This window comes from Oryctolagus cuniculus, chromosome 7, assembly GCF_964237555.1.
Source record: "Oryctolagus cuniculus chromosome 7, mOryCun1.1, whole genome shotgun sequence".
Classification (NCBI taxonomy): Eukaryota; Metazoa; Chordata; class Mammalia; order Lagomorpha; family Leporidae; genus Oryctolagus; species Oryctolagus cuniculus.
In genome coordinates, this window is record NC_091438.1 from 22458366 (window position 1) to 22528869 (window position 70504).

Consider the following 70504-nt stretch of genomic DNA (forward strand, 5'->3'; position numbering starts at 1 on the left):
CATCATCTGCTGCCTCCCCAGGCGCACTGGATCCAGTCCGGAAACTAGATCAGAAGCAGCACAGCCAGGACCGGAGCCAGGTACTCTGACAGAGTACAGGCAACGCAACCCCTGTGCCCGCTGCCTGCCCCTGCTGTCCACATCTGATGACGTCACAGCCCTTCAGTCAGCCCGGTGAGGGCGACACGTGGCCCGTCCTGCCCACGGCCACGGGAGTTTCCGCTGACTCTGGATCAGGAATGCGTGTAGCACTTGACTCACTCACCGCCTGGCTACTGCCGGCCGTGCCCTGCGTGCTAGAAAGGACTTTTATTTAACACACATCTACGGAGGAACACAGGGCGGCACTGAGCCTGGCCATCGGAGCCACATCTTTTCATATACAGAATCTCCACAAAAACCCTGCTGGCCTGGCTGGTGCACCCCGGGGGTGTCCGCAGCACTCCCGCAGCACCTGGAGTGGAGAGTTAAGCACAGTTCCAGGGCGGGGTGGAGGGGCTCACAGCTAGCGACTGCAGCGTGCTCACAGAGAGGACGCTGAGCAAGACCGAGAGGCCGTCGGTCCCAAGGCCTTCCCTCCCACCCCTTGTCCTGCAGGCCTTCCCCGGGGAGCAGCCCACCCCTACAGCAAGCCTCCTTGCCACCACGGGGAGGGGGGCTCAGAGCGCAGTACTTGCAGGCAGAGGGCAAGAGCAGGAGCAAGGCCACGGGAAGCTCCCTCCCCGAGAGCCGGGGCGGAGGGCCCAGGGCCCGGCTGGCCCCAGCAAGTGTTTTCCATACCTCCTACCCTAAGGAGGGAGCCTGTGTGCGGCAAAGCCAGAGAAGACGTAAGAACAAAAGAAGCCCTGCGTTAGACTTCTGATAATGATAGAATTTATAAGCAGAAACATAGTACTTATTTTTGTCGTTATCTAGTTTTTCTTTGTTGCGGACTTTATATTTTCTACATAGGATAAGTACTCTGCAATAATAATCTCCTCGTCCTCCAGAGTGGAGTCAAGGTAGTCTTCCTCGTGTTCTGGGATGTCTTCCAGGATTTCGTTGACGGCCTCGGTCTCCATGTCTTCATCAGTCGAGGCACTAGAAGTTCCTGTGACGGCGCAGCACAGTGGGAAGTGAGTTAGACAAGAAGACTCGCCCCCAGGGCGACTGACGTCAGAGGTCCCCCTCAGACTGCCTGCTGCTGGCCACCCCGCCCCAGCGGCCTGCACGGCCGGGCCAGGCTCCGGGCAGCCTCGGCTCGAGGCCCCGGCCTCCCCGGCCTCCCCACCCTCGGACCTACCTGCAGAGTCGGAAGGGGACGTGGACGGTGTTGAGGAGGAGTCCTCCCCCGAGAGCTGCAGATCCGGAGGGAGGCTGCCTCCGTTGTGGGCAAGGGTCTGAGCCGCCAGCTGCACGTTGCCCCTGAACACTCTCAGCGCGGTGCTGGCCACCACGGCATCAAAGCCCATGTACACGAGCTAGGGGGGAGCACAGGGCAGGGGTGGTGACGGGTGACAGCCACCACGAGCCCCAGCTCGTTGGCACTCCCGACACCCACGTGAGCACGGTGAGGACGGCCCTTCCTGACAGGTTGCTCTTCAGCTCCAGGGTGAGTGTGGGGCCACCTGGGAAGGGGCTTGCTAGACCAGAGTCAGACCGGTCAGAGCTGCTGTGTCTGGACAGGCACCCCAGCGGCATCGAGGGCAGACACAGCGGGAAGCACCTCCGCCCAAGTGGCCACGGTGCACCCGCTCTGCATGCAGGCACGTGGGCGGGAGTGGCCGTCACTGTGACACAGCTAGACAGGTTTCACAGGACACAGGGACATCCACTCAGGTCTCGGGCTGAGAGCTGGGGCTCACATACACAGTGGCATGCAGGAAGAAGGGCAGGCAAGCAGAGGAAGGAATTTCCTGATGTTGTCTTCTATTCTTCCTGCTTTAAGGAAACACTTCCTGCTCTGCCGCCCCCCCCCCCCCCCCCCACCGCTGCCGCACACCTGGACAGCCTTGCAGGGTCCCAGCAGGCTCACCTTGTGTCCTGCCACCACCCTCATCGCCCCAGCCAGCCCCACCCACGGCCGCGGGAGCCGGGACGGCGCGCAGGCCTCGTCACTCACTTGGTCGATGCTTTCCTGGGAAGGGCTTTCTTGATGGCTGCTCTCAGGGTCTGAATCGTTCAACCACCACATCTGAGGGTTACTGAGGAGAATCTGAAAGCACAGGAGGACCCTTCACTCGTCCCTCCCTGCCATGTGCCGGGCAGCAGAGCCCCGGCTCCTGTCTACAAACAGGACAGGCAGCCGAGCGCAGGACACTGCGATGCGGCCGTGCAGAGGGCGTCACGAGGCAGGGAAAGGGGCCCCAGGCTGGGCAGGAGCCTGTGCTCCCCAAGGCTTCTGGTCAAAGGCGACATCAGAGCTGAGGGCAGAGGAGGAGGTGCAGAAACCAGGAAACGCTCACTCCTCCCCAGCAAGCAGGAAGGGTGAGGCGGGGGCAGGGGAGGTATTCCAGAGAGCAAAAAGTCTCATCAGGGATTTTTTTATTATTATTTGACAGGTAGAGTTATAGACAGTGAGAGAGAGAGAGACAGAGAGAAAGGTCTTCCTCCCGTTGGTTCACCCCGCAGATGGCTGCCACGGCCGGCGCTGCACTGATCTGAAGCCAGGAGCCAGGTGCTTCTCCTGGTCTCCCATGGGGTGCAGGGCCCAAGCACTTGGGCCATCCTCCACTGCCCTCCCGGGCCACAGCAGAGAGGTGGACTGGAAGAGGAGCAACCGGGACTAGAACCCGGCGCCCATATGGGATGCTGGTGCTGTAGGCGGAGGATTAACCAAGTGAGCCACGGCGCCGGCCCTTGTCAAGGCATGAAAAGCTGTGCACTGCAAGGCTTCCGAGGCGGCTCAGGGCTGCCCTGCTACTCTTTTAAAGGAACCATGCGCTCGAGACTTAAAATGCCAAGCAGGCAGCAAACTTCTTCAACCCCTCGTGACGTGATCCTCGCTCTTCACCTTAAAAACCCTTCTGTGGAGTTTCTGAGAACACTAACTCCTTCGAGCTTGGCTGCGTGTACTGATACTACTTGTATAATTTTAAATGGTTTTAAGCCTTGCCAGCTTTGACATTGCAAATTTCATATTTCTCCAACACAAAAAAATGAAAACTACATGTTGCAATAACATCTTTTACATTAAAAAAAATACACGCACATGCACATGTACATGCACACATACAAACAAAAATACTGAGCTTTCCGGGGCACAGGACGGGAGTAACCGGTGAAGGCAGGGCAGGCGCCTGCTGCTGTGGCACTGTCAAGGAGACGCATGCCCACGTGACCTCCACCTGCTTGTCTGGCCCTGTGTCCAGCCACACTTGGTGTAGAACCTGAACCACAGCTCCCCAGCTGCCCAGGCCTCAGCCTCTCACACTGCCATGCGCCTATCCACACAGCTGCTGCCACCTGCCCCCATGCACCAAACGGGGGCCCCTACCCCGTGTGTTCTGTGCCTGTCTCCCCTCACTTGTGGGCTCCCAAGGGCAGGTGTCTCCCACTTGGAGCCGCCGAGAGGCAGCAGGGCACCTGCCTCCACTGGGGACTCAGATGCAGGACGCGGACCCAGGGAGTCGCTGCTGCTCTGGACCCCAGCCTGCTCTGTCACTTCTGAGGGATTCCTGAAGAAGCCCTTCCCCACATGTACTATGGGATAAACAAAACTGCAGACTGCAATGTAAAAAGTGCACTGCGACTGCAACTACCGCCCTCCCCCTTCCCTGCGGCAATTCTGTCTCTGTCACACTCCTGCTGCCACGGGAAACCCTGCACAGAGCCCCGGTCTGCGGGCTCTGCCAGCGTGGACAGCTGCCCCCTCTGAGCCAGGAGGCCTGGAGAACATGAGGGTGCTGACCCCCACACCTAAGCCAGGAACCAGGAGGAAGGCCCACAGGACTGGGCTCAGAACCACAGCAGGACGCTGGAGCGCAGGCGAGTGGCGGTCCAGGCAGGACATGCCCGCTGTCAGGGTCAAGGCACTGACCTTCAGGGCCTCCTCCAGGTTCCCGCTGGCCTGATGCAGCGCCTGCTTGGCCGCGTGCGTGGAGTAGCCCATCCCCTTCAGGTTGTTGATGTTCTCCAGGCAGCGGCGCTTCTTCTCCTTCTCCTCTTTCCTGATCTGGGCCAATTCCTTCAAGAAAACAGCAAAGTCCCAGAGTTAGGGAATGAGACGTCACAGAGCGCTTCCTCTACCCACGCTGTGTAGGAGGCTTCAGGTTGCCAGGCACAGCGAAGAGCCAAACCAAAGAAGGGTGACGCTGTCTCTTCCTAGCTGGCCCAGGCAGAGAGAAGGGAACCACAGGGCACAGCCATGGGTGCTGCCCCTGAGGTCCAGGCTGGGGGGAGACTCCCGGCCATGCAGGAGGGGCGCCTCACAAGCCCGTCAGCGGGCATCCGATCCCAACAAGCTCTCATCACTGAGGGTGGAGCCTCTTCCAGGAAGTCGAGCTAGAATGTGGACTCTGCGGGCCGGTGCTGTGGTGGGGCAGCTAAAGCCGCCGCCTGCAGTGCTGGCATCCCATATGGGCACTGGCTCGAGTCCTGGCTGCTCCACTTCTGATCCAGCTCCTTACTGATGGCCTGGGAAAGGCAGCGGAGGGTGACCCAAGTATTTGGGTCCTTGTCACCCATGTCGGGGACCCAGAAGAAGTTCCTGGCTCAGCCTGGCCCAGCCCCAGCTAAGCTATGGCCATCTGGGGAGCGACCCAGCGGATGGAAGATCTCTCTTTCTAGCTCTCCCTGTCTCTGTGACTTTGACTTTCAGATAAATAAATCTTAAAAAAAAAAAAAAAAAAAAAAAAAGAGTGGACGCTGAATCAGCCACCAGCAGGGTAGCCTTCTTGGGGTAATTTTGTCCTCAACCTTTCTTCTCAGAGGTGCCTGGTGTTGCCACAGGAGCCTGAAAAGCCTACCCTTTCCCCTCCTCCACCCAGCACAGTCAGGACAGTTTTATATTTGTAAACTGGGATGCCCATAAAAATATTAAAAAAAAAAAAAAAACATAAGCTCTGCTTAACACATGCCACCCCTCTGCTCTCGCCAAAGTTTGAAAACCACTTATTTATCCAACTGCATTTTACCAAGGAGGAGACGGAGACAAGAAATATTTCAAGAAAATTAAGTGACCCGGCCTGTCTCTATCTGAGGGCAACTTCCAACTGCCTTGGAGTGGCCAGTCTCCCCCAGTTCCAGCCCCTGCTGCATGGTGCGATGGGTCAAATCATCTCACTCACTGCCCTGAAGTCTGCAGGGCTCCCTTCCACCTCCCCAGCTAAGCTCTAGGTCTTTCTGCTGACACCCAGGTCTCCCGCTCAATGCATCAACCACACAATGCATCAAGCCAGCAAGACTGGTCCACATCACCCACATCTGACTTCTAGTCACACACTCACATAAAATGTCTCCACCCACCCATCCTGTGTTTTCAGTCACAGTCCTTGCATTTTTATTTGAAAGGGCTCAGAGACATGCCTAACACGTAAGCACAGAGAAACACAGGGAGCAGACACGAGATCCGGGCAAAACCTAAACACAGTTGAGACACCAAACTGGAGCCTCAAAGCATACTCTTCTTCAACTACAAATGTCTAAGTCAGTTTTTTTTTCTTTTTTAATCATGTCCATGCACATCAGAAAATATAAGTATTTTCCACATGTATATGTGAATTTTTATTTATCTGGAAGGCAGAGGGACAAAGAAAGAGAGACAAAGATCTTCCACCTGCTGGGTTATTCCCTAAGTGCCAGCAACAGTGAGGCTTGGGCCAGGCCAAAGCTAGGAAGTCCACTCAGGTCTCCTCCATGGGTGTCAAGGACTCAAATATCTGAGCCACCACCATTGCCTCCCAAGATGTGCGCTAGTAGGAAGCTGGAATGGGAAGCGGAGCCTGAACTTGAACTCCAGTATGGGATGCGCGGTCTCAGTGGCATCTTAACCACTTTCCTTAAAAGCCCTTTTGACTGTTTGCCGCATAACCAACCCATGCATCTGCTCTCTTCAGCACCAAGAAAGTGACCGCTGGCCTTTCCTGCCCCTTCCCACAGCCCCTCAGGCTCCTTCCTCCTCCAGGGCTTTCCCTGAGGACTCTGGGACAAGGACTGTCATTCTGTAAACAGGAAAACAAGGAGAGATCTCCACGAGAAGATTCTAGAGACGTTTATGGCCAGAGTGCACAGCCAGGAAGGACCTAGGAGATAATCTACAACCGACTTCTTGTTTGGAGGGAAAGAAAACGGTTTTATTGCTGATATTCCATCATTAACTCACTTAACACCTTAGCACCTTTCCTGTAAAAACTAGCACAGTGGAAATGAGGTTCCTTCCAACTACAAAATTCAAAATCCTAACGTTTTCTTTAATGTACCTAATTGTTTTAAATGATCTCTTTTTTTGGTAAGCTGTGCTTTTATTACATAATTTGACCTGTTTCATAGACCCGATTCAGCCTTCCAGGCAAGGATGCACTCCCAACACATCGTCATGGGGAACGCGGCTCCTGTAAACTGGCTTCCAGAAACACACTGTGGTGACAGACAGAGGGGAGACTGAGGGTATCACCTGCTACCACAGCATGAGATGCAGCCAAGGGAACTGCACTGCTGAAAACTCGTGTAACTGAAAAACTTAAGTCTCTCTTTTCTTCTTGACTATTTAATGCCTTCTAGAGATGATCTTTTGTTGTTGTTTGTTTCACACCCAAGAGAGCTAAGGCATTTTGCAAATAAAGTTTCACCACCCCTGCCAAGACCCAGGCCTCCAGCAAGTGCTGTGGGGAGCACGTGAAGATGCACCTCTCTGCGGTTGGTAATGTGAGTGGCGGCGTGATCCACGTTCCCGTCACACGCCCGCAGGCCAAGCCGGGCTTCCTGGGCTGTAAATCCCAACTGCAACAAGTTGTGAACTTTGGATGGATCAATATATAATTCTTTGAAGAGCTGGCGTGCCTACAGACAGGGAGAAATTCAAGAATCACGTAACTAGAGCAACAGTAAAGCGTAACATAAAGCTAAAGACTAAGAGGAATCAGACTACACAGCATGAATTATGGTGTGTCAGATTTCACTGATCATCCACAGTACAAATGGTAATAGACATCACTACTTCTGCTCCACAACCCATCCATGATCTAACATGGGTATGACACGGCTTAGTGAATGGTATCTATTAGCCCTTCCTTTTTGTTAACGCAAGCCCTTGAATCTGAGCTATGCACATGGCATTTCTCACCTTCCCTTGCCGTTAGCTTGCTGCGGCCGGGGGGTTAAGTCTCGGTCAATGGCTTGGAGCCAAGGATGGGAACAACTTCTGGATCGTCTTTCTGAAGAGGCTCGCGCTGGACTCCCCTCTGGCCCCCCCTGCTGGTGGAAGAGGCACTGAAAGGAACAGCCTGGGCCACCATTTACTGTGGCTTACAGAGCCACTCTTGGCTCTGTCACTCTACACTGCTGGATGGGAGAGACCTAAACCACTGTGCAATGAAAGTCATTGTTTCTTTTTTTTTACATTTCCTGATTACAGATTCTTGCCTGTACCTAACAAATACAGACATGTTATGATTTATGTGAGGGAGCAGGAACAGGAAACAGCTCCCTTTAAAACTGACGCCTACTTCTCTCTGGTCACATTTTATGCTGAGGTTATAAAATAGCACCGACTGCGGATTTAAAAAGCTGAAAAACGGTTCCAACTTTACTTCTCTTACCTTGTTGAGATACTCACAAGCCTCTTCACCATTCCCACTGTGATAGTTTCGGATACCTTGAAGCAAGTACAGTCTTAAAAACAACACCTTTTCTTTACCGCAATTTCCCTAAAATTATTGGAGAAAAAAGGATAGAACTGTCTTAGTTCTAATGACAGGTCTTAACACAGCTGCAACTTTGTCTCCAAGGGGCAAAATGGTAGCAGTAAAACGCCCATAGCTTCACTCCTACCGGTAGCAAACATTGCAGACCCCCAAGCACAGGGACGCTCCTTGTACCACCCAGGACAAAAATGGGGTCAGGGTAGTTGACAATGGCCCTTCTGGTCAGCAGAGAAAGACACAAAAATCCAAACCAGGCAGAAGATATTCTACACAGAGTTAAGATTTTGATCACTCATAGGAACAACAGAAAAATCCCTACTTTAGGGCAGATGGTGGTGTAGTGAGTTAAGTCACCACTTGGGATGCCTACCCCCCACATCAGAGAGCCTGGGATTGAGTCCCGGCTCGGATTCTGGTCCAGCTTCCTGGTAATATGCCAGGGAAGCAGCAGATAATGTCCCAAGTACTTGGGCCCCTGCCAGCCAGGCCTGGATGGAGTTCCTGGTTCCTGGTTTTGGCCTGGCCCAGCCCTAGCTGTGGTAGGCATCTGGGGAGCAAACTAGTGAATGGAAGCTCTCTCTGTCACTGTGCCTTTCACATAAATAGATGAATCTTAAAGAGAAAAGAACTGTTATTGTTCTGCACCTCCAGCTTGCATTAGACTCTCCTGGTCAGAGTGATCAACAGTGAGGTTCCACGACTAGAAAACTGTATTCCTCTAAGCTAAACACTCACACACCAAATGAACAGCCAGATCTGGAAAACATTTAGCACTTTATAAAAATATGGCTTAAAAAGAGCACAGTGCATACTCCAAAGTACTACCAAAATAAAATCACCTTTTGCTAGCAATCTAAATCTTTTAACAGGGATAAACACAAACTCTAGAAATGGGCTCAATAGTGCTTAAAACAAATGACAGTAACCCACCTTTATGTGGACCAGTCTCTGATGATTTTCTCCATAACAATTTTTAAAGCATTTCTGGGCCAGATTTAATTTTTTTTCTGCGTCATCAAGGCATTCCAGTTGTTCCAGGCGGAAGTAACACCACACGATATCCAGCTGGAGCACAGCATAGTTGTCCACCGTGTCCAGCAGCTCTCTGCAGCACTCACTGGATGAGAAGAAGGGGAAAAGACCTCGCTGACAGAGTACCACCAGAAACCTTGCTGCCAGTTACCGGGATTCTCTTCCAGTCCTGGGCGTACTTTCAAAGACTGCTTGAAAACAAGGTCCCAGTGTTTACGGAGGAAGCTGTATTTATGATCTGAATCTTTAAAATGGGAAAAAGTAAATTTGGGCTCAGGAATCGTAACTTACCACCACCTGCCCAGTACGGACAGACAGACAGACACACACACACACAGCCACCCTTGCAGGAAGCAGAACCCGGGGCCAGTGTGGCAGCATCCCTCAGCAAACACAGGCAGACCAGGCTTTTGAAGCAGTGGCTTTCAACACTGATGCAAATTAGAATCATCTGGCTATGAAGATTTTTTTTTCCTTTTTGAGAAATACTTGCTAGGACTCCACTCTAGGTATATTTCTACTCTTCTAGGTGACTCTAGTAGACAGCCAAGGTGAGAAGCACTGCTTTCCAGTCCAAAACGATGACCACTTGTAAAGAATGCGTCGGCTGATGAAGGTTCTGACAAGGCATTCATGTTCAGTCACATTCACGTTGGGAGGAAGAAACAACGCGGAGAAGGCCAGGCTTGAGGCTGGCACTGCGGCATAGCAGGTTAAACCACCACTCACATCCCAGTGCCCCTCTCTGCTAATGCGCCTGGGAAGGCAGCAGAAGATGGCCCAAAGGCTTGGGCTCCTGCACTCATGTGGGAGATCAGGATGGAGTTCTGGGCTCCTGGCTTTGGCCCGGCCCAGCCCTGGCTGTTGCAGCTACTTGAGAGTAAACCAGTAGATGGAGGATATCTCAACTTCACTGTCTCTCTCTGTCTTGCTTTCCCTCTCTCCATCACTCTGCCTTTCAAATAAAATAAATTAAGTCTTAGGGAGAAAATGAAACAAAGAAAAAGAAAATGCCAGGCTCTGAATGCCTGGCTGATTTCTGAGGGCGCACAGGCAAGCTAAATATTTAGCAGGCTGAACCCAGGTACACAGCAAGGAAGAAAGACAATACACAGGATCAGTCTGGAACAGGAGAAACGCTCCCGGCCATCAAGATAACATTTTTAAAGTTATGATTGCATTTAAGATTCATAATACAAATCAAAATCTCAAGTCTTCAGTACGAAAACATTTACTACAATATATCACATAAATTTACAAACTATAAAATTTTAGAAGATTTATTTTTATTTATTTGAAATGCAGAGTGACAGAGGGATGGAGAGACAGGAAGAGATCTTCCACCTACTGGTTCACTCCCAAATGGCTGCAACAGCTGAAGCTGGGCGAGGCTGAAGCCAGGAGCCTGAACTGGGTATCCACACCAGGGTGGCAGGGACCCAAGTACTTGGGCCATCTTCTGCTTCCTTCCCAGGTGATCAGCAGGAAGCTGGACTGGAAGTGGATAGAGCAGCAGGGGTGCTCCGATATGAAATGCCAGGATCACAGGCAATGGCTAACCTGCTGCACCACAACACCACCATGCCCACCTCTTGTTTGCTTTCACTGGTATTCTACTAAGACTGCTCCTGGATCAAACCATAAAACCTACATGCCTGCAAGCTTCCTAGCTTGTCTATCAAAATACGCTCAGGAAAAAGAAAAGAAAAGCCAAACAGAAGCTGTTGGTCTTTACCCTTTAAAATAGTGGTCTCTTGGGTTGAGTGTTTTAGGACAGTAGTTAAGACACCATTTGGGGGTTGGCACTGTGGTGCAGAGGGTTAAAGCCCCAGCCTGCAGGGCCTGCATCCCAATGGGCACCAGTTCAAGCGCCGGCTGCTCCACTTCCCATCCAGCTCTCTGCTGTGGCCTGGGAAAGCCGTGGAAGAAGGCCCAAGTCCTTGGGCCCCTGTACCCACATGGGAGACCTGGAAGAAGCTCCTGGCTCTTGGCTTCAGATTGGCCCAGCTCCAGCCATTGCGGCCAATTGGGGAATGAACAATCAGATGGAGGACCCCTCTCTCTCTCTCTCTTTCTCTCTCTTTCTCTGGGTAACTTCTGACTTTCAAATAAATAAATAAACCTTAAAAAAAAAAAGAAATCAACACTGAATAAAATTCTAAAACTGCCAGGCCTACATGTAAAACTTAGGTCACTTGGAAAACAATGTTTTTTTAAAGCAGTATAGTATGTGTTCTAAAGTATATTTTTCATTAATATTGCTCTGATTTACAATTCTAGTAACAATATTCAAGAGTTATATTTTCATATGAAAATAATATTAGTTAAAATAAATGTACAGGGGCCAACTTGTGGTATAGCAGTAAAGCCGACACCTGCAAGCAAAACTGGCATTTCACATGGGCATAAGTTCTTGTCCCAGCTGCTCTACTTCTAATCCAGCTCCCTGCTAATGACCTGGGAAAAGCAGTGGAAGATGGCTCAAGTGCTTGGGCCCCTGCCACCCAAGTGGGAGACCTAGAAGCTCCTGGATTCTGGCTTCAGCCTGGCCCAGCCCTGGCTGCTGTGGCCATCTAGGGAGTGAACCAACAGATGGAAGATCTCTGTCTCTCCCTCTAACTCTGACTAAAATAAATCTTTAAAAATATTTTTCTAAAATGTACAAAACTGGGGCTGGCACTGTGGCATAGCAGGTAAAGCCACAGCTTGCAGTGCCAGCATCCCATATGGGTACCAGTTAGAGTCCCGGCTGCTCTACCTCCGATCCAGCTCTCTGCTATGGCCTGGGAAAGCAGTGAAAGATGGCCCAAGTCCTTGGGCCCCTGCACCCCTGCACCGTGTAGGAGACCTAGAAGAAGCTCCTGGCTCCTGGCTTCGGATCAGTGCAGTTTCAGACATTGTGACCATCTGGGGAGTGAACCAGCAATGGAAGATATCTCCCTCTCTCTGCCTCTCTGTAATTCTGCCTTTCAAACAAATAAATAAATCTTTAAAAATAATTACATTAAAAATGTACAAAACTTACCTAAAAATCTACTGGCCTAGTTCTGGAGTAAAACCTCTTCAGGGCTTAAGTTGGTTAATTACCGGAAATTTATTATGTTTGCCTTATGAAATCTTTATTAAAGATGCCAATTTCAAGAAAGGTAAAGTTAAGCTTAAGTATCTTTTTGCAATAAAGGTTGGCAAAAAAAGTCATTTTTAGTTTTATTATTGGCTGTGCAGAATCTGTGTGCCTTGGTGTAGTTTTTGGTTTTGTCCTATATCTTGCACTAAGAGTTCACTATGTTCTTATATCTGAGGGTTTACAGTTTTTGTCAAACTCAAAAAATTGTTAGACTTATTCGATTTTTTTTTTTAATTTTCTAAAGAATGACTTATTTATTTGAAAGGTGGAGAGAAGGATAGACGGGAAAAGGGAGGAGGGAAAGTAGGAGGCGCAGGGGCTCAAGCACATGGGCCATCTTCTACTGCCTTCCCAGGCACATTAGCAGAGAGCTGGACCGGAAGTGGAGCAGCCGGGACACAAACCTGCACCCACATGGGATGCTGGTGTGGCAGGTGGCAGCTGTATCCACTGTGCCAACAATGCCAGCGGCCTCACTTCATTTCCTTGACCTCAGACTCCTGGATCCATCTCCTCAACTCAGAGGGACCTCCCTGCAGTTGGGAACAAGCGACTTCACCCGTTTCTGTTTTTCAGTTGCTTCCAGTGACAGGGTAAATCCAGTCCATGCTACACCATCTCAGCTGAGAGCAGAGCTCCCATTTTTAAATAGGGAAAAAACTAGTCTTGGTCTCACTCCATACTGTACCCCAAGATGTACAGTAGAAAGCTGTAATAAACCTCGAGCTTACTTGGAGAAGTCAGGAAAGGAAGTGGGAAAGGAAGTGGAACTGAAGTCTTCCCCCACCTACATTACTGACTCGCATTAAATCTCCTTTATGAAGTGGGGAAACCACTCAAAAACTACGCTAGCAAGCTGGACAGAATAAACAGATCCCAGGACAAGAACGCCATTCTCTGCCGTGTGTCTGGTCTAGCGGCTGAGCACCAGTTAAGATGCCCACACCCACATCAGAGCGCCTGCGCTCTCTCCTCAGCTCTGCTCCTGACTCCAGCTTCCAGCTAATGCAGACCCAGGGAGGCAGCCGTCGTGATGGCTCCAGTGACGGGGTTCCTGCCACCCACGTGCCTTGTGGACTGAGTTCCTGGCTGCTGGCTTCAGCCTGGCCCAGTCCCGCCGCCGTGGATGGGAGCTTGCTCTCTCTCTCTTTCAGACAAATAAATGTTTTAAAAGGTATGACAGTTATTACTAACTACATCTAGTACTTACTGAACATGTTAACAAGCCATGAACTAAAGGTCCACTATTTTTATTTACTACTATTTATTTCAAGGATTAGCACAGGGTAAGATCGAGGGAAATGCACACAGATGAATCCAGATGCACCATGCCTCAGTCACCGCCGAGCGGGAGTGTGGGTGTGTGGAAGTTTACTATACTCTCTGTTTTTATATTTACTTGAAATGTACACAATAAGAAGTTAGAAACAATTACAATGGAACAAATATTTACCTGAAAGTTATGGACTCAACTTACCAGCTCACACTGTGTGCAGCAAGAGTCTGAAACTGACACCAGAGAGAAGTGAGACAGAGTAAGAGACCCAGAGGCACTAAGCTCTTGTTTTTTGCTATTCCCAGTCTTGCCCTTCACCTCCCAGATGGGAGGGACAATGGAGGCAGGAATTTGTTCAGTTAAAGTTTAAGTTAGTGACCAACGGCAACTGGCAATTTATGAACATTTGTATTCAGCTCTTGCTGGTACAGCGCCAGCTTGGGAATTCACAAAAACAGAAGTTAACCAGAGGCTGTTAACTTTCGACCATTTCCACGTATCAAGTCTACTTTCCAAATGTCTAACAGGCCTGGATTACAGTCGCCAAGTGCCATTTCCCTTTCAAAAGAACCAGGAGTCTTTGGGAAACTTCCGATTCCCAGTCTGGGGCATGACGTCTACAGGATGAGCCTGAAGTATCTTGGGCTCCAGAGATCAGACTACAAGAGCACCAGGACAGGTCAAAAGGGCACAGGGACCACCTGTCAATTTAAGTGCTAAAGCTTGAAACACATCAAATGTTTTAAAAACTATAGGGGTGTGTGTGTGTGTGTGTGTGTGTGTGCTGTGGTATAGCGAGTAAAACCGCTGCCTGGTACTGGCATCCCATATGGGCGCCAGTTTGAGTCCCAGCTGCTCCACTTTGGATCCAGCTCTCTGCTATGGCCTGGGAAAGCAATGGAGGATGGCCCAAGTCCTTGGGCCCCTGCACCCACATGGGAGATCCCGAAGAAACTCCTGGCTTCTGGCTTCGGATCAGCTCAGCTCCAGCCATTTGGGCCAACTGGGGAATGAATCAGCAGATGGAAGATCTCTCTCTCTCTCTCTCTCTCTCCCTCTCCCTCTCCCTCTGCCTCTCCTTCTCTCTGCGTGTAGCTCTTTCAAATAAACAAACAAATCTTTAAAAAACAAAAACAAAAAAACTATGAATTAATGTTAATACTTAGAAAAAAGAAAACTTCACTCGTCACATTTGGACGATGCCAGAAAAGCAATCCATTTATTCTGAAAACAAGAAAGTAAGGAAGAAGGAATCAAATATTTTATTCTATCATTCCTGTACAAACTGTGCCTCAGCATAAACAAGCATTTGATGAGGAAAAATGGTTTTCAGAAGAATTCTAGCAATAAATGCAGAAGGAATAATTGGGCATTGCCATTTTGTAGCCCCTAATGAAACAATGGATACAGAGAATGACTACCAGTGTCTATCCCAAACACATGAGATGGGGAACATTCTAACAGATAGTTTAGGCCTGCAACACATCAGCAAAAACAAAAACATAATAAAAAGAGGGAGTTAGAGAGAAAGAGATAGTCAAACATAGTCATACATGCTCACTGCAAAAGAACAGCGTGTGTGTTTATACAATTCTTTACAGTGAGAAGGGTCAACTAGAAATACAAAGTGAAGAAACAGTTCACGAGTTGTTCTACAGCGTAACCACCCTTTCCTGAAGAGCACAGTGTCCAGGGAGGGAGTATATGGCGCACAATCTGTGCCAGCTTCCTTAAAACTGGTGTCCACCAAATTCTAAGGTGCCTACCAGAAATATCTGTCAGCGTCCAACAGGCACGGCAAGGCTATTCCATATTCTTTTCTTTTCAGGAAAGCTCTGCCCTTCTCATGGTATCCCATAGCTAACATAAGGGCCTAGGAAAAAATGTAGATAAAAAAATTCACTTTAAAATATAATTAAATTATATTAAAAGCATTGTAATTCTAAAAAAGTGAAACCAACATCACAACTCAATCTAAAAGCCAAAATTAATATACAATTGCAGCTTTACTTCAGTAAAACATGGAAACCAAGCACTCCATTTAATGTGGATGACGGCCCTAAGTAGCACCCGTTCCTTTTTTTTCATCAGTTTATCTTAGTATCTGTTGTCCCAGATCCATTTCTAATAATTTTTAAGCCTAAGCTTATAAAAATTAGCAGCGAATAATGCTTGTATCCTTTTCTAAAAGAGCACTCAGGGGCCAGTGCTGTGGTGCAGTAGGTTAATCCTCCGCCTGTGAAGCTGGCATTCCCTATGGGCACCGGTTCTAGTCCCACTGCTCCTCTTCTGATCCAGCTCTCTGCTATGGCCTGGGAAAACAGTGGAAGATGGCCCAAGTGCTTGGGTCCCTGCACCCACGTGGGAGACCTGGAGGGGGCTCCTGGCTCCTGATCGGCTCAGCTCTGGCTGTTGTGGCCATTTAGGGAGTGAACCAGTGGATAGAAGACCTTTCTCTCTGTTTCTCTCTCCCACTGTCTGTAATTCTACCTCTCAAATAAATAAATAAATAAAATCTTTAAAAAAAAAAAAAAGGCAGCAGCAGCTCCTGGCTCGCAGCTCAGGGACTGACCTTAGGGCCTAAGGTGTAGGAAGCTGCTTAAGAGCCCCTTGCAACATTCAGTGTTAGAACACTGTCCCACCAGGTACAAGGAGACAGTGCAGAGGATGGAACCACCTGCTGACCACTCCCCAGCGATACAGCTCTCCTCCCCAGTTACGATACATCCTTAGGGGACATGGCTCCCTAGTAGAATAAACAAAACCAAACCCACAGCCACAGGAAGCCACTCAGACTGAAGGCAGTGGGTCACGCCACTCAGCTATGGTGACAGTCACTGCTACAGGACAGCAAGTTAATATGGTCTACAGCTGCACGGCAAGTTACAGGGCGAGGCCTGCTACACGCAACTGCTCGCCACGTGGTGAGAGTCCCCATTTGTAAGACTGGAGACACAGCTGGTTTCTGCTTTTATGACATTTCAAGATAAAACCACTAGAAAACCACTTCTGTTCCAACAACAAATCCAGAACCACCCACCCAAGTCCCGTGGCACGTACCTTTCTTTCCGACGGGGGAATTTTGATTGATCTGCCTGTCTGGTTAGTTATGTCTAAGTAAGGTGTCGTTTCTGGATCCACCACCATCTCAGCTGTAAGAAAATCACGCGGAGCTCCATTAATGCAACATTCAACAGCAGTGACGGCGACATCGTTAAGTTAGAGGGGACACACTCCCCGTCTGTGTGACTTGCTGCCACCTTTAAGGAGCTAAGTGAGGACATAAGCCCAGAGTTCCAGGTACCTCTCTCTGCCAGTATCTCCAGTCCTCTCTTAGTCCTCTGAATCCGTTTTTCTTTTAATTCAGCCTCATTTTGCTCCTCCTCCTCCACCTGGAAGTTCTTCCTCACATCCTCCTCAGACTGTTTCAGCTCGAGCACCATTGCTTTGACATTGTGAGTCACTCCTTGTTCTTCAAGGGTGTTTCCTGTAGAAACCAGAACTACACGTCATTCAAAGAACCATGGCATTTACCAGGCAACAGCCCATTTTCTATAGTAAGTGAAATTCTTAGACCTGCAAGAGCATTTGCAAACCAGCATGCCACAAACTTGGGAAGAACTGGGTGTGTAACTATGTTACTATTAAGCAACAGTTAAAATTAGCCAGGAAAAATAGACCAACTAAATTCATTTCTTCAGTTTTCCCTACTCTTACCCTAAGATCAATTCAAAGCAGCAAATATTTGAGAATCTGCAACAGGGAGAACACTATGCCAGGCTCAGTACAATTAATACACAGATTTCCCTGCCCTCTAATTGAGAAGTAATAAACCCAGTTCTCAGCAATGCGAGAGGTAATCCATTGTGCTGGCTGCAAGCAAAGACCACGATGAGCTCTACCCTGTTTTAATCCTGTGGCCCTGAGCAAACTATTCATCTTCTAGAACCTAAATAAAAACAGCCATAAAGGGCAGACATCAATGAAACAAACGAAAGAGAACAGTAACAAAATCAAAAGCTAGCTCTATGAAAACAGTAACCAAATATACAAAACCAAACAAAAACTATGCCAAAGATACAAATAAACGAACAAATGAAAAGGGGTAAACACAGATGCAAACAGACTTTAAAACAGCAAAACGGGTGCAGACATGGTGGTGCAGTGGGCTGAGCTGCCGCCTGCGACGCCAGCACCCCAGGAGTGCGTTTGAGCCCTGGCTACTCCATTTCTGATTTAGCTCCAAGCTAACGTGCCTGGGAAAGCAGCGGAGGCCGGCCCAGATGGAGTTTCGTGCTCCTGGCTTCGGCTTGGCCCAGACCCCAGACTCTCCTCGCTGTTTCGCCCATTTGAGGAGTGAACCAGCTGATGGAGGGCCTCTCCCTCTCTAGCTGTGCCTTTCAAATAAATAAATAAGCCTTCAAATAACCAAAATACATAAATAATATTATGAACAACAAATACAAATGTGAGCACATTTCTGAAAAAACTCCTTGGATTTTGCTTTTAGAAACCTGGTAACAATTCTAGCACTCATATGAGAAAATAAAGACCTACCAATGGTTGGGTCACCTTGGTAAAGAAGAGCCGAGGATTCACCTCACTGTGTTTTAAGACTCCAAGAAAGCCACAATTTAAAAACAAAACAAAACAAAAAAACACTACAGGCAAATGGGACAGAGTGTAAAACAGAGTCGGGGTAAAGGAAGATCGCCAATCACTGGGCAGGCTGTCTGGTCGGTGATGTTGAAGAAAAATAAAGCTGGACGCTTAGCCTTATATCTGAGTACTTCATAAAGCTTGTGGACAAATGGGATTAAAAGGTGAGTTTATCTTGGTGCTAAAGTTTCTGAAATTCAAGCATGGTTTCTTCATGGTATGTACTTTCCCATGAACTCTCTGACAGCCCTGTGTATGGTGCAATGGGAAATGGCCAGAGAGGGGGTGCTGGAAAGGAAGGCAAGGTACTGAGAAGGGCTACGTTACATTCCATCGAGCCACGACGTGTGACAGGACTCTGGAGAGCACAGCAAGCCACTGGAAACTGCTCCAGCTGTGATGCCCCCTGACCCGCTGCACAGCTAACATCTCCCCAGTCCAGCCATCTTCCTCTAAGTGCACTCCCCTCCTGCAGCCACGGCAATCTTCAACACACAGATAACTGCTGTCACTCCCAGCGTAAACGCCTCAGGAGAATGCTCTCTTACTGAGCAAGGCGCATCCAGTCCAGGGGTTCTCAACAGTAGCACTAGCGACATCTTGGGCTGGCGAAGGCACTGCTGTGGGGGCTGCTCTGTGCATTGTCTGTGGTCCAGCAGCAGCCCTGGCCTCCACGCACTAAATGACAGGGGCACAACCTGCTGCCAGACCAAATCACAACAACCAAAAGGGAGTCCCTAGTGCCAGGCATCTCTGGTTGGAAACTGCTGCAACAGCGCTCAGCAGGGCTTCTGCCTGCCCTCCAGCCTCAGACGGTGCCTCGCCCTGGGCACTCAGCCACACTGCACCTCTCCCACTGCCTCAGATCCACATCCTGGTGCCCCGTGAGGCTCAGTCCAGAACACCCCCCACCACGGCCCGCCCTCTGCCTCGCAGCTTCAGCTCTTCGTGCTCAGGAAGAACAAATGGAACCCCTCTCCTCCTCCCAGCACATCTAGACTTCCCTTCAGTCACATTTTATCAGACCAAGAGTGAGTATCTTTCTATCCCACTAGGACATGGCACACAGTAAAATATTTATTGGAAAGTTGTTTTCTGTTTCACATTTTTCTTTTAGCAAAATCCTCAAATAACTGGCTTTGGATTATAATTGTAACAAAGCTGGAAATTTTTGACTAAAGAGTGAGAAAAAGATGGAAAGTCATTATTTCTGTATTAGTTTGACTGGAAAAATTTGCATACCTAATTGAAGCTGTTTCTTATTTATGACAATTTTGATATAATTTTCTTGAAATCCAAAGGTTTCAGCTATTCTGTAAAATAAAACCAGTGAAAACTATAGACAAACAAATCTGCTATTATCTACTTAAAAGATTTTAAACATAACAGTTATTTCACACATTTTACTCAGAAGCACCCAGATTTCCACTTACTAACTCAGGAAGTCACGTGAAAAGAAAGCTGGCTTGGGGCAGGTGGTTAGCCTCGCAGTAGACGCCTGTGTCCCCTATCAGAGTGCCTGGGTTTCATTCCTGCCAACGTGGGTCCTGGGAAGTGGTGGTAATGGCTCAACTAATTGGGTTCTTGCTACCCATGTGGAAAACTTGGATTGAGTTAATTCCTAGTTCCTGGCTCTAGCCCTGACTTGCGGGCACTTGGGGAGTAAACCAGCAAATGGGAGCTCTCTGGCTATCAAATAAATGATATATTTTTAAAATTAAAAGTAAGTGCATAGCTTGGGCCCTGCACCCCATGGGAGACCAGGATAAGTACCTGGCTCCTGCCATCGGATCAGTGCGGTGCGCCGGCCGCAGCGCGCCGGCCGCGGCGGCCACTGGAGGGTGAACCAACGGCAAAGGAAGACCTTTCTCTCTGTCTCTCTCTCTCACTGTCCACTCTGCCTGTCAATAAATAAATAAATAAATAAAAATTTAAAAAAAAAGTAAGTGCATAAAGCAGGCTTAATAGATGGCTATCTGAAACTGTGTGAAAGACAAGGTCCCTTTCTAGAATTCTCTGCTTGGCCTCTTGTTTCCTCACCAAGTGGAGACCACAGTGCTGCGTATCCATCTAACAGGAGCGTCCCCACTGCCCGTCAAGAGAAAAACTATCCCCAACCCTTCTGTGGTTTCCTTGGAGGAGCGCCCAACAGCAGCTGTCCCAGATTAGTTTCTACTTAAGTGTGCTGAGTAACTGATGCTTCCTAACTCATCCTAACAGCCCTCATTAGACCAAAGATAAAAACAAGAAAAATCAGCTGAAGAAACACACTGAGTGGCTAGCCCTGGAGGTGTTTAAAACATTTGTCACGTGAAAATTTACAAGTAGATGAAATAACCGACCAGGCCTTCAAGTTAAGACTTCACTAATGGGTCACAGTCAGGTCTACTTATTTTTTTGACGGCTGGTCCAATAGCCTGAAATAAACTAAAACACTATGCTGAAGGTCAAAGCGAGCTGTAAGTGATGATCCGGCAAATACCAGGTCATCTTCTATTCCCATCACTCCTTCGTTCCTTCACTCAACATGGACCGAGCATGTACTACGTGGTGGGTACAGAGCTCCCACCTGGTCTAAAGTTACACCAGGAAGTAGGAAGAATGAGTTCTCTCTCTGCCACTTCTCCACCACCTTGAGTGCAAGTAAGTTCTTCCACCTCAGAGCCTCCACTTTCCCTTCTGGAAGATGAGGATAATACCTGCCCCATCTTAAAGGACGGCCCTGAAGGAGGAATGAGCCCCTGCCAGCCCCAGGCATACTCACTTAGACCTCAGTTCTCTGCCAGTGATGTGCAGTCGGGTCTCCAGCAAGTTTTTCCTATCCTGTTTAGAGAGAACGCAAACAGAACAAAATATACTTGAATTTAACACTTTTTGGTGCTACTACGTAGTCTATGATATCAGAAAAGCTAGTATCAGAGGATTTTAGCTAAACTTAGGACACGGGTTAAGGACAAAAACCGCCCACCTGGAGAGGCAACCCAGGAAACATAACCCAGAACGTGCCCACGAGGGCAGCAGTGTGGTGCCGCCAGGCTGGGTTGCTCAGTGGCCATCAGCACTATAATCAAATTTCAGAACATCCTGACCACCCCTCAAACCGGGTACCTGCACCCTCCAACCTCCCCCCCTCCTCCCAACTCCGGCTCCCAGGAATCACTGCCCATCTTCTGTCTCCACAGGTTTGCCTGTCCTGAACATTTCCTATGAATGGAATGCCCACAGGTAGCCTTCTTCATTCAGCATGTACTTGAGGTTCATCCAATCGGGCAGTATCAGAGCTGCACTCCTTCAGCAGTTTTCTATCACACAGGTGTACTCTACTTGCCCGTCCTTCCACTGCTGAACATCTGGGCTACTTCTGCCTTTTAGCTACTGAGAACAGTACTGTCAGGAACATTCACGTGCAACTTCTTACATATGAGGGTACTTTAAAAAGTCAGCAGAAAAATAGATTTAAAAGATAAAATTTATTTAAATATAAAAAATTTTGGAAATCCATGCAGTTTTCCCACAGTACACTTTCTGAATGCATAGATTTCTGTATGCATATATCTCAAAATTTTTCTGCACCAAAATAATTTTTTTTTTTAATTTTGAAAGTGTCAGGGCTGGCGCTGTGATGCAATGGGTTAACGCCCTGGCCTGAAGTGCCGGTATCCCATATGGGCACCGGTTCAAGACCTGGCTGCTCCTCTTCTGATCCAGCTCTCTGCTATGACCTGGGATAGCAGTAGAAGATGGCCCAAGTCCTTGGGCCCCTGCACCTCTGTGGGAGACCCAGAAAAAGCTCCTGGCTCCTGGCTTCGGATCGGCGCAGCTGTTGCGGCCATCTGGGGAGTGAACCAGCAGATGGAAGACCTCTCTTTCTCTCTCTCTGCCTCTCCTCTCTCTGTGTAACTCTGATTTTCAAATAAATAAATAAATCTTAAAAAAAAATGTTTTTAAAGTGTATTTGAGGGAACACTTGTGGGGAGCAACTGAGACTAGACTAAGTTACTGGAATTAAGACTTATTCTATGCATCTGCTCTCCCACAATATGGCGCTGGGGAGGAGTAAACTTCTACGCAGCTGCCTCTCACCAATTTGACTGATGAGCTGCAGGAGCTGATCCTGCTCCTGATTGGAGGAGAGCAGCATGCTCGGCGTGTGGGTAGCAGAGTTGGGATTGGTGGAAGAGGACTATAAAGGAGAAGAGAAACAACATGCACCAGGAACATCTGAAGGAACACCTGAGCAGCCCCCGAGAGAGCCGGCCGGCGGCCGGCGGTGTGCCGCTCCTCCACGGAAGCGGGGAAAGAGGCAGGGGGAGCCGCCCCTCCATGGAGGTGGAGGGGTCGGCAGCCAACCCGGGAAGGACCAGCAGCTAACCCGGGAAGAGCTGAGCAGACAAAAGAACAGCGCAGGGTCCTGTGTCGTTCCTCCGCGAATGGGGGAGCGACATAATGGTGCCATGACTCAGATAGGAAGCCTAGGAGGGATAATGGTGCCATGACTCGGATATGAAACCTAGGAGGGAAGAAGCGGGAAAATACCAGAGAGAGACTAGCAGAGAGCCTAGGGAAAAGCCGGACGGAAAAAGTGCCGGAAGAAGTTAGGATTGAAAGCGAAAGTGAAAGCTAGAAAAACAAACTCGGATATGGACTGCGGGAGAAGCTAGGAGAAAGCTAAGGTTGAAAGTGAAAGTGAAAGCTAGAAAAAACTTAGACTTGGATACTGACTGCAGGGAGAAGCTGGGAGAAATCTAAGATTAAAAGTGAAAGTGAAAGCTAGAAGAAACTTAGACTCGGATACGGACTGTGGGGAGAAGCCAGGAGAAATGAGAGAGAAATATTGTTGGAAGAAAGTTAGGAAATATACCGGGTAGAGAAAAATATTAGTTAGGGAAAATGAAGCCGCGGGGGTAGGCCGAAGCGGAGACGTAAGCTAGGTTGGAATTCATCAAGTCAGCCTGGGGAGCAAAAGGCGAAAAAACTATACCGGAAGCGGAGATGTAAGCTAGGTTGGGATCCGTCAGATTAGCCTGGGGAGCAAAAAGACCAAACCGAAAAGCGGAGACGTAAGCTAGGTTGGAATTCGTCAGGTTAGCCCAGGGAACTTAGACTGAAAACTAACCGGTAGCGGAAACGTGAGCTAGGCCGTGATTCGCGGAAGCCGCTGCGCGCAGAGAGCACGCGGGGCATGAGTGGAGAGAGTGCATGGGGCGCGAGCAGATAGGAAGCGCGGGGCTAGCATGGAGGCCGTGGTGTGGGCGCGAAAGGCGCGGAGACCGCAGAGCGCGCGAAGCCGGGAAGCCGCGCAGATGAGAGAAGCGCGGGCTGAAGCCGCGCAGAGCAGGGAAGCCGCTGCGGTGCGGAGCTCCGAGAAGCCGCCACGGTGTGGGTGACGGGAAGCCGCGGGGAAAACAGAAACAGAAGTATAGAAGTAAAATGAGAGAAATAGGAATGCTGGCAGATAGAAGTAAAGTAAGAGATATAGGAATGCCCGGAGATAGAGAAATAGAGAAAAATAAGGCCTCCCCACAACACGGCAATGAGAGGGCTTGGATTCGATCTGCCTGATTAGTAAGATGATAAGCACCTGCGGGCGGCTAGCAGAATATCCGCTGCAGGTCACCGAAGACAGGCACGTTATCAACACCAATAAGTCTCCCCACAACACGGCAATGAGAAGGCTCGGATTCGGTCTGCCTGATTAGTAAGGCCGCAAGCACCTGCAGGCAGTTCTGGCAGAGCATGTGCTGCAGGGCACCGAACACAGGCACGCATCAGTGCCTAAAAACCTCCTCACAACATGGCGAAGAGAGGACCCGGATTCGGTTTGCCTGATTGGCAGGGCTTGTAAGCACCTGTGGGCAACTCCAGCAAGCAGAGCAGAGTGTGTGCCGCAGGGCACCGAAGACAGGCGCGTATCAACGCCAAAGAATAAAAAGAAAGGGGGAACTGTGGGGAGCAACTAAGACTAGACTAAGTTACTGGAATTAAGACTTATTCTATGCATCTGCTCTCCCACAATGTGGCGCTGGGGAGGAGTAAACTTCTACGCAGCTGCCTCTCGCCAATTTGACTGATGAGCTGCAGGAGCTGATCCTGCTCCTGATTGGACAACACTGCTGTGGCATAGCAGGTAAAGCCACTGCCTGCAGTGCAGGCACCCCATATGGGCACTGGTTTGAGTCCTGGCTGCTCCACTTCTGAACCAGCTCTCTGCTATGGCCTGGGAAAGCACCCATGGGGGAGACCTGGAAGAAGCTCCTGGCTCCTGGATTTGGATCAGTGCAGCTCCAGCTGTTGCAGCCAGTTGGGGAGTGAACCAGTGGATGGAAGACCTCTCTCTCTCTGCCTCTGCCTTTCTGTAACTCTGCCTTTCAAAATAAATACATTGTCCGGCACCGCGGCTCAACAGGCTAATCCTCCGCCTTGCAGCACCGGCACACCGGGTTCTAGTCCCGATCGGGGCACCAGATTCTTTCCCGGTTGCCCCTCATCCAGGCCAGCTCTCTGCTGTGGCCTGGGAGTGCAGTGGAGGATGGCCCAAGTGCTTGGGCCCTGTACCTGCATGGGAGACCAGGAGAAGCACCTGGCTCCTGCCTTCAGATCAGCGCGGTGCGCCGGCCACAGCACACCAGCCGTGGCGGCCACTGGAGGGTGAACCAACGGCAAAAAGGAAGACCTTTCTCTCTGTCTCTCTCTCTCACTGTCCACTCTGCCTGTCAGTAAATAAATAAATAAATAAATAAATAACAAAAAAAAAAAAAGAAATACATACATTTTTTAAAAAAGTGTATTTCACAGCGGGGGAGGTGGGGAGAGGTGGAGAGGTGGGGGGGAGAGAGAGAAAGAGAGAGAACGAACGAGAACATTCCATCTGCTAATTCACTCCCCAAATGTGGGGCCTGAACTGGAAGCTGGGAACTCCATCCAGGAACCCAGTTACTTGAGCTACCACCACTGCTGCAAGGGTTTGCATTACCCGGAAGCTGGAGCCAGGAATCAAAAATCAAACCTAGGTGTGGGATGAGGGCATCTTTGCCCACTCCCTATCTGTTAAAAACTGTTTATTTGAAAGGCATAAACACACACACACAGAGACAAACATTTCTTGTCTGCTGATTCAGTCTCCAAATACCAGCAACAGCACCAGGCCAGGCTGAAGCCAGGAGACAAAAACTCAGTGCAGGTCACTCACGTCGTGGCATAAGCCCACGTACTTGGGCCATCACCTGCCGTCGCCCAGGGCACACATCAGCAAGCAGCTAGAAATGGAAAGGAAACAGGTCCCGAAGCCAGGCACTCCAACGTGGGCTGAGAGTCCCCAGCAGCGGCTTAACTGCTGTGCCAAATGCCCAAGTCCCAAATCTACCTTTTAATTCTATTTTCTATAAATGTTTGAAAGTATCCTCATATGTGCTTTCATTTCTTATGAGAAACAACGACAGTGATCAGTCCAGAGAGCGCCAGCAGCTTCGGACGGCCCACCACATTGACGTTTCTGGACACAGCCACTAAGGATGTGGCCCTGAGATGAGGTGGCCCCATCCCGGTCATTCTGCCCTGCTAGAACTCAGCTGACTGCCCTGATCGCCACCAGAATAGGACAAAGATAAATTCCTTTACGATGCGTCCTACTACACAGGGTTCTAGAAAACTAAGGCCTCTTTTGTCCCACATTTCTTCCAAACAAACTTAGAAAGCGTGAAGAGCGTGATGCACAGGCTGCGACATCTGGAGGGCCAGGTGAAGCCTGGCTGAGGAGTGGTCCAGTTTAAGAACCTATAACATTAGCTGTTCAGTTGTTCAACAGGCAAAATAACCTAAAAGAGTTGTAACTCTGGATTATACTTTTATTAAAAAATTATTTTATCACATTACTAATTAAGCATTAGTACAAACGGTGGGTGAAATTACTCACTTTTCTTAGTCTTGAAGGTAAAAATACCTCAATTGTAGCAATTCCTGTTGTTCTATAATTTTCATTTCCTGTTCCGCGCTCAATTGCTTTGCAACGTATTTCTTCTATTATCTTTTCTACTTCATTTTCACAGCAATCTAGCTTGTCAGAGTACTTCTTAGCAAGGTCCTGTGAGGACAAATCAGGAAAGACAGATCACTGTAACATCAACTCAACAACAGCAAGTACAGAAAAGGGCGTGAAAGATTCCCAAGCAACCCGCTCTGGAGGCTGGGGGCCCCCTACTGCACGGAAAGCCACACTGTGGTCTGACGGCTTGAGAGGTGTGGAATTTAGAAAGGATCCAGCGCAAAATAAAAATATCCACAAATAGGTAATATTACAACTGGCTCGACATAGAAATCAAAATAACTGGGATTATGCTAGAGCAGGAAAACAGATTAGCTCTGAATTCTGCTACAGCAAACATTCAAAAAATTGCTTTAAAACAGTGAACTGTTCAACTCTACTGGGCGAGAAAAGGAAAACAAATTAAAGCAAAACCAACCAACCAGACTATGTAAGTAGTTTTCAAATCTGTGAGAACAAGTCAGGTTAGACTTAACTTCTTTTCTGTAATTAAGAGGCAGAGAAACAGAAAGAGCTCCTATACACTGGTTCATTCCCCAAACACCAAGAGCCAAGAATCAAACCCAAGCATACCAATATAGGATGAGGGCATATTATATACAAGGTTAAATGCCAAGCAACTTTTTTTTAATGCTAGCAGTGACTATCATTTTTTTCATGTTAGTGACTATCATTTTTTTATTTATTTGAAAGGCAAAGTGACAGAAATAGATCTTCCACTCACAGGTTTACTCCCCAAATCCCTGCAACAGATGGTGCTGAGCTAAGTCCAAACCAGGAGCCTGGAACTCCGTCCAGGTCTCCCACAAGGGTGGCAGGAGCCCAAGTACTTGAGCCATCACCCGCTGTCTCCCAGGGCAGGCACTAGCGGGAAGTTGGAACCAGAGCTGCAGCAGGACTTGATCTCAGGCACGCCGATATGGAATGCGACATCCCAAGTGGCGGCTTAACCCACAGCACCACAACGCCAGCCCGCTCAAGTAATGTTCTTCATGGAGAAACTTTTAAGCATTGGTACCGGTTAAAGAATTATTTCTAGGAGCGGCTCACTAGGCTAATCCTCCACCTTGCGGCGCCGGCACACTGGGTTCTCGTCCCAGTCGGGGCGCCGGATTCTGTCCCAGTTGCCCCGCTTCCAGGCCGGCTCTCTGCTGTGGCCAGGGAGTGCAGTAGAGGATGGCCCAAGTGCTTGGGCCCTGCACCCCATGGGAGACCAGGAGAAGCACCTGGCTCCTGCCATTGGATCAGCGTGGTGCACTGGCCGCAGCGTGCCGGCTGTGGCGGCCATTGGAGGGTGAACCAATGGCAAAAAGGAAGACCTTTCTCTCTGTCTCTCTCTCACTGTCCACTCTGCCTGTCCAAAAAAAACAACAACAACAACAACAACAACAACAAAAAAAACGAATTATTTCTAGGAAGAGACTCCAAACTGAGAAGGAAGCCCCAGAAGATGTAAGGGGCCTCCAAAAGGATGTAAACCAGCTGTCACTTACATGAAGACACTATGTTTCCTCCCCACAAAGAATATTTGCATTTGGGGCTGGCGCTGTGGTGCAGCAGGTTAACGCCCTGGCCTGAAGCGCTGGCATCCCATATATAGTCCCGGATGCTCCTCTTATGATCCAACTCTCTGCTATGGCCTGGGAAAGTAGTACAAGATGGCCCAAGTCCTTGGGCCCCTGCACCCGCATTGGAGACCCGGAAGAAGCTCCTGGCTCCTGGCTCCTGGCTTCGGATCGGCACAGCACCGGCCATTGTGGCCACCTGGGAAGTGAACCAGCGGATGGAAGACTTCTCTGTCTCTACCTCTCTCTGTAACTCTGTATTTCAAATAAATAAAATAAATCTTTAAAAAAAAGAATATTTGCATTTGAGACCTGATGTCTCATTACACATCTCATAAAACAAAAACACTCCAAAAAACCCTAATTCCACAGTTTCATTACACTTAGAAAGCAATATTATGTAGCACTTAAAAATGATGGTAAAAGTGTATGTTTACGATAAGGAAAATGTAAAAGATATATAAAGTTACAAAACACAAATCAGAGTATTTTATTTTTAAAATAATACAACCTATGCATAATAACTTTAATGCTGATATTTAAAGTGTTTTCAGAAATGTATCCTTCCTACGTTTTGCGTTTGACTACGCTCCCACACTGCCTAAGGACGCGGTGGTCAGCGATGAACTGCTCGTCCGACAGCAACGACAGTGATCCCGCAGGATCATAACGGAGCTGAAAGCTCCTTCAGCCTGCTGACATCACAGTGTTTGTGATGCGGTGGCACAAAGCGTTAACGCACACGTTTGTGATGCTGGTGGAACAAGCCGGTCATTTAAAAGCAGAACACATACAATTACACACAGGTTTGTGACACTGGTGGAACAAGCCGGTCATTTAAAAGCAGAACACATACTATTATGCACGGCATATAAGACTTGATAGTAAACAGCTGTGCCGCTGACTTACGTGTTGACCGTACTGCACTACTTAGCGCCATTTGAGTGTCCTGCTTCTGACAAAGCACACTCTACAACCTATGCTGTGCTCTGCCGGCAGCAGCCTCGTAATCAGTTTACTATGCTGCCTGACCACACCATGTTCTCCAGCGCTGGATTTAATCCCGCGTTGTTCGTTGTAGTAAGCTACACCATCTAGGTTTATTTAGTACACTTTATGATGTTCATGCAGAGATAAAACCACCTAACATTCCGTTTCTTGGAACAAGCCCTCGTTAAGTGACGCGTGACTGTACACACACGTAAAACACCTGTGATCTGAAATCTGAAATCCAACATTTGTTAAGTGTCAACGTGATACTCAAAAATTTTCAGATTTTGAGCATTCTGGATTTCGGATTTTTGGATTAGGGATGCTCAACTGGTAAAGTCTATGCAAATACTCTGAAACCCAAAAACCTGAAATCAGAAACACTTTTGGTCCCAAGCGTTTCAAACAGGGGATCCTCAATGTGTACATCATTTCAACCCAGGAACATACATTATTTTTACTACCAGAAAATACAATATTTTTCAAAATAAATTTTAAAAATAATTTTCTAGAAAATCTAATTACCTAGTGAGTGGCTTTATTTCCTCCCTCCTGACACCACCCGATTCTGATCCTGAATGGATGTGCTACAATTCAACTCTGACACTAACTACCCAGAGACAGCATTAGATTCCACAGGGTTACAGGCTCATCAGTCCCAAGGCACACTCTTACCTCAGGCACCTGTTGCCAAGCAGCCGGTCCCCAAGTCACCCACAATTCTGTTGACCTGACTACAAAGTCAAGGCTTCCTGAAAACCCACTTCAGGTTCAATACTTTGCTACAGCAACTCAGGGAAATGCTAAACTTACTGTTCTAGTTTATTCTAAAGAATACAAATGAGCCCTCAGCTGAAGAGGTACTAAGGTGAGGCCTGGAAGGGTTCCCTGTCCAACCGAGGTGCACCACCCTCCTGGCATGTGGATGTGTTCACCAATTTGGAAGCTCCGCAGCTCCCTCACTTAGGGGTTTTTATGGAGGCCTGATGACTTACACAGGCATGACTGATTACACCACCACCACTGGTGATTAACTAGGCCCGCCCCTTCCCAGAAGTTGGGAGGTGGAGCTCAAAGCCCCAAGCACCCAATTGAGCCCCATCCTGAAGCTATACAGAGGCCAGCAAGCCTCATTAAAACGTAAAATGCCCAGAACCAGTGCTGTGGCACAGTAGGTGAAGCCTTCGCCTGCAGCACCAGCACCCCACACGAGCACTGGTTCAAGTCCTGGGTGCTCCACTTCCAACCCAGCTCCCTGCTAACGGCCTAGAAAAGCAGTGGAAGATGGCCCACGTGCTTGGGCCCCTGCAACCATGTGGGAGACCCAGAAGAAGCTCCTGGCTCCTGGCTTCAGATTGGCCCAGCTCTGGCCTTTGTAGCCATTTGGGGAGTGAACCAGTGGATAGAAGATCTCCATCTCTCCTCCTCTCTTTCTGTAACTCTGCCTCTAAAATGAATAAATCTTTAAAAAAAATACATAAAATGCTCTTATCACCCTTACCACCCAAAAATCTGAGGGCAAAAATCAAATATTTTTCTTATCATGTCACCCCCTAGTTTCTGGGAATCGAAGGCCAGAAGGTGGGTTGCAAAAATAAAAAGTTGAGCAGCCTGTCAAATAAGAGACACAGAAAATGTGTACATCATTTGTACATACACTAAGATCCTGCCACAGCTTTGTCATCTTCAGGGCAATTAAACCCCTTCATGACAGTCCCCAGACCCTCAAAAATGTTACATCATGCTCAGGATACCCAGGCCCAGAAAGTAGAGATGGACATCCTAAGACATTCCAATATGATAGATTTCTGTCAAAAATGAGTGTTTCTGCTTAGAAAAGTAGGCAAACTTCAGCTTTTAAAAAATCACTTTGCCATAAAATAACATCATTTCTGACAAAAATTAAGGTGGGTTAGTCACAGCCTGCGGTGCCGGCATCCCATATGGGCACCTGTTCAAGTCCCGGCTGCTATACTCCGATCCGGCTCCCTGCTAATGGCCTGAGAAAGCAGCAGAGGAGCTCAAGTGCTTGAGCCCCTGCACCCACATGCGAGACCCGGAAGAAGCGCCTGGCCCAGCCAGGTTGTTGCCTCCATTTGGGGAGTGAACCAGCAGATGGAAGACCTCTCTCTTTCTCTCCTCTCTATGTAATTCTGTCTTTCAAATAAATACATAAATCTTAAAAAAAAAAGATAAAAAAGGTCAAAGTCAATTGTGCTTTAAAAAAAAAAAACTAAACTAAGGCATAATTGCTAGAAGAACACATTTCGGAAAAACGAACCCTGATGGCCAGGGAGGGGAGCCACCGCTTTATACTGCTACAGAGGATGACAGCAGTGAGCACTGGGAGCTGACCAGACACTCACCCTAGCAGCACAGTGTGCTAAGTTCCCAGCACCTGGACTAACAAGTCAACATCACATGAATAATTGTATGTCATGCTGTGGAGGTGTTAAAGACAGTATATGCATGAGAACTTGAGTAACATTCTCATGAATAAAACATTAGTAAACAAGCTTGTCAGCTCCTAGTAAAAAGTGAGTGTGCGCTCATCACTTACTCTGTCAGTTATGCCAAGTGTCGGCCTGATCCTTCCTGACAACTTCTGGTGACTTCAGAATCTTATTACCAGAGAGACTTACATGACACTGTTAATTAAGATGCTTTTTAAAAAATTGTAATTATTGGCTGGTGCCGCGGCTCACTAGGCTAATCCTCCGCCTGCAGCGCCGGCACACCGGGTTCTAATCCCGGTCAGGGCGCCGGATTCTGTCCTGGTTGCCCCTCTTCCAGTCCAGCTCTCTGCTGTGGCCCAAGTGCTTGGGCCCTGCACCCACATGGGAGACCAGGAGGAAGCACCTGGCTCCTGGCTTCAGATCGGCGCAGTGCCGGCCGTAGTGGCCATTTGGGGGGTGAATCAAAGGAAGGAAGACCTTTCTCTCTGTCTCTGTCTCTCTCTCTAAAAAAAAATTTAATTATTTGAAAAAATAATTTAAAAAAAATTTAATTAAAAAATTTAATTATTTGTCAAAAAAATTTAATTATTTGAAAGACAAGCAGACATCACTGTTAATTATTTATATCTTAAATAAAAATACCTTTAATGCCAAACCAACTTCTTTATTTTCATCTGTATATGGAGGTTTCCAAAGTTGAATCCTGTCTTCCCTTAAAAACTGGGTCAGTTTTGCTTGAAGATATTTCTTTTGCGCCATCCTTGAAACAAAACCATACATTAATAAAAAGCCACACCACACTTAAAAATGCATATAAACTGCCTACTATGGTGAGCTGTTCTGTACAGTAAGCAAAGCTCTTCCCCACTCCTCACTCAATCTAAATTACTAATAAGGTTTTACCTTGCTCCAGACTTTTAGACTATATATATGTATACATTGAAATATACATCAATTGAACTTAAGTGTATATGTCACATATATAACATAAAATGTTTTGGAGGCCAGAGGCTTGGCCCAGGAGTTAAGACGTCCATGTCCCACACCAGAGTGCCTGGTTCAATCCAGCTCTAGTTCCCAAGTCCAGCTTCCTGCCAACACAGACCCAAAGAGGCAGGTGCTGGTTCAAGTAACTGGTCGCTGCCACCCATGTGGCAGACGTGGACTGAATTCTGGGCTGCTGGTTCCACTCCAGCCCAGCCATAAAAGTTGTGAGTATCTGGGAGGTGAATCAGTGGAGGGAACTCTCTGTCTGCCTCTCACATAAAACAAAGTAATACTCAATCAAAACACACATTTCTTTAAAAAATCTATTTATTTGAAAAGCAGGTGGCAGAGAAAAAGAGGGACAGAGACACAGAGAAAGATATCTATCTTCCACCCACTGATTCACTCCCCAAAATGGCCACAACGGCCAGGCTGAAGCTAGGAGCCTGGAACCCCACCGGGTCTCCCAGCTGTGTTGCAGGGGCCCAAGCACTTGGTCAGTCCTCTGCTGCTTTCCCAGGTGCACGGGCAGGGAGTTGGATGGGAAGCTGGGGCAGCCAGGACACAAACAGGCACTCATATGGCGGCGGCTTCACACACTTCACCACAATGCCAGCCCCAAAACACACACTTCAAAACAGCTAACACAGGGGCTGGCGTTGGGCATAACAGGTTAAGCTGCCACCTGCAATGCCAGCGTTCCACACAGGCACGGTTTGTATCCTGGCTGCTCCACTTCCGATCCAGCTCCCTGCTAATGTGCCTGGGAAAGCAGCAGAGGCTGGCCCAAGTCCTTGGGCCCCTGTACCACCTAGGGGACCTGGATGAAGCTCCTGGCTTCAGCCCGGCCCAGCCCTGGGCTGTTGTGGCCATCTGGGGAGTGAACCAGCAGATGGAAGACCTCCTTCTCTCTCTCTCCCTCGAACTCTTAATTTCAAATAAATAAATAAAGCTTTTAAAAAAATTAACTGATATACAGCAAGGTTTATTGTATTCTTCTATTTCTTAACCTATTATTCTATACTCTATGAGAAAAAATAAAATATGATGAATCCCTGAAGCAGTGAATCTCTTTAGGCAACTCAATTTGTAAATTCATACTTTGACCAGTTTAACACGAAAGGCAAGGCCAGCCACTACAGTAGCTAAACATAAAGAAAGGAAAAAAAAAAAAGCCACATTGAACTGCGAACTATCAATAATATATATTCCCTATGCCTGAATGCCTGATTTCTCCAACTGAAAATGTACAGCCTAAAGTCCTGTATGATACACATCTAAGTCGAGCACAGCTGGGTCATCACTTTACAGCTGAAAGAACCCAGGCCCTGGGTTTGTAAAACAACTCGGGCCATGTCACAAAATCAGGGAGCACGGTAACTAGCACTGGGACTAGAACCCGGGACTCCGCACTGCCATGCAATTCCTCGTGCTTGTGTGTCTCGCATGCGTAACTTCTCTTTGCCAGAGAAGCACACACCACACAGAACTGTCTGCTCATCCCGAGTGCTGGGCTCCCAGGAGACGTGAGGCAGCCAGCAGGTGTAGTGAAGCCAAATCAGACAAGTGGTAGGAAAAGTACAAAGTGGTTAGCTCCTGACTGGTGAGGACAAGTTCTACAGAGTGGAAAAAATTATGAGTTGAAAAAATATAGGTAACTCCAGTATTCCACATCCTTCAAGACCCAATTCCCCAACTTTTAAATCAAGTGTGGTAGATTAAGTGTATTCCACAAATAAAAAACTTGCACAAATTCATCTATTTATTTGAAAGGCAGAGCAACAGAGAGGGAAGGGGAGGGGAAGGGAGACAGAGAGAGAAGATTTTTTTTCCCATCTTCTGGTTTACTCCCCAAAAGGCTGCAATACCCAGGTCTGACCAAAGCCAGGGGCTGGGAACTCCCCCTGGTCTCCCACGTACTTGGGCCATCCCCTGCTGCCTCCCAGGTACTGTAGCAGGGAGCTAGATCAAAGCAAAGCAGTTGGGACTTGCAGCTGGCGCTCTAATATGGGATGCCAGCGTCGCAAGCAGTGGATTAACCTGCTGCACAACACCAGTCCCTCCAGAAAAAGCTAAATAAAATAAAAACCTTCACAAGAAAATCTGAATCTATTTGGTATCCGCTGACGGTGAGAAATAAGGTAATCGGGACAGCGAGCAAAGAACACGGTCCAGCAGAGCGCTGTGTGCACCGTGGAGACCACGGGAGGATCCCAGACTCAAGCTGACTGCTTCCCCGTGGGCGAAGCACCTTAGTGCTTAGAAGCATTAGCCTTTCAGTCACAACTAGGGCCGCTTTACGCGCTACTCATTAGCCTGCAGAAATTCTGAATACAACATCTCTGCAGCCCTACGGGGTGGGGGTGGGGGAGAGTACGTCCACCGGCTGCTTACTGGCGCCAAGGGTGGGAAAGGCTGAACACAGGGCCCCCAGTGACCCCAGCCACACCTGCGCCTGGTAAGACCCTAAAAAACCTGGTCTTCCACCCCAGGAAGCAAGTCAGCAGCTCAGGGGCTACACTGCACGGTACCTAATGTCTAGAAAACACTGACACAGTCTTGAAACTTACAAAGCACAGTGACGACACGTTAAGTCAAAAGGAAAAGCGTAACACATCAATATTCGGCTTTCAAATGGGGAACTGAAAAAGTTTCACGCACGCCACACAACGTCCCACGTAACCACGGAAAGCCGAAATCCTGCAAACTGAAACCGAAACGTGATACACCAATTCTTTAAATTTCACTTTCGTAACGACTCCCCGGACCGTACTTTCAACCAGAGCTTTTCAACTATATATGCACATTCAAAAGTACATTTTTACATTTTCTCCCACGAGAATAAGAAGTGGAAGATTCTCGTGTTCAGAGATAAGAGCACGAAAAGGAGGTGAGAAACGCAGAACCCGCTGTCAAGGGAGATAATCGCGCGCTTCCTCCCAAGTAGCCAAGAAAACCCGGCTTTCAATCGCAAATAAATCCCAAATGGCACACTCGGAGCAAGCGCTAGTTAGGCTAATCATATGTATACATAATCCCTGAGTCCCCATAAAACAAGACCATCTGTTGGTTTTAAAGACCCGCCACCCCCGCCGAACCCAACGCAAACCCAGGGCCCCGAACAGCCGCCCTCGGCCGCGGCCGGGCGCCCCGAAGGGCCGCTCACCTCCGCCGCTGCAGCCGCGGCCCGCCCGGCCGGGAGAGGCGTCGGCTTGTGCCAAGGACCGGAGACTGCCTAGAGGCGCCGCGGAGGCCGGCGTCGGCAACGCCCAGCCTCACCTGCGCCACCGCTGCGCCCGCCGCGACCTGCCGAGTGCCCGGATGAGACGGCCGCTGTTTGTTTTCATTCCGGGTGAGGACGGCCCCGCCCCCGCCGCCGCCGCACCGCCCTCGCGCACCCGGAAGAAGGTTTGTGGGCGGGGAGAAGCGGGGGCCGCGGGCGGAGCTAATGTGGGCGGGGGCTGAGAGTGAGTGGGGCGTGGCTGGTGTTGGGGCGGGGGCGGGGCGGGCGAGGCCGTGGGCGTGGTGGGCTGTGTTTGAGGAAGGCGGGGTTAATACGCGGACCCGGCTGGGGCGAGGCCGGGGAGTGTGACAGCAGCGAGTGAGGAAAGCTTTGGAAGGGACCAAGGGACCTACGGGAAGACCGTTTTCCCGGAGGGAGGCTCTGGGCTCTGTCTCTTGGACCCACCTCGCATCCCGCCCTTTGGTCCAGGGCGGACCCCCTAACCCTGCAGGTCCTCCCCCAGCTCTCCCCAGCCCCACGGGGAGGCCTCTGCTTCGGGCGAAATGAGGCTGCCTCCCGCATGCTCTCTCCTGCATGCCTGGACGCTTGGACGCTGGCTCTGCACGCATCACTACTATGATCGACAATACCTATGGAGATTGGTCTACTACCAAAGGGCTCTGCCCAGCGCCATGTTGAATATTAAAAAAAAAAAAAAAAAAAAAAAAAAAACAAAAAACGATGGGTCTATGTTCATATATCCAGGCAAGGAAATAAGGTGAGTGTGCACAAACCGTAAGGGAATTCGTGAAGGGCTCTGAGAACCAGGGCACGGCATGTGGTGGAGCATGGTTCTGGGCAGAGCTTTCAGACAGTAAGGCCTTTTTGGTAGGTGAACAGGGGGTGGAAGATGGAAAGTACATCTCAGACCCCAGAAAGCTTACTCAAATGAGGCTCTTGACCCTGCGCTTCCAAATTCCAAAGCTCATCCTTGCACCTGCTGTAGCACAGTCGTGGGTGGAGCTTGGGAGCATAAATCCTGTGCAGACAACTCCCTCCCACCAGTCCCTAGGGGCACAGGGGCAAGTTGCTTAAAGCTCTGTCTCAGTGGGGATAATAATAACCCTACTTGTGAGCATTCTTGTTGGCATTCGGGGAGATTATACAAGCAAAGAGCTATCTATCATTAACCACTTCCTCTCCCCCCTCAAAGAAATATTCTCTGGAGAGCCTCACCTACACGAATGAACTATTACTTTTGTGGGATTTTAAAGAGTATGGGTATAGGCACCAGCGCTGTGGCGCAGTGGGTTAACACCCTGGCCTGAAGCGCCAGCATCCCATATGGGTGCTGGTTTGAGTTCTGGCTGCTCCACTTCTGATCCAGCTCTCTGCTATGGCCTGGAGAAGCAGTGGAGGATGGCCCAAGTCCTTGGGCCTCTGCACCTGCGTGAGAGACCTGGGAGAAGCTTCTGGCTCCAGGCTTCGGATCAGTGCAGCTCCGGCCATTGTGGCCAATTGGGGAGTGAACCATTGGATGGAGGACCTCTCTCTCTCCCTCTGCCTCTCCTCTCTCTGTGTAACTCTGGCTTTCAAATAAATAAATAAATCTATTTTTTTTTTTAAAAAAAGGATCTGCCTTTAAAAAAAAAAAAGAGTATGGGTGTAGATACTGGATAGTGGTTTGTCCACTTAGCAAGGGCCAGTCCAAGGGAGATGAGTCTAACAGGGAGATGCATAACCGAGTGGAGCAAGGAGAAGCCCCAGAGGCTAGGAGACCCGTGAAGAGGGCACAGGGCTAATCCAGGCACGAAAGGACGACCTGAATCTGACTCTGGACAAAAAGAAGGACAGGGGTGAGAGAGAAGCACTGAGACCCTGCAGTGCAAAGATGCTCGGGACGTCAGGATGCCGACGCAACGCAGCCAGTAGTGACAGTCACGAGCCCGAGCTGCTACAGAGGCTTGGTGGGCCCTCCGCTTTCCAAGTGCACGGTGACTGGTGTGTGTTCCGGGGAGTTAGAGGTGTTACGTGTAACCTACTGTTACGGGGAGAGCGGCGACCAAGAAGACGACCTCGGTTCTTGTCTTATGTAGAAGAATTTCCATACAGAAAAGGCAGTGAGCAAAGCAACGCTTCTTTAAGTCAGAAACTTCCTGGTGCCGGCACTGTGGTACAGTGAGTGGGTGAATCCTCCATCTGCAGTGCCGGCATCCCATATGGGTGCTGGTTCGAGTTCCAGATGCTCCACTTCCAATCCAGCTCGCTACTATGGCCTGGGAAAGCAGTAGAAGATGGCCTAAGTCCTTGGGCCCCTACACCCGTGTGGGAGACCCAGAAGAAGCTCCTGGCTCCTGGCTTCAGATCAGCTCAGCTCCGGCCATTGCATCCAATTGGGGAGTGAACCACTGGATGGAAGACCTCTCTCTGCCTCTCCATCTATGTGTTAACTCTGACTGTCAAATAAATAAATCTAAACACACACACACACTCACACACACACAGGCAGCTCCTGGGGAGAAGCAAGCATCTTGTATACTTTTAAATACATATATTTTTAAAAAGATTTTATCTATTCATTTGACAGGTAGGGAGATAGACAGAGATAGAGAGAGACAGAGAGAAAGGTCTTCCATCCACTGGTTCACTCCCCAAATGAGTGCAACGGGCAGAGCTGAGTGGATCCAGAAGCCAGGAGCCAGGAGCTTCTTCCAGGTCTCCCACGTGGGCACAGGGGCCCAAGCACTTGGCCCATCCTCTACTGCTTTCCCAGGCCACAGCAGAGAGCTGGATCAGAAGAGGAACAGCCGGAACATGCAAACTGGCACCCATATGGGATGCTGGCGCAGGTGGTACTGCAGGCAGAGGCCCAGCCCACTATGTCACAGCACCAACCCCTCTTGTTCACTTCCAAGGGACCCTCCCTCTTCTCATTACAACAGGCACCTGACCTACCTACCTATTCCTTCATTTAACTTGCCACAATACCTCCTTTCTTTGAAGATCACTAGGCCTTGTGTATTGAATTGGGAGGGGGTGCTGGATGATGCCTTTACAGAAGGAATAACAAATAACAAGGTGATCCTCAAACCTATCCAACACTATTTCAGAATGTGTTGCGCAAACTCAGTAACAGTGCAAAATGTTACTCCACACCCAGAGACTTTCCAGCGTACATCACATTTCTGGCAGATGCTATCAGGCTCTTTGGCCTCCTGGTCTGCTTTCATACATGCAGCCTTAGTGAATGCGACAGAAGCAGAGACTTGGGTCACTGGAGTTGGCCTTCTCTTTCTGCAGCCCACCGTATGGAAGAGCCTGAGCTAGCTTGAGCTACTGGAGCATGAGCAACCGCGGGGTGGAAAACCAAGGAGCCCCGGCTGCCAGGCTGCCACCACCGGGTGTTTGAGTGAAGCTATGTGAGGTCCTCGGGTGACCCGGGGACCACAGCACATGGGTGGGCCCAGCAGAGACCACCTGAGCCAACCCAGACCAGAACTGCCTTGCTTCTGTGATTCACGAGCTAAACAAAATGGTTGTTTTTATTTAATTGGAAAGACAGAAAAACACAGAGATCTTTCCCATCCACTAGGTTCACTCCTCAAATGCCCATAACAGCTGGGGTTGGATTAGGCTGAAGTTGGAAGTCCAGACCGCTACCCTGGCCTGCAATGTGGGTGACAGGGACCCAAGTACTTCAGCCATCATCTGCTGCCTCCCAGGGTGTGCATGAGCAGGAAGCAGGAATGGAAACCGGAGCAGGGACTTGAACCAAACACTCTGATATGAGATGCGGATGTCCCACTGTAAGGAGGTTGTTCAGGTCCCTGTTGAAATGAGAAAAGGGGGAGTCCCTTTAAGAGTGTACAAGGGGCCAGCACTGTGCTACAGAGGGTTAAACCCCAGTCTGCAGTGTCAGCATCCCATGTGGGCACTGGTTCGAGTCCCAGCTGTTCCACTTCCAATCTAGCTCTCTGCTATGGTCTGGGAAAACAGTTGAGGATAACCCAAGTCCTTGGAATCCTGCACCTGCATGGGAGACCCCGAAGAAGCTCCTGGCTCCTGGCTTTGGATCAGCTCAGCTCTGGCCATTGTGGCCATCTGGGGAGTGAACCAGCTGGTGGAGGACTTCTCTCTGTCTCTGTCTCTGCCTCTGTCTCTCAGTAACTCTGCCTTTCAAATAAATAAATAAAAGAGTGTACAAGATGCTTGCTTCTCCCCAGAAGCTGACTGTAGCAAGACAAAAGTGCATCTCACCCTTCTGAGTTTCTAGTTTTATCATGAGAATAAAGTTACCTCTCCCCGCTTCTGATGGGAGGTGGATTTTTTTTTATCATGAGCAGGCTAGGCAGTACTACAATTCCAGCCTTCTGATGGGTCTTGTTCCCCCTGCACCCCCTTCTTGAATGATTGATCGTTAGATTGTGCTTAAAAGACTCCACTTCAGCCGGTCTCTGGGGTCTTCCTCTCTTGGAGCCCCCTCCTGGCTGCTGCGGCAGGGGTCTCTGACTTCAATAAATCTTGCTTTGCTCATTGCCTTGTCTACTTGGGAATTCTTCTACATGAGACAAGACCTGAGGTGGCCTTTCTTTGCCACTGTCTTACCTGTAACGCCACTGCAAAATGATTGTTATTTGAAACCATTGGGTTTGGGGATGGTTTGGTATACAGTAAAAGCTGATACAGCAGCTCATTAGCAAGGAAAAGTAAAACTGTGTTGTGAACTCAACCAGTTAGACCCAGGGAAGCAGATCTGTAAAGAATTATTACCAGTTAAAACAAATGCCAAGGTTAGTAGTCATTCGTTTCTTTATAACAAAGTCACTTTACTGAAGATGTCACAAAATCAGTCTGTAGATCGATCAACTTCTGTAGATCTTTTAATTGTATGATTTAAATTTTTACTCTGTAGTTACATTAACATGTATTTTCACTTTCAACAAGATTTTTCATTTTAGGTGAGAGAGAGAGAGAGAAAGAGAGAGAGAGAGAGAGAGAGAGAGAGAGAGAGAGAGATGGACTGACAGAACTCCCATCTGCTCTGGTTCACTCCCCAGATGCCTACAACCACCAAGGTTTGGCCAGGCTGAAGCTAGGAACCAGGAACTCAGTCCAGGTCTTCCATGTGGGTGCTGGGCACCCAATTACTTGAGTTATTGCCTGCTGCCTCCCAGGGTCTGCATTAGCCTGAAGCTGGAGTCAGAGCTGGAGCCAGGTATTGAACCCAGGCACCATGCAGTGGGATGCGGGCATCCTAAATAACATCCTAAACACAAGGTCAACAGCTGCCTCGCTTTGCACTTCTTACAATTCTATACAATTCTATTGAGATTTGTGATATACCTTGCATACGAACTTCAGCGATTGAAGCAGTACAATTCAGTAGTTTTTAGTATACTCAGACTTACACATCCATCACCACATAGACTTTTTTTTTTTTTGACAGGCAGAGTGGACAGTGAGAGAAAGGGACAGAGAAAAAGGTCTTCCTTTGCTGTTGGTTCACCCTCCGATTGCCGCCACGACCTGCGCACTGCGGCCGGCGCACCACGCTGATCCGATGGCAGGAGCCAGGAGCCAGGTGCTTTTCCTGGTCTCCCATGGGGTGCAGGACCCAAGCACCTGGGCCATCCTCCACTGCACTCCCTGGCCACAGCAGAGAGCTGGCTTTGAAGAGGGGCAACCGGGACAGAATCCGGCGCCCCGACCGGGACTAGAACCCGGTGTGCCGGCGCCACAAGGCGGAGGATTAGCCTGGTGAGCCGCGGCGCTGGACCACATAGACTTTTTAAAAAAAGATTTATTTATTATTTTGAAGACAGAGTTGCAGAGAGGCAGAGGCAGACAGAGGGAGAGAGAGAGATCTTCCATCCACTGGTTTACCCCTCCACCACACACCTACCCCACCACCCGCTCCATGGCTGCAACAGCTGGAGCTGTGCAGATCCGAAGCCAGGAGCCAGGAGCTTCTTCTGGGTCTTCCACGTGGGAGCAGGGGCCCAAGGGCCTGGGCCATCCTCCACTGCTCTCCCAGGCCACAGCAGAGAGCTGGATGGGAAGTGGAGTAGCCGTGACTCAAACTGGCGCTCTCATGGGATGCCGGCACCGCAAGCAGTGGCCTCACCTGTTACACCACAGTGCCACCCTACCCCCCACATATACTTTTAAAACATTTCACTAGCCCCCAAAAGAACCCTGTGCCCATTTGCAATCACTTCTCATTTTCCCCCAAGCTCCCAAGCGGGGACACACTACCCATCTCCCACTCAACTTTCCCTACTGCCCATGCCCTACCCCTAGAAACCATAATCAACTTTTTGCTCCTGTGGATTTGCCTAGTCTGAACATTTCATAAAAAATGAAATCATTTAATACGTGGTCTTATGCAACTGGCTTCTTTCATCTGAACATAATGTTTAAAGTTAACCCTTGGGGCTCGTGCTGTGGCACAGAGCGTTAACGCCCTGTCCTGAAGCGCTGGCATCCATATGGGTGCTGGTTCTAGTCTCAGCTGCTCCACTTCCAATCCAGCTCTCTGCTGTGGCCTGGGAAAGCAGTAGAAGATGGCCCAAGCCCTTGGGTCCCTGCACTCTAGTAGGAGACCTGAAAGAAGCTCCTGGCTCCTGGCTTCGGATCGGCACAGCTGCGGCCGTTGCGGCCAACTAGAGAGTGAACCACCAGTTGGAAGACTTCTCTCTCTCTCTCTGCCTCTCTCTCTCTCTCTCTTTCTGCCTCTCCTCTCTCCGTGTAATTCTAACTTTCAAATAAATAAATAAATCTTTAAAAAAATAAAGTTAACCCTTATCGTGAAATGTACTAATACTTATTCCTTCTTATTGACAAATAGTATCCCATTGTATGGATATGCCACAATTTGTGTTTTTATAAAGGTTTCTTTATTTATTTTAAAGAGTTATTATCTCTATTTTGAAAGTCAGAGTTACAGAGAAAGAGTGAGAAACAGAGAGAGAAATCTTCCATCTGCTGGTTCACATCCAGATGGCCCCAGTGGCCAGTGCTGGGTCAGGATGAAGCCAGCAGCCAGGAGTTTCTTCTGGGTCTCCCAGGTGGGTAACAGAGGCCCGATCACTTAGGCCATTCTCTGCTGCTTTTCCCACGCCATTGGCAGGGAGCTGGTTTGGAAATGGAGCAGTCAGGACTAGAACTGGCGCGTTTGGGATGCCAGCGTCACAGGCGGCAGCTTTCCCTGCTACATCACAACACCAACCCCAAGATTTATTTATTTATTTATTTATTTATTTATTTATTTATTTGAAAGGCAGAGTGACAGAGAACGAGGGATAGATATACAGAGAGAGAGGTTCCACCTGCTGGTTCACTCCCCAAATGCCTGCAACAGCCAGGGCTGGGCCAGGCTGAAGCCAGGAGCCAGGAGCTCCATCTGGGCCTCCCATGGAGGTGGCAGGAAGCAACCTCCCAGGCACGTTAGCAGGGAGCTAGATTGGAAGCACAGAGCAGCCAGGACTCCATGAAGGCATTCTGCTGTAGGAAGAGGGCCTCCCAAGTGGTGGCTTTCCCCCTGCCTCACAGTCCTCCCCGCCCCCGTTTGTCCATTCATGATTAATGGACATTTGGATAGTCTTCACATTTGGGTTATTTGGAATTGTCAAACCAGTCGCTGTGGGAGCTGTACTAATTTTATGTTCTTACCAGCAATCTATAAGGATTCCAATTTCACCATGTTTCTGCCAACATCTTTCTTTTTCATTCTAATGAGTGCAAAGTGATATCTCATTGTGGCTTTGATTTGCATTTCCTTAATGACTAATGATGTTGAGGATGTTTCAAAATCATGGTGTTCATTGGCCGCCATCTTTGGTGAATAATAGGCATATGTAGAAAATGTTAGAATGCACGCTTTGGGGTAAGAAAAGCCACCGCCTGCAGTGCCAGGATCCCGTATGGGCACTGGTTCTAGTCCCGGCTGCTCCACTTCCAATCCCGCTCTCTGCTATGGCCTGGGAAAGCAGTAGAAGATGCCCCAAGTCCTTGGGCCCCTGCATCTGCATGGGAGACCCAGAAGAAGCAGCTCCTGGCTCCTGACTTCGGATCAGTGCAGCTCCAGCTGTGGCGGCCATCTAGGGAGTGAACCAATGGATGGAAGACCTCTCTCTCTCTCTCTCTCTCTCTGCCTCTCTGTAACTCCACCTTTCAAATAAATAAATCTCAAAAAAAAAAAAAAACGCTGTGTAATCTTACACCATGTGCATACACACAGTCATTGCCAACAGTTCATGGAAAATGGAATTAAAAAGTAAGTTTGAGGCAGGCATTGGGCACAGTGGGTCACCTCCTCCCACATTGAAGCCCCTGGGTTGGAGTTCCAGCTCTGCTTCTGATTCCAGCTTCCTCCGAATAGTGCACCCTGGAAGGCAGAGGGAGGACACATTCAAACCTTACGAAGCTAACCTTGGGACTGGCACTGTGGTGCAGTGGGTTAAAGCCCCGGTCTGCAGTGTCGGCATCCCATATGGATGCCGGTTCTAGTCCCAGCTGCTCCTCTTGCGATCTAGCTCTCTGCTATGGCCTGGGAAAGCAATGGAAGATAGCTCATGTCCTATGTCCTTGGGCCCCTGCACCTGCGTGGGAGACCTGGAAGAAGCTCCGGCCATTGCAGCCATCTGGGGAGTGAACCTAGAACAGCCCTGGCCCTGCAGCAGACAGTGTGACCCCGCCTGCTAGGGAGAGGTGAGGCAGTGAGGCAGGCCCCCCTCATCCCGGTGCTTTCTGTATTCCATTGGGGATGTCTGGACAGGGCGTATGTTTAAATCCCTTTTAAGGAAGAGAACGGTGATCCCAAAGGCACTGCACCCGCCAGCGCCTCCCTGTCCATCACGGAGATGCCGTGTGCATGGCCCAGGGCGTGCAGAGTTTCCCTTCTCATCTGCTGATGCCCAGGGCTCGCCCACGGGTTGGCCGGTGCATAGGAAGCCAGATTTGATTTCTCTGTCTGAATAATGGAGTCTTCCACTCAGGAGCTCTCTTTGGGAACTCAACTAGGAAAGCTTCCGTCTTTATTTTGGACCAAGTCAAACTCCTAGGCTAAGCTGCCTCTCCTGCAAGTTTGCGTAAGTGGAATATTCCACATACCATTCCGTGGCCTTGAGGCCTTTGGTATATACACAGATATTTATCGTTCTTTCTAATAGAGCAATTTGCCTTTTCTCTTAATTCTGGCCTAGGGCCGGTTCTAATTAGGGCAGCATCTCAACTTAGCAGAGAAAAGCCAGTTAATTCAGTAGGAGCATAGGAACAGTTGAAAAACTCTCCGGGAGAAAACACAGTCTGATTTATACTTCACACAGTGCAGCAGGATCAGTTCATCCAAAGATTAGAAAAGATCCGAGGGTTCAAAGTGTAAAAAATAAAACCACAGAAGTTCTAGAAGGAATAAAAAGGGGGGAGAGGCGAAAGCCTTTTTAAACCAAAACACAATATCTAGAGATACAAAATAAAAAGTTACCACCTGCTTTTTTTTTTTAAAGATTTATTTATTTATTTGAAAGTCAGAGTTACACAGAGAGAAAAGGAGAGGGAGGGAGGGAGGGAGGAAGGGAGGGAGAGAGAGAGAGAGGGAGAGAGGTCTTCCATCCCCTGGTTCACTCCCCAGATGGCCGCAACAGCCGCAGCTCTGCCGATCCGAAGCCAGGAGCCAGGAGCTTCTTTCAGGTCTCCCACAAGAGTGCAGGGACCCAAGGACTTGGGACATCTTCTACTGCTTTCCCAGGCCACAGCAGAGAGTTGGATCGGAAGTGGAGCAGCCGGGACTTGAACTGGCGCCCATTTGGGATGCCAGCACTGCAGGCAGTGGCTTTACGGACTATACCACAGCACCAGGCCCTACCACCTGTTTAAAATTTTGCACTTACAAATCATAAAGCAAAGGCAAAAGACAAATGGTAAAATGGGCCAACATTGACAACGACATCTTACAGAGGAAACTCTTTAAACAGCTCTTAAAATGCAGTAAGACCAAAATAGAAAACTGAGCACAGGCTATAAAAATATGATTACTCTCTCTCTCTCTCTCTCTATATATATATATACACACACACACACTATGTAAATAGTTTATAAACATGATGATTCTACATGATTGTATTTATCTCCTCACTCACAAGAAGATAAAGATAACCTAAAACTATACCAAGATATCTCATTCCACCTGTCAAACTGGGAGCAGTTGAATAACACCATGATGGTAAGACTTCATGCCTCATAAATTACTTGTGAAAAGCTACACTGGGGTCTGGCGCTGTGGCGTAGCAGGGAAAGCCCTGGCCTGAAGCTCCGGCATCCCATATGGGTGCCGATTCGAGTCCTGGCTGCTCCACTTCCTCTCCGGCTCTCTGCTATGGCCTGGGAAAGCAGCAGAAGATGGCCCAAGTCCTTGAGCCCCTACACTCATGTGGGAGACCCGGAGGAAGCGCGTAGCTCCTGGCTTCAGATTGGCACAGCTCTGGCCGTTGCAGCCAATTAGGGAGTGAACCAGCAGATGGAAGACTTTCTCTCTCTCTCTCTCTCTCTCTCTCTCTCTCTCTCTCTCTCTCTCCCTGTCTCTCTGCCTCTCCTTCTCTCTCTGTGTAACTCTAACTTTCAAATAAATAGAAAAGCTACATTGGTACAGCTCCTCAAAGGGCAATATGGCAGAATCCACCAAAATTCCCATGTATATTCTCTCTGACCCAATAATCCAGCTTTAATTTTTAAAACATATTTATTTTATTAATTTTAAAGGCAGAATTACAGAGAGGGAGAGGGAGAGACAGGGAGAGAGAGAGAGAGGTCTCCCATCCACTGACTCACTCCCCAAATGGCCACAAGGGCTGGAGTTTGGCCAGGAGCTTCCTCCATGTCTCCCACATGGGTGCAGGGGCCCAAGCACCTGCACCATCATCCACTGCCATCCCAGGCACATTAGCAGGGAGCTTGATTGGAAGTGGAGCAGCCGGGACTCAAACCAGTGCCCCTATAGCTTGCCAGCACCGCAGGTGGAGGCTTAACCTTCTACGCCACAGTGCTGGCCCCCAGCTATAATTTTTTAAAATTGTTTTTAATCAACCTGTCTCCTTTCTGTTATTCCTTATACTGACATTTAGTGACTCCAACTGTAGTTTTTTGAGGTCAAAAATTCTTCCTCATTTTTGTTTTTGTTGCTAGGGGTTTGGTGGCTATAAAGAATCAATGAACTTCCATCTGATTTTACTTCTGTTGGAATAAAATCAGAGAAGCCTTAAACACCTTCTGCATGACAATGAACTTTAATGGGGATGCTGCACACTCCTGCTAGGAAAGTGAGCAGTGCCGGCCTGCTTACTTATGGTTGCCCTGATCAGAACCGCACACCTGCGAGGAGTGAAATCGTGTGAGATCTCATTCATTATAGCCAGGGAAGTGAACTGAAAATGAAAACAAGTTCATTTTTGACTTCCCTACTTATAAATGGGAATTTCGAAGGAGTGGGTAGAAACTGGAATTGGGGGCATTTGAATTATGTTTTAGGTTTTCAGTCTGGAGCTTTTTGATTTTGCTAAAGCAACTGATGAAGACATTCTCCTTGACCAAAACTTTCCACAGCCTCCTGAATTCTTGTCTTTTTGTTTTGTTTTGTTTTAATTTGCTTGAAAGGCAGAGAGACAGAAAGAAACAGAGAGTTGCTGATTCACTCCTCAACTGGCCGCAACAGCCAGAGCTGGACAGATCGGAAGCCAGGAGCCAGAAGCCTCCTCTGGTCTCCCACTGCTTTCCCAGGCCACAGCAGAGAGCAAGATCAGAAGAGGAGCAGCTGGGACTAGAACCGGCGTCCATATGGGATGCCAGCACCACAGGCACATGCGCCACAGTACCGGCCCCCACATTTCTATTTTTTTTTTTTTTTTTCAAAAATTTTGTATGTATTTGAAAGGTAGAGAGGGGAAGAGACAGAGAGATTTCCCATTCCCTGGTTCATTCTCCCAAATGTCTCAGAGTCAGGAACTCAATCCAGGCAGAGACCCACTCAACTACCTGAGCCGTCATTGGCTGCCTCCCAGGGTGTGCATTAGCAGGAAGCTACAATGACTGGAAATTGAACCCGGGTGTTCTGATGTGGGGTGCAGGCGCCCACGTGGTGTCTTCTCCACCCCCCAGTGGCCACGCCCATTCCTGATCTCTAAGTGAAACTGGTTGCCTAAAACTCTGGGAGATGCTTGATTGCAAGTGTGGATTTTCTTTTTTTTTTTTTCTTTTTTTTTTTTTTTGACAGGCAGAGTGGATAGTGAGAGAGAGAGACAGAGAAAAAGGTCTTCCTTTGCTGTTGGTTCACCCTCCAATGGCCGCCACGGCCAGCGCACTGCGGCCGGCGCACCACGCTGATCCGATGGCAGGAGCCATGGCAGGAGCCATGGCAGGAGCCAGGTGCTTCTCCTGGTCTCCCATGGGGTGCAGGGCCCAAGCACTTGGGCCATCCTCCACTGCACTCCCTGGCCACAGCAGAGAGCTGGCCTGGAAGAGGGGCAACCGGGACAGAATCCGGTGCCCCGACCGGGACTAGAACCCGGTGTGCCAGCGCCGCAAGGCGGAGGATTAGCCTAGTGAGCCACGGCGCCGGCTACAAGTGTGGATTTTCTTTCAGTGCTTGAAAGATGTCACCCCCTTTTCTCTGGCTTCATTGTCTCTCTCCTCCTGGCTCTCTGTAAGATTTTATCTGTACGGGGTTGGTGCTATGGCACAGCAGGTTAAGCCACAGCCTGCAGTGCTGCCATCCCATATGGGCGCCGGTTTGATTCCTGGCTGCTCCACTTCTAATATGACTGCCTGCTAATGGGCCTGGGAAAGCAGCAGAAGATGGCCCAAGTGCCTGGACCCCCGCACCCATGTGGGAGATCCAAAGGGAGCTCCTGACCCCTGGCTTCATCCTGGGCCAGCCCTGGCTGTTGCAGCCATTTGGAGAGTGAACCAGCAGGTAGAAAACCCCTCTCTTCCTTGGTCTCTCCTTCTGTCTCTGTAACTCTGCCTTTCAAATAAATAAATCTTTAAAAAAAGATTTTATCTTTTTTCTTAGTGTGCAGCTTCCTGCTACCACAGGCTGGGAGTGAGTGACTTTGCATGTATCCGCTGCAGAGTCACAGATCTTACTGGGCCTGGGTCTGATGCTTTTCCTCCGTTTTGGGGACCTGGACTTGGCCTTCCTCAGATACTGCTTCTGGCCCACTCTGTCGTCTTTTCCAGGAAGCTAATTCTGCCCGGAGCAGACATTTTCGTAGCATTTGTCCTGGCAGAGTTCCTAACTTCTTTTATCCTTGCTCTTCAGCTCCAAGGCTTGCATTGGATTTATCTTTATGGATTTTAATCCTTGGGTCAATTCTCCATCTTTCCTTCTGTTTTCTTGACTATGTTAATCATAGTTACCTTTAATGTTGACATCTCCAAATCTGTCTCATGGGTGGCTCTGTTTCAAGTTTCCTTTTTGTTCGTTTTTAATGTCTATTTATCATTTCTGTTTGCTTTTAATCTATTCGTCCATTTATTATTTATTTGAAAGGCAGAGAGAGACCCAGACAGACAGAGAGAGCCACACAGATTTCCAGAATCTTCTGGTTCATTCCCCAAATACCCATCACAGGCAGAGCTGAGCCAGGCTGAAACCACGACCTGGAACTCAGTCCAGGTCCCCCACGTGGGTGGCAGGGAACCAGGGTACTTGAACCATGGTGCACATGAGCTGGAAGCTGGAGTCTGGAGCAGAGCCAAGACTCCACCGCAGGTGCTCCCATAAATGCGGGCAGTCTAAGCAGGGTGTTACCCACTGCACCAGACGCATGCCGCCCCAGTAATTGTTCATGAGATGCCAAACTCAGCCTCCGAAAAGTTGTGGAGGCTTCAAGTGTTATCGTCCCCAGAACCCAGAACCTCGTCCTTTCCTCCTCTGAGCCAAACAGGCAGGGTGGGGGGAATCCCCTGGACCTGGTCAGGGACTGCCCAGGGTCAAGGCTGGGTTGTGGTTCTGGTAGGGCTTGCCGCCTCTCCAGGGCTGTCTAAACTTCTTTTGCTTTTCAGAGGCTCTCCACTGAAGTTTCAGGTCCTTACCCCACACAAGCCTAGAAGGCAGCAAATGTCCTTGGACTTGACCCCCCTCATCTCTGCTGAGTTTCTGTGCCAGCAGCCCTCTGTGGGGCTCTGTGTTTGGCTTCTCAGCTAGCCAAACCTTTCTAATGAGGACCTTGGCCTGCAGCAAGCTGCTCCGCCACACCCAGAGCAGGCATCCAGTTTACTACTTTCTGATCTTCACGTATTCACTGGCAGAAGAAGTGACAGACAGAGGCTGGCATCACCCGTAGTGAAGAAGTCACCAGAGCCCTAGTTGGGTTAGAGTGAGCAGAGGTGGGGTGATTGAACAAGCTGCAAGGGAGCAGTGGGCAGCCAGGATAGCCAGGAGCCGACCACTACTGCAAGCTGAGAGGCACACTTAGAATTGCACTATCTTCCCAGTTAGGGTGTGTTTTTCTCCCATCATCCAACAGGTTTTCCCAGGTAGCTTATTTGCATTTCTGGGCAAAGCTGGGGAGCCTGCCCTGCCCTTAGCTTTGGGACTTTCCCCAGTGTTCTGGGGTGACCCTCCACATTAATTTTTGTTTATTTGTAAGGGGGGGAGAGAGAGAGAGAGAGAGAGAGAGAGAGAGAGAGAGAGAGAATCTCTCATCTGCTTTTCCTGTGGGAGCCGCTGGGAGGAGAGGAGCGTGGCTCTCACCTCTCCCCGCCATGGCGTGTGCTCGTCCTCTCCTATCAGTGTACTCCGAGAAGGGGGAGTCGTCCAGCAAAAATGTGACTTTGCCCGCCATGTTCAAGGCTCCCATCCAGCCAGACATCGTGAACTTCGTGCACACCAACGTGCGCAAGAACAACAGGCAGCCCTATGCCGTCAGTGAGCTGGCAGGTCACCAGACCAGCGCTGAGTCGTGGGGTACTGGCAGAGCTGTGGCGGGAATTCCCAGAGTGCGAGGTGGTGGGACGCACCGATCCGGCCAGGGTGCCTTTGGGAGTATGTGCCGAGGAGGCCGCATGTTTGCACCAACCAAAACCTGGCGCCGTTGGCACCGGCGAGTGAACACGACCCAGAAGCGGTACGCCATCTGCTCTGCCCTAGCTGCGTCGGCCTTGCCAGCACTGGTCATGTCTAAAAGTCATCGTATTGAGGAAGTGCCGGAACTTCCTCTGGTGGTCGAAGATAAGGTTGAAGGCTACAAGAAGACCAAGGAGGCAGTTCTGCTGCTTAAGAAACTCAAGGCCTGGAATGACATCAAGAAGGTGTACACCTCTCAGCGGATGAGGGCTGGCAAGGGCAAAATGAGAAACCGCCGGAGGACCCAGCGCAGGGGGCCCTGCGTCATCTACAATGAGGACAACGGCATCGTCAAGGCCTTCCGGAACATCCCTGGGATCACTCTGCTCAACGTGACCAAGCTGAACATCCTGAAGCTCGCGCCCGGCGGGCACGTGGGGCGCTTCTGCATCTGGACGGAGAGTGCCTTCCGGAAGCTGGACGACTTGCACGGCACTTGGCGTAAAGCCGCGTCCCTCAAGAGCGACTACAACCTTCCCATGCACAAGATACCCAATACAGACCTCAGCAGAATCTTTTTATTTATTTTTTTTTTTTTTGACAGGCAGAGTGGACAGTGAGAGAGAGAGAGACAGAGAGAAAGGTCTTCCTTTGCTGTTGGTTCACCTTCCAATGGCCGCCGCGCCGGCGCGCTGCGGCCGGTGCACCGCGCTGATCCGAAGGCAGGAGCCAGGTGCTTCTCCTGGTCTCCCATGGGGTGCAGGGCCCAAGCACTTGGGCCATCCTCCACTGCACTCCCTGGCCACAGCAGAGAGCTGGCCTGGAAGGGGGGCAACCAGCTCAGCAGAATCTTGAAGAGCACAGAGATCCAGAGAGCGCTCCGAGCACCACGCAAGAAGATCCATCGCCGAGTCCTGAAGGAGAACCCACTGAAGAACCTGAGGATCATGTTGAAGCTGAACCCGTACGCGAAGACAATGCGGCACAACACCATCCTGCGGCAGGCCCGGGACCACAAGCTCCGCGTGGAGAGGGCGGCCGCGGCACTAGCAGCCAAATCCGACCCGAAGGAGGCCCCAGCCAAGAAGAAGCCTGTGGTGGGGAAGAAGGTGAAGAAGCCGAGGGCCGTGGGCATCAAGCAAAAGAAGAAGCCTGTGGTGGGGAGGAAGGCCGCTGCCGCCAAGAAGCCAGCTGCAGACAAGAGGGCCGCCGACAGGAGGGCCGGCCCGGAAGACAAGAAGCCTGCTGCCTAACGTGGCAGCTCGTTTATCCCAGGCCACTTATTTTCAATAAAAGTCTTATGAGAGATGGTGTGAAAAACTGGGTTGTATGACTGTTAGTACAGAGTACAGAAGCCCACTGACTAAAGCCCAGCCTACTTTATCCCAGGTCACTTTATCTGAATAAAGGCCCTGTCAGAGAAGGTGCAAAACAAAACAAACAAACAAAAAAAGAAAATCTCTCATCTGCTGCATCACTTCCCAGATGCCTGCAACAGGGGTTAGGCCAGCCAGAGCTAGGAACCTGGGACTCAATCCAGGTCTCCCATGTGGGTGGCAGGGACCCAACTGTTTGAATTTGAACTTGCTGCCACCCGAAGTGTACTGTAGCAAGAAGCTGGAATTAGAAGCCGAGCCAGGCCTCAAACCCAGGCACTCAGATACGGAATGTGGGCATCCCAAGCGCCATTTCAACCTCTGTGCAAAATGCCTGCCCCATCATTCAATTTTTGATGAATGACTATGGACATAAAAGAGTAAAGGTGAAACTAATTATCTTTGTTAGCCCTTCCAGAGAGAGCCCTTGGAAAAACTCGTCGGAAAGAATCTTTGTCCTTCCTCCTCCTTGCTGCAATGATTCAACATCCCCTCGTCAAAGACAAAATCGCAGCAGGCTTAGTTAAGACCTAATGGGCAGGGCCGGCGCCGCGGCTCACTAGGCTAATCCTCCGCCTAGCGGCGCTGGCACACCGGGTTCTAGTCCCGGTCGGGGCGCCGGATTCTGTCCCAGTTGCCCCTCTTCCAGGCCAGCTCTCTGCTGTGGCCAGGGAGTGCAGTGGAGGATGGCCCAGGTGCTTGGGCCCTGCACCCCATGGGAGACCAGGAAAAGCACCTGGATCCTGGCTCCTGCCATCGGATCAGCGCGGTGCACCGGCCTCAGCGCGCTGGCCGCGGCGGCCATTGGAGGGTGAACCAACGGCAAAGGAAGACCTTTCTCTCTGTCTCTCTCTCTCACTGTCCACTCTGCCTGTCAAAAAAAAAAAAAAAAAAAAAAAAAAAAAAAAAAAAAAAAGACCTAATGGGCAAAGCTGTCACTGTGGCGCAGCACATGAAGACTCCACCTGCAACAGCGGTGTCCCATGTGAGTCCTGGCTGCTCCACTTCTTTTTTTTTTAAGATTTATTTATTTATTTTATTTATTTTTTAAAGATTCACTTATTTTTTATTTTTTATTTTTTCACAGGCAGAGTTAGACAGTGAGAGAGAGAAAGGTCTTTCTCCCATTGATTCACCCCCCAAATGGCCGCTACAACCGGCACTGTGCCAATCCGAAGCCAGGAGCCAGGTGCTTCCTCCTGGTCTCCCATGTGGGTGCAGGGCCCAAGCACTTGGGCCATCCTCCACTGCACTCCCGGGCCACAGCAGAGAGCTGGACTGGAAGAGGGGCAACCGGGACAGAACCAGCGCCCCAACCAGGACTAGAACCCCAGGGTGCCGGCGCCACAGGCGGAGGATTAGCCTAGTGAGCCGCGGTGCCAGCCAATTTATTTATTTATTTGAAAGGCAGAGACACAGAGAGAGAAGGGGAGAGAGACCGAGAGAGAGATCTCTTCCTTCTGCTGGTTTACTCCCAAGATGGCTGAGGCTGTGCCAGGCTGAAACCAGGAGCCCGGAGCTTCTTCTGGGTCTCCCACGGGGCGGCAGAGGCCCAAGCACTTGGGCCATCTTCCTCTGCTTTCCCAGGTGCATTAGCAGGGAGCTGTATTGGAAGCGGAGCAGCCGGGACTCTTGCTGGTGGAGGCTTAACCTTCTACGCCACAGTGCCGGCCCTGCACCACTTCCGATCCAGCACCCTGCTAATGCGTGTGGGAAAGCAGCGGAAGAGGGCCCAAGTGCTTGGGTCCCTGCCACCACGGGGGAGACCCAGATGGAGTTTCAGGCACTTGGCTTTGGTCTGGCTCAGTCCATGACCATTGTGGCCATTTGGGGAGTGAACCAGTGGATGGAAGATCTCTCTCTCTCTCTCTCTCTCTCTCTCTAACTCTGCCTTTCAAATAAAATAAATCTTAAAAAAAAAAAAAAAAGAAACCTAATTGGCTTTTACTGGTGATTCACACACAGGGCGCATCTCCTGTGAAGGTTTGGTTCAGTTGCTCTGAGGAGCTAGGGAGAGGAGTCGGCCTTACCGGCTGGAGAGGCCTGCGGGAGGCAGAAGCAGGAAGGAACCGGTGGACCTTTCAAAGTCACTCTCCTTACCGGGTTAACCTGGAGGGACTGCCTTATCCCACCACTGAAGCTGGCCTGCAGGGGAGCTGCCTATTGTCTTTCTGTCTCCTGATTTCCCAGAAGGCCATTTGGACACTGTGGCCTCCACGTGCTCATGTGGAACTCTAGCGTGAGTGACTCCATTTTGGTTTGAGCTGTTGGGCCTGGTGCAGGAGCTGCGTCTAAACCACCGGCTCTCCAAACCCCTGCAGTGCTGAAGGCAGTCACCCCTGACCTTTCACAACTGTGTCAAATTACTCAATCAAGTAGGACGGTGGCCTCGTGTGACCAGCACATGCCAACAACTATCATTTCAGAGAACAGAGGTTTATTTTTCTCCTTTAAAAGAAGTCCACTGTGGCCGGCACTGTGGAGTAGCAGGTGAAGCCGCTGTCTGCAGTGCCGGCATCCCACATGGGCGCTGGTTCCAGTCCCGGCTGCTCCACTTCCGATCCAGCTCCCTGCTAATGCACCTGGGAAAGCAGTAGAAGATGGTCCAAGTGCTTGGGCCCCTGCACCCTTGTGGGAGACCTGGAAGAAGCTCCTGGCTCCTAATCAGCACAGCTCTGACCATTGTGGCCAATTTGGGAGTGAAACAGCGAATGGAAGACCTCTCTCTCTCTCTCTCTCTCTCTGCCTCTCCTTCTCTCTGTGTAACTCTGACTTTCAAATAAATAAATAAATCTTTAAAAAACAAACCAACCAACCCCCTCCCACACCTGAAAGCCTAGGAAAGCACCCTCCAGCCGCTCCCAGCTGCAAGCCTTCTCAGGGAATCACTGCTCGCCCTCTGTTGGTGGGGGGGGGGGGGCACCAAAACTGTTAATCTGTAAGAAAAGAGAATGGGGGTTGAGGACCACCAGCGTCATCTGGGTCAACAAGGACCCATTCCAGGCTGTGCTCGAAGCCGAGGATCCCCCTGCTGCACCCACTTCTGCTTCCTCCCCACCCGCCCCTCCCCCACCATGCCCACTTGGTCATCTGCAACCTGGACAACCTCCTCCTCCTCCTCCTCCTCCTCCTCCTCCTTCCTCTTTTCTGAAGAACTCTATTTACTTATTTGGAAGTCAGAGGTGCACAGATACACAGAGAGAGACGGAGAGGCAGAGAGAGATTTCTTGCATCCGCTGGTTCACTCCCCAACTGGCCGCAACGGCCGCAGCTGTGCGGATCCAAAGACAGGAGCCTCCTCCAGGTCTCCCACGCGGGTGCAGGGGCCCAAGGACTTGGGCCTTCTTCTACTGCTTTCCCAGGCCATAGCAGAGAGCTGGATCAGAAGTGGAGCAGCCGGGATCTGAACCAGTGCCCATATGGGATGCCAGCACTGCAGGCGGTGGCTTTACCCGCTACTCCACAGCACCAGCCCCGACTACCGTCTTCTGAGAAGAGAAAGGCTTTATTCCTGGGCGGCAGGAGCACATGACCCAGATCGGCCTCTCTGGTTGGAGGAGGGGTCTGGGGAACGTTCTGGGGGTTGGAGTAGGAGGGGGCTGGGGCTTGGAGACGCTGGCAGGACGAGTTCCCGAGTTCCCGTCGGAGAGGCTTGGAGTCAGGCCTCTGCAGCTCTTCCAAGAGAGCAGGTACTTAGAAAAACATGGCAGGACCCACTGTTAGAGTGAAGGATGGGAACTTCCAGGAGAGAAAGGAGGGAATTGAGCGGGAGGTCTTGGAGCTTGGACATCGGGGGACACCCGAGAGGGGAAGTCCAACCCGATGTCCTACACTTGTGCTGCAGGCCCTGGTTCCCCCGCCAGCCTGCTGAGCAGGTGCTCAGGGTGCTGCCCTCAAAGGAGGTGCGCAGCCAGCGCCGCTGCTCACTTGGCTAATCCTCTGCCTGCGGCGCCAGCACACCGGGTTCTAGTCCTGGTCAGGGCACCAGATTCTGTCCCGGCTGCTCCTCTTTCAGTCCAGCTCTCTGCTGTGGCCTGGGAGTACAGTGGAGGATGACCCAAGTGCTTGGGCCCTGCACCCACATGGGAGACCAGGAGAAGCACCTGGCTCCTGGCTTCAGATTGGTGCGCGGTGCTGGCCGTAGCGGCCATTTTGGGGGTGAACCAATGGAAGGAAGACCTTTCTCTCTGTCTCTCTCTCTCTGTCTCTCTCTCACTGTCTAAGTGCCTGGCAAAAAAAAAAAAGGAGGTGCGCAAAGGCATGCGTGCCAGCAGCAGAACAGCCATCCAGCAGCAGAACGGCCATCATGATCGCGTAAGGGAGCTCCCGTGGGAACGGGGAGAGAACACCATCTTCCCTTTCCCTCCCACTCTGCTGACGGACGCCTGCTGGGCTAAGAGCAAATGCGCTGATTGGCTGGGGAGCACTGGGAACACACTTTTTTTCCCCTGGGACTGTTGAAGCAGGATAGCCTGCTCTTTGCAATGCTGGGACCCCCCCAACCTCTCCACCCCCCAACCCCCCAACCCCCCACCCCTCAACCTCTCCACCCTCCTACCCCCCACCCCACCTCCGTTCAAGTCTTGGCTGCTCCGCTTTCAATCCAGCTCCCTGCTAATGCACCTGGGAAAGCAGAGGATGGCCTAGGGGCTTGGGCCTCTGCACCCACGTGAGAGATGAGACAGAGTTCCAACCTTCTGGCTTCAGCCTGGCCCAGCCTGGCCATTGTGGCCATTTGGGCAGTGAATCAGCAAATGGAAGATCTCTCTCTCTCTCTCTCTCTCTCCCTCTTCCTCTCTAACTCCATCTTTCAAAGAAATAAATAATTTTTAAAAAGCTGTATTTATTTCTTTGAAAGGCAGAGTTACAGAAGAGGAGAGGGGAGAGACGAAGAAAGAGAGATTTTCCATCTGCTAGTTCATTCCCAGAAATGGCCACAATGGACAGAGCTGGGCTAGGCTGAAGCCAGGAGCTGGGAGCCTCCTCCAGGCCTCCCATGTGGGTGTTAGGGGCCCTAACACTTGGGCCATCCTCCAACAGCCATCAGCAGGGAGTTGGATCAGAGTGGAGCAGCCGGGACTCGAATCAGCACCCATATGAGATGCTGTTGTCACAGGGAGCGGCTTTACTTGCTATGCCACAATGCCAGCCCCAATAAATTTCTTTTTTTTTTTATTTTTGACAGGCAGTTAGACAGTGAGAGAGAGAGACAGAGAGAAAGGTCTTCCTTTGCCGTTGGTTCACCCTCCAATGGCTGCCACAGCCGGCGCACCGCGCTGATCCGATGGCAGGAGCCAGGTACTTCTCCTGGTCTCCCATGTGGGTGCAGGGCCCAAGCACTTGGGCCATCCTCCACTGCACTCCCTGGCCACAGCAGAGAGCTGGCCTGGAAGAGGGGCACCCGGGACAGAATCCGGCGCCCAGACCAGGACTAGAACCCGGTGTGCCGGCGGCGCAAGGCAGAGGATTAGCCTGTTGAGCCGCGGCACTGGCCCCCAATAAATTTCTTTAAAAAGAACTGAATCAAGTTGTCAGTTGATAGATCATTGAAAAAAATCTAATGATAGATCACAATGTGGCTTTTGACAGACAACGCGGGCTCAGAACACTGGCATTTCTGTAAAACAGTTGTTCTGTTCCTTTCTACTTATTTATGTGAAAAAAGTGCTTCTCACAGTCAGTAGCCTCTAAAAGTAACAACAGCAAAAAAATAGAATTGACATTAGTGATGTGTCTTAACCTAACTTTTGCATACAGAAACCAATAAGGAAAGAAATAAATCACTTCACTAAGATGCATTTCCAAAGCAAATCTACTCTTTATGTCTAACAATGAGCAAGATTTGTCCCTTACTGAGGTTACTTTAATCAAATATACATTGCTAATTGTGTCAGCATTTCTTTCTTTTTTTAAAGATTTTGTTTACTTGAAAGAGTGACAGAGAGGCAGAGGCAGGGAGAGAGAGAGAGGTCTTCCATCCGCTGGTTTACTCCCCAGATGGCCACAATGGCCAGAGCTGCGCCACTCTGGAGCCAGGAGCCAGGAGCTTCTTCTGCACACAGGTGCAGGGACCCAAGGAATTGAGCCATCTTCTACTACTTTCCCAGGCCATAGCAGAGAGCTGGATTGGAAGTGGAGCAGCCATGAGGCGGGGGCTTTACCTGCTGAGCCACAGCGCCAGCCCCCAGTCAGCTTTTCATCACCGTGACGAGAAGCCTCGGATTGAGACTGGCGTCGAAGGTGGGGAAAGAATTCGCCGAGCAGAGGGAGCAGTTGCATTTACTGGACCCGCCACAGGGGGGCAGTGGGCAGGCAGGACAGCTGGGAGCTGGCTGCTAATTCTGAGGCTGCAATGTAATTGGCACCCTAGGAACTGCAGTATCTTCTTAGAGTTTCACAGTTGTTCCCAGGCAGGTCGTCTGCATTTTAAAGGCAGAGGGGAGGAGCCTGCCCTGCCCTTGCCAAGTGCTCGGGGCAGCCCTCCACAATCACTGCTACACATTACTAGACTCTCTCTCTCTCTCTCTCTCTCAGCACCTTCCCAGGTCATGCCCCAAGGATCTACTCCTAGGCTCACCTCCTGGACACCATAACTGGATTAAGTTTCCTTCTTGGGGGCGGCACTGTGGCGTGTTTTTTTTTTTTTTTTAACAGGCAGAGTGGACAGTGAGAGAGAGAGAGAGAAAGGTCTTCCTTTGCCGTTGGTTCACCCTCCAATGGCTGCCACAGCTGGCGTGCTGCAGCTGGCGCACCACGCTGATCCGAAGTCAGGAGCCAGGTGCGTCTCCTGGTCTCCCATGGGGTGCAGGGCCCAAGCACTTGGGCCATCCTCCACTGCACTCCCTGGCCACAGCAGAGAGCTGGACTGGAAGAGGGGCAACCAGGACAGAATCTGGCTCCCCAACCGGGACTAGACCCTGGTGTGCCAGCGCTGCTAGGTGAAGGATTAGCCTGTTGAGCCGCGGCGCCAGCCTGCACTGTGGCATTTTAAGGCCTGCAGCACCGGCATCCCAAATGGGCACTGGTTTGAGTCCCGGCTGCTCCACTTCCGATCCAGCCCTCTGCTATGGCCTGGGAAAGCAGTAGAAGACGGTCAGCAGGATAGCAAGGTGCAAGGGGGTGGGGCATCCGACAGACCGGATGGGCGCCTCTCCAGACAGAATCAGAGTGTGTGCCCTGTCACTCAGACTGGGGAAGGCAAGGTTCCATGGTTTAATGGAGGGGATGCACCTGACCGGCCAGGCGGGCGGCTCGGGAGAGAGCAGAGACTGAGCACGCAGTCTGTGTTCAGACTGGGCTTGTAAGGGAAAGGGCTGCAGTCCTTCCCGTGTTGTAGGCCAGGTATCCCATCTGGTGCTGAGCAGAGACCATGTTCCTGGGGAGCCTTCCTTGGTGGTGGGGGGAGGCTGAGACCACCTGGAAAGTTACCGGGGTCTGGGCAGGACTCTGATGTAAAATCCAGGACTGCTTCCGAGGTGTTCTCCCCGATGAAGCTTTCCCCCGTAGGCTAATTTCCAACTTCCTACCTAATAGCACCCTTAGTTTATGCCTTCGGGGTTTAAAGACCTGTGTGAGTTGGGGGAGGGTCAGATCATGTCCAAACCATAGCACTAATAATGGCCACGATAATCCTACCCAGAAGCAACTTCTCCGGACCTGTGGGCTCAGGGTCACAGGACGCGGCTTCCTGACATTTGCGTCTCTAAACGTGTTTTAGCTGTTGGGAAGCACGAGTGTAATGGGGATAGTATTAGGATAAAGCCACATGAGGGAAGTGAGTGGCTGAAGGAGAATTTGTTCGTGTAATTCTAAGTGGTGGCTATGAACTCGCGGTTTTGAGTTGATTGCAGAACACATAACCAAAAGTCGCATCATAGTTCTACCTGAAGATATTAATATGTGCAGTAACCCGGAGGTTGCATCCTCTGTGGCCATTTAAACTTGTGAGGAAAAGGTTGAGGTGGAAAACACAACACAGGTGTTCAGAACGTGGAAGACTCATCCTGGGTTTGGGGCTCCCTCTGGTGGCGAGAGGCAGAACTTACGTCGCCTCGCTGCGGGAGAGCCGCACGCCGCAGGAATTAAAGGTCCCACATTCTGCAAGGACCTATTTGTGGCAGACCACCACACCCTACCCCAGACTACCACACCCTACCCCATCTTGCCCACCTCAGGCCCAGGATGCAGAGAGAAAGGCCAGTTCTTTGGTGATCACCTGCTAATCTGACAAATGTTCGTTGAACACCTACTATGTATCAGGCACAAGCCCCCATGGTCTACTGCTGCACCACCATCCACTAATGGAAACTTTTTTCTTAAAGATTTGCTTATTTATTTGAAAGTCAGAGTTGCACAGAGAGAGAAGGAGAGCCTGTGTGAGAGAGAGAGAAGTCTTCCATCCACTGGTCCACTCCCCAGATGGCCACAATGGCTGGAGCTGGTCTGATCCGAAGCTAGGAGCCAGGAGCTTCTTCCAGGTCTCCCACATGGGTGCAGGGGCCCAAGGACCTGGGCCATCTTCTACTGCTTTCCCAGGCCACAGCAGAGAGCTGGGTCGGAAATGGAGCAGCCGGGACTTGAACTGGTGCCCATATGGGATGCCAGCACTGTAGACTTTACCTGCTACACCACAGTGCCAGCCCCCTATAAAAATAAGAAACTTGCAATACCTTTTTAATTTTTTTTCTTAAGATTTATTAATTGGGGTCAGTGCAGTGGCATAGCGGGTTTAGCCACCACCTACAGTGCTGGCTTCCCATATGGGCACCTGTTCAAGTCCTGCCTGCTCCACTTCCAATCCAGCTCCCTGCTAATGCACCTGGGAAATCCGCAGAAGGTAGCCCAAGTGCCTGGGCCCCTACCCTTATGTGGGAGACCTGGAAGCAACTCCTTGCTTCTGGCTTTAGCCTGGCCCAGCCCTGGCTATTGTGGCCATTTGGGGACTGAACCAGAGGATGGAAGATATCTCCCCCCCCCCCCCAGAACTCTGCCTTTCAAATAAATAAATAAAATCTTTTAAAAATATTTGTTAAAAAAACTTTATGGCCAGAATCCTGGCCCAGCCTGCTGTTGAGATTGTCTGGAGCTTCCTGAGATGCGTGGGGGGCTAACGCCTACACCTGAGGTTCCCTTCTGCCTTTGGTAGTGATAGAGAGATAGAGAGAGAGAGTTTCTGTCCATGGAGCCACTCCCCACATGGCCACAATAGCCAGGAGCCAGGAGCCAGGAGCTCCATCTGGGTCTCCCACATGGATTCCCCTTCCAATTTCTAAAAACCAGCCTCTGGGCTGTGCCCTCAGCATACACTCTCCTGTGCCAGGAATGGGGAGGGGATGGATAGATGCCTGGCTCCAGCCTCCTGGGTTGGCAGGTGGAGGAGAGCCCAGGGCTTGCTTCCACTCACCTCCCATACCCCTGCTCCCCACCTCTCTCTCTCTCTCTCTCTCTCTCTCTCTCTCTCTCACACACACACACACACACGCCCTGTGGGAAAGAAGAAAGAGCCGTGGACTGGAGGTGACGCCGCCGGGACTGTCACCCAGGATCTCAGAGAGCTGCCCACTGTGGGCCTCATTTCTGTATGCAAGGGGTTCACAGATGACATCTGTGAGATGGCCCTGGCATTTTGTTTTTCCTTTTTTAAAGATGTATTTATTTGAGAGGCAGAGTGAGAGATAGCAAGAGAGAGAGAGAGAGAGAGAGAGAGAGATCCTCTAACCGTTGGTTCACTCCTTAAATGGTCGCAATGGTCAAGTATGGGCCAGGCTGAAGCCAGGAGCCAGAAACTCTATCTGGGTCTGCCACATGGGTGCAGGGGCCCAAGCACTTGGGCCCTCTTCTGCTGCTTTCCCAGGCCACAGCAGAGAGCTGGATGGGAAATCTCAGACAGGCACTGCTGTGGGACGCCTGTGATGTAAACAGCGGCTTAGCCCACTGCGTCACAGCACCTGCCCCTCCGCCCAGTTTCAACCCCAGCTCTGCCTTCAAGGACCCGATACTGCAGACAGGAGGCTGGAGACACAGCTTGGTTCATACACACACATTTACTGAGTTCTGTTAGGTGTTCAAGTTTCAAATATATGGAGAAACATACATATATTGGTTTAATGCTATTTCTTACAGCTTTTGCTTACAGTCTCTTTGATTGACTTCTTATGTCAATGATCTTATGAGAGAAATAGATAGCCTTTTTGGCAGCATGATAGATACAAATTTAGTGATTTATTTATTATTTTTTAAAATATTTAATTTGTTTATTTGAGAGATAGCGTTACAGACACAGGGAGAGAGAGAGAGATCTTCCATCTGCTGGTTCACTCCCCAAATGTCCGCAATGGCTAGAGCTGAGCTGATCGGAAGCCAGGAGCCAGGAGCTTCCTCTGGGTCTCCCATGCGGGTGCAGGGGCCCAGGTACTTAGGCCATCTTCTACTGCATTCCCAGGCCATAGCAGAGAGCTGGGTCAGAAGAGCAGCAACCGGGACTAGAACTGGTGCCCATATGGGATGCCGGCACTGCAGGTGGAGGCTTAGCCCACTGCACTACAACACCAGCCCTCTAATTCATTATTTTAAATATTAATTAATTATTTATTAAGGGGTGGGGAGAGAGAGAGAGAGAGAGAGAGAGAGATCTCCCACCCACTGGCTTACTCCCTAAATGGCCACAATAGCCAGAGCTAAGCCAAGCTGTTCTCCCACATGGGTAGCAGGGGCCCAAGCAGTTGGACTGTCTTCCACTGCTTTCCCAGGCACATTAGCAGGGAGCTGGATTAGAAGTGGAGCAGCTGGGATTCAAATCCACACTCGTAGGGGATGCTGGGGCCTCAGGCAGTGGCTTTACCCTCTGTGCCACAGCGCCAGCCCCTAATGTAGTGATTCAGATTAGAAACAGGCATTCAGTTTCCCTCCGCCAGCTGTCAGTTTAGTGCATCTCAGCTCCAACCAACCCTTCATTGCCTGCTCTCCTGGGATGGCACTGGGTCTTGTAATTATTTCTTCTCCTCAACTACCGTGTGTCACACACACAACGCAGTCTCCTCCCTTTCCTCCAGGAGTTTACGACACAAACCCTGCGACAGAGTAAGAAACCACCTGTTGTGTCGCCAAAGGGCCGCAGAGAAGGAGAAAAAGCCTGATCCAGCCCGGGATGGAAGGCTCTCTCTGTCTCCCTCTCTCTCGTTAAAAAAAGGAAGGAAAGGGGAATGCATTTGTAGGAAGCCATGGAGGACTCTGAGGCAGCTAAAGCCAAGGCCGAGGGCCAAGAGCCCACGGAGGAGCTGACAGGAGACAGCAGCTCGGGGTGGGTGGGGGGTGGAGTGTTGTTCGGCCTGGGGCAGGAAAGGACAGTCTCCCCTTGCAGCTGAGGCCTGCAGAGTGGCACCTGCGGCCTGAATTAGTCAGGGAACCCTTGAGGTGCAGCTCCAGTGTTACTTTGTCTTAGTCAATGCCGCTGTTTCATATTAAATGAACAAAAAAAGTATAACTGGGGCTGACGCTGTGGCGCAGTGGGTTAATGCCCTGGCCTGAAGTGCTGGCATCCCATATGGGCACTGGTTCAAGTCCCAGCTGCTCCTCTTCCGATCCAGCTCTCTGCTGTGGCCTGGGATAGCAGCAGAAGATGGCCCAAGTCCTTGGGCCCCTGAACCCACGTGGGAAACCTGGAGGAAGCTCCTGGCTCCTGGCTTCAGATCAGTGCAGCTCCAGCCACTGAAACTATCTGGGGAGTGAACCAGTGGATGGAAGACCTCTCTCTCTCTGCCTCTCCTCTCTCTGTGTAACTCTGACTTTCAAGTAAAATAAATAAATCTTAATAAAAAAGAAGATATTTTTCTTTGCATCCCAAATCTAGAGGCTATCATTTTGCACTTTTTTTTCTTAAAATGTTTTAAAACAAGTTTGAAATTACAGTTAAACAGCAGCACTTAGGGCCAGCATTGCAGCGTTGCGGGTAAAGCCGCCTGCAATGCCAGCATCCCAAATGGGCACCAGTTCGAGTCCCCACTGCTCCACTTCCGATCCAGCTCCTTGCCAATGTGCCTGAGGAAGCAGTAAAAGATGGCTGGAGTCCTTGTCCCTGCATCTGCATGGGAGACCTGGGAGAAGCTCCTGGCTTCAGGTCTGCCCTCCTCTGTTGTTGTACCCATTTGGGGAGTGAGCCAGTAGGTGGAAGATAGCGCTCGCTCTCTCTCTCTCTCTCTCTCTCTGCCTATGCCTCTCTGTAACTCTTCCTCTCAAATAAATAAATAAACATTTTTTAAAGGCAGCATTCAGCTTTTACCAAATATACCATACACATCAAAAAAGAAAAAAAAATAAGAAAGCACAGCATTTAATTGTATCCTCTGCCAAAGGGCTGCTTCTTGCCCTAACATCACTGCCACAGACAATTCAGAAGTTTTAAAAATTTTATTATCATATATATAGATTTTTTTTTTACAGGCAGAGTGGACAGTGAGAGAGAGAGAGAGAGAGAGAAAGGTCTTCCTTTGCCATTGGTTCACCCTCCAATGGCCGCCGCGGCCGGCCGGCGCACCGCGCTGATCTGATGGCAGGAGCCAGGTACTTATCCTGGTCTCCCATGGGGTGCAGGGCCCAAGCACTTGGTCCATCCTCCACTGCACTCCCTGGCCACAGCAGAGAGCTGTCCTGGAAGAGGGGCAACCGGGACAGAATCCGGCTCCCCGACCAGGACTAGAACCCGGTGTGCTGGTGCCGCAAGGCAGAGGATTAGCCTAGTGAGCCGCGGCGCCAGCCCTATCATATATATTTTTAAAGATTTATTTTTACTTATTTGAAAGAGTTACACAGAGAGAGAAAGAGAGGCAGAGAGAGGTCTTCCATCCACTGGTTCACTCCCCAATTGGCCGCAATGGCCAGAGCTGTGCCAATCTGAAGCCAGGAGCCAGGAGCTTCCTCCGGGTCTCCCACGTGGGTGCAGGGGCCCAAGCACTTGGGCCATCTTCTACTGCTTTCCCAGGCCATAGCAGAGAGCTGGATCGGAAGTGGAGCAGCCGGGTCTTGAACCGGTGCCCATATGGGATGCTGGCACCACAGGAGGAGGCTTAGCCTACTTCCAAAAAAGTTATTATTTAAAAAAAAAACGTATTTGAGGGTCAACGTTGTGACCCAGAGGCTTAATCTGCTGCTTGCTCCACATCAGAGCCCCAGTTCAGGCCCCGCTGCTTCTTCCACCCAGCTTCCTGCTGATGCGCCTTGGAGGCCGTGGAAGATGACACAAGTGCTGGACAAGCCTCTGCCACCCGCTTGGGAGACCTGGATGGATGGAGCTCCAGGCTCCTGGCCTCAGCCTCGTGCAGCCCTGGGTGATGTGGGCATTCGGGGTGCAAACCAGTGGGTGAAAGTTCGCTTTCTCTGACTCTCCCTCTACCTTTCAGAGAAATAAATCTTCCAAAAATGCATCTGAAAAGCAAAGAGAGACAGACAGACACAGAACGCAGAGACAGGTCATCCATCTGCTGAGTTAACTCCCCACATGCCCATGATGGCCAGAGCTTGACCAGGCTGAAGCTGAGTGCTGGCCACTCAATCTGGGTCTCCCACATGGGTGCCGGGGACCCAGCTACTTGAGCCATCACAGCTGCCTGCCAGGGTGCACACGAGCCGGGACCCGGAATCAGGAGTGGAGTCAGTGGACCTAGCGTTTAGTTTTTCCTGTCTTCATGGATTTAGAGAAATCCTTTCATCGGATAAAAACCACCGCTCGCTCTAGCTCGCTCTAGAAGCAGCGACACGGACACCCACCCTTCCACCCTCAGCACTGTGGGACCAGGGGGAAAAGGCTCCGTCGGCCAGTCCTCCTACCCTTTCAAACCCAACCTGGGAGGCAGGGCGGGGAGGAGGTGGGCTCTGCAGGCCCACGGCGCCCAGGTGCACAGCCCCGTGACCGTGAACCTGACTGGCAGCCGCGGCTGCCTCGCCAGCGCCACAGCCTTGCTCCCTGCTGTCTCTGGGGCGCTCACTCCTGGAACCCGGCCACCGCGCCGCGAGGAAGTCCCGCCAGCTTGTGAGAGACGGCACTGGCAGAGGCCATCTGTGGGGTTCTGGCTGCCGGGAGTCCCAACTGCCAGACCTTCTGCGAGGCAGAAGCCTCCAAACCATGGCAGCCCCCGGCTGTCGCGGCGCCCCCAGCCCCGCCGGAGGCACAGCCCGGCCCGGCCCTGCAGAGACAATTCCCTGCCGTTTGCGCTCCTGAGCTTCTAAATCCAAGGTACCGGGAGCGCAATCACGTGACTGCTTGACGGTTCCTTGAATCGGAGAGCGGCGCGGGCCGGGTAGAAGGCAGCGGCCAGCCGTGGGGAGCCCCCCACCCCGGAACGTCCGCAGCCGAGACGCCACCTGGCTCTCCTAACCCCGCTGCGCTGCTGGGGGCGCCCCGAGGCCCAGAAGGGGCAGGCGGGATCCACCTGGGCTCGGGCACTCATCAGGCTCCCGGGTCCGGAGCGGAGGTGGGCCAGCCGCCCGTGAAGTCCCCCGCAGGGGCCGGGGAGGGCTGCAGACCCCGGGTGAGGAGCTGCAGGCCTGTGTGTGATCCCAAATGCAGAGAGCTGATTCTGCAGCTCCCTGCCTCCCAGCGCCTGCCCCCGCTGCGGCAGCTCCCCCAGATGTGGCTGGGAGGGAGCCCGCCCTGGGGGTGCTTTCTGGTTTCTGGCTGCCCTGATGAAGGCTGCACCCACACATCTCCAAGCGCAGTGCATGGAATACTAAAAAATTTAAATGCTGCAATCAGGACTTGGAGAGTGATGTAGCTGGGAATTATTGAGAGAAATTTACAAGTTAAATAACCTAAAAGGCTGTGCATGCAAATGACATTAAATTGGCAGGGATTTGGAAGCACAAGGAGGACTTGTCCTCCTGCAAAGAGGAAAGTGGTCAGGGAGGGGCTCTCAGGGGCTCCAGACCTGGCCACCCCCCCCCCCCCACCGCCGGCAGTGTCCTGGGGCTCTGGCAGGACAGGTGCTGTGCCCCTCCCCCGCAAATGCTGGAAATGCCTAGTTCTCATGGCTACTAAAAGAACCCCTCCCCACCTGCATGTGTCTTTGGGGGCCTGGCACAAGGCCAGGCTGAGCTTTTGTTTTTGGGGGGCTGCGTGGCAGTACCCGCTGGCCTCTGCTGTTGCTGCTGCTGTGACCATGCAGGAGGGAAGCCCAGACCCCCGACCCCGGGGCCAGGCGACCTCTTGCACCTGCTCTGGCCTCTGCCTGCAGGGGGTCCCCATCACACCCCAGAGGAACCAGTCCCTCTGTGCCTCTGCTGATGGCTCATGGTGGGGGCAGGGGAGGCCCGTCAGGAGCTATCTTCCCACGAGACGTTTGTGACTCCAGGCTCGCTGCTGCTACCGATGGCACCTGGGCTGCAAACTGCCATGGCAGACGGACAGACGGAACAGCCTGGCAGGCTGGAGGCAGAGGCCAGGTGGTGCTTCCGGGCTGCACCTTATTCTCTTGGAGCTGCCAAAACCCCATTCCACAAACTCCCTGGCTTCAGCCACAGTTACTGCCCCCCCCCCCCCCATTCCAAAGGCCGGAAGTCCAGGATCAAGGTGAGGTGCTGGTTTGAAGGCACTGGGGAAGGCTCTGTCCCAGGCTTTCGGTGGTTCCTTGGCTTGTGACATCTTCCCTGTGTGCTCTGCCACAGCGGCCCTCTTTATAAGGACACGCGAGGCCTCCTTGATGAGCATCCACCCTGATGACCGCAGCTTAACTCGGTCAGCAACAGAGAGCCCACTTCCAAACAAGGTCACGCTCACAGGTCCTGGTGGGTAGGGCTTTGGCATCTCGTGGGTGGGGTGGGGGGTCCCTCAGTGTGTTCAGTCATTTCTGTATAAGGTGCAGGCCCCAGGGGGAGGCTGGGTGGATGAAGGTATGGCCCCACCTCCAAGGAACTGTGCTGGCCCCACCTCCAAGGAACCGCGCCGCCCCCACCCCCGGTCTCCAGGGCAAATACTACCACACCTACCTCACCTGCCAGCAACCGTCAGGCCAAGCAAGCGCTGCACTGATTTCGGATGTTAGTGGACTCCAGGTCTCTCAGGGTCTCTGGCAGGAACCGTCTTGACCACCCCCGACCCAGGAAGTCAGAGCAACTGCACTTGCGTCTTGCACTTGACCTTAAACACTGCAGGGTCTTGCATCACACTTTGTCAACTGCAATCCCTCCCTTCCAGCCCGCCGCCCCCTCCTCCCACACTGGACATGCTGGGTGGCCCCAGGCAGGGCTGAGTGGCTGAGTGGGAGCCTCCGTGTGGTCACTCCTGATGGGAGTGTAGGGAAACAGGGTCTGGAGCCCTGGGTTCTAAACCCAGCTGTGTCACCAACAAGGAACCTCCTCACCCCCCTCCCCCCACCAGCCCCTGTTCAGCAGCTCAACAGCTCTGGGGTCTCTCCTGGAGACTCCACAGGGGACAGCAGGGAGGGGCTCAGAGGCAAGGAGATTTAATGCAAGGGGCACCCACTGCCCAGGAGAGGCAGCTGGCTGTGTCCTTGCCTTCATCCGCTTATGGGTCTTCACAGCGTGTGGGGGGGGGCATTGTTTTCTCCGTGGGGGGCTCTGTGAAGGAGGGGCCTCCTCATAGTTGGAGCTGAATCAGTGTCCAGACAGGGCCTCCCTGCCCACAGTCCATGTATCTGGAGGACTGGGCCAGCCCCGTCTCCTGACCCAGCACACGGTCACACAACCCCCCCCCCCCCAACACACACACACGGAGCTCACAACAAGCTCAGCTTCCCTCACGGGGAAAGCCCAGCTCTGCTCTGGCCTGTCAATCCTTGACAAACCAGCCCAAGTTCCACCTCCTCCATGAAGCCTTCCTGACTGCATCTGGATGATGTCAAACCACATCAACTCCTGCTCATCTCCGCCATGGCACTCAATGCCTGGACTACACATGGAACTCCAAATCACACTGTATGCATTTACTCGCAGCTTTGAATGTTTGAACCAAGAAATGCCATCAACATGAGTCTTTTTTTTTTCTTTCACTCATTGGGTATTTTTTTTTTCTTTCAACCTGCAGATGTTTTATATCCAGTGCTTGGAAATTTTCTTCAACTTAAAAGTATTCCTAACTGCTTTCCTGTTATAGCTTTGATTCCCTGTTTCCAAAGCTACAATTTGGCTATTCTGCATTTATCTTGTACCTTTATTTTCTCTCCTAAATCCCTGGAGTTTAAGGTCAATAAAAAGACCCAACCCCAGGAGCATCATGGTGACTGTTCAGGATATTAAGGATAAAGAGAAGACCCTAAAAGTTCCCAGGAAACATAAGTAGGTTTAGTGGGAAGGATCTCAAATTTCTCATCAATAGCACTAGAAGGTAGCACAACTCACAGGGAAAATGACTCCTACTCAGCAATTCTGTACCCAGCTAAGCTATCACGCAAGCCGGAGGTAAAACAAAGATACACAGAGTCTCAGAGGCACCTTTTCTCAGAAAGCTACCAAAGGACATGTGCAATCAAAATAGGAGAGGATGGCAAGAAACAAGAAGATGGATCCAGGAGCCAGGAGCTGCTGCCCATTGGTGTCTCTGGGCTGCCAGCCCGCACCACACACAGCCATCAGCCCTCTTCACGTGTGCCTGGCGGAGAGGCCTCGGGAAAGAGTTCTTCCAGACACGGAAATCAGCGGGATGTCCAATGCGCCTGATGCTATCAACGGGAGATTGTACGCCAAGGAAGGACTTGCTGATGAAATGGAGAAGCAAAAGAACAATGCAAAATCTACTCCTAAAACCAGAGCACCAAGAGTTACCGCAGAAAGGAAAAACGCGCAGAGCACACGGCCCGAGAGGCACCAGCATCAGGCGCTGGAGCCGGGGCGGGAAGTCCGATGTGTGAGGGAGAGGGAACAGCTAAACCCGACCTCAGCCAGCAATAGAGGCGCCTGGAACGGGCCGATATTTAGGGCTCTGTAGCTAAATACTAAGGGTCAGCTGGAGGGGTCGCGAGCCCCCGCTGTGGACAGCGCGCTGCGGGGTGGCGGCTCTGGTTCTCCACACAAGTCTCCCGGTGTAGACCATTCGCGTCTACACCGCGTGATGTTGTTTCAGCCCCTTGACGGGCTGTTCCGCGCGCTGGGCGGGCGCAGAGCGCTAACCCACAAAGACCGGAGGCCTGTCACTGCCCCGTGGCCTCTCCGGCAGGGTGAGCCTGAGGGGTCGCGGTGGGCCCGGGGACGCCGCGCGGGGGGCTTCCCGGCCCGGGCGGCGCGAGGTGGGCCGAGCCTGCGGCGGCGCCCGAGTCCCAAAGCCTCCCGCCCGGCGTCTCCGCAGCCGGCGGGCGCGCCACCCCCCAGCGCCGCCAGGTGGCGCCAGAGCCCGCGCCGGCCCGCAGCCTCCCGGCCTCGGGGCCTCAGATCCTGCAGCAGGGACCAGAGTCCTCCATCGGAATCTCGGAGGGAGAATGGTTTTCCCTGGAAAGCCCCAAATCTATAAAAAGCGGGGCAGTTGCACGACAGAAAGGTCAATCCAGCGTTCCCTATACCCACGCCCCAGCACCCAGTTTACCTCTAAAAGCAAAAGCGAAAGAGCAGGTGTATGGATCAGTGCTTAACTCGCCGCCTTGGGCGTCCACATCCCTATTCCAGTGTCTGGGCTCCACCTCTGATCCAGCTCGCTGCTGAAGGCCTGGGAAGGCAGCGGAGGATGGCCCGAGTGCTTGGGCCCCTGCACACACCCTGCACCCACGTGGCAGACACAGAAGAAGCTCCTGACTCCTAGCTTTAGCTTGGCACAGCCCTGGCCAAATAAATTAAAATCTCTATATTAAAAAAAAAAAAAACTGCATGGAGCTTAGCGGATGGACAGAGAGCAACCACAGAGGAACAGTCACGTGTCTGCTCCCCAGGAAGTGT

The 70504-nt window shown here is 50.7% G+C and overlaps 2 protein-coding genes across 2 annotated transcripts; one reads left to right on the forward strand and one right to left on the reverse strand.

The window, feature by feature from the left end:
- Nucleotides 1–850: 850 nt before the first annotated feature.
- NUB1 (negative regulator of ubiquitin like proteins 1) lies at nucleotides 851–35369 on the reverse strand. The gene is made up of 15 exons (XM_002715058.5): nucleotides 35141–35369; nucleotides 31630–31747; nucleotides 25848–26015; nucleotides 20700–20758; nucleotides 19178–19248; nucleotides 16581–16763; nucleotides 16337–16428; nucleotides 15043–15149; nucleotides 8772–8958; nucleotides 7737–7844; nucleotides 6826–6978; nucleotides 4019–4165; nucleotides 2102–2194; nucleotides 1283–1460; nucleotides 851–1090 (listed from the first exon to the last, which is right to left on the reverse strand). The coding sequence occupies exons 2-15, from the start codon at nucleotides 31744–31746 to the stop codon at nucleotides 912–914; spliced, it is 1842 nt and encodes a 613-aa protein (XP_002715104.3). The 5' UTR covers nucleotide 31747; nucleotides 35141–35369; the 3' UTR covers nucleotides 851–911.
- Nucleotides 35370–49915: 14546 nt separating this feature from the next.
- LOC100352514 (large ribosomal subunit protein uL4-like) lies at nucleotides 49916–51566 on the forward strand. The gene is made up of 2 exons (XM_070076845.1): nucleotides 49916–50821; nucleotides 51098–51566. Exons 1-2 carry the CDS (start codon nucleotides 49958–49960, stop codon nucleotides 51509–51511), a joined length of 1278 nt encoding a protein of 425 aa, XP_069932946.1. The 5' UTR covers nucleotides 49916–49957; the 3' UTR covers nucleotides 51512–51566.
- Nucleotides 51567–70504: the final 18938 nt, after the last annotated feature.

Coding starts and splice junctions, on each gene's coding strand:
- NUB1 (XM_002715058.5), bottom strand. CDS start 31,746: ATGGCGCAAAAGAAATATCTTCAAGCAAAACTGACCCAGTTTTTAAGG. Junction 26,016..31,629: donor AAGTTGGTTTGGCATTAAAG/GTATTTTTATTT, acceptor TTGTCCTCACAG/GACCTTGCTAAGAAGTACTC. Junction 1,091..1,282: donor GTCCCCTTCCGACTCTGCAG/GTAGGTCCGAGG, acceptor GCGCCGTCACAG/GAACTTCTAGTGCCTCGACT.
- LOC100352514 (XM_070076845.1), top strand. CDS start 49,958: ATGGCGTGTGCTCGTCCTCTCCTATCAGTGTACTCCGAGAAGGGGGAG. Junction 50,822..51,097: donor ACAAGATACCCAATACAGAC/CTCAGCAGAATC, acceptor GGGGGCAACCAG/CTCAGCAGAATCTTGAAGAG.